We start from the raw sequence: 70,078 nt of genomic DNA on the forward strand, positions 1-70,078 counted from the left end.
CTTTTGTGACCCACACTCCACTGACCTGGATCAGCTAATGTTTTCTGTCACTCAAGCCCACATGGGTCCTGCGAGTGATGAACGACATCATACACAAGCCACACATGGGAAATATGCACAGTTTCGGAGAGCAGAATGTGCCTCGGGCATATTTAGCTCAAGTTTTGCAAGTCAGATGCAGGTGTTGAAAGGTGACATGCTGTCGCAATCGAATTACACTTTGTATGACATCTGGATTTGGTTGCCACCCTAGCATAGAAACATTTGTTATTTTGCAGAGGGAGCAAGCCAGGAAACCTAAAACGACTTTTTGTTTGGGCTTTGAATACATCTGTAGGCCACTACCTCAAAACACTGAGCAGTCAGTTTATTTTCTTCTTGAGTCTGTGTTGCATTCGCATCAGTGCGACAGAAGCACAGAGTTTGCGCTCATGCAAACAACCGTGTGTTTTGCTAATCCAACGGGAGGTAGACTGCTGTCACAACATGTTACTTTCCGTCATTGCGTGCACGTCTTCAGGACTTTTGGGAGCAGGAGAGGGGATATGACATGACAGTAAGAAGGACACAAATCATTAAAGCTGGAGTTGAACGTTTTGTGAAAAAGGAGCATTACATACAGATGTCGCATAGTAGAAACAATTGCTTAGCCTTTCTTAGCAGAAGGAATGTTAAACAAGTTGGAAAGCATGTTTCGGGGCGGGGGCAAAGAAGATGGCAAGCAGATTTCAAAGTCATTAGCCGGGAAACGTTGCGGTGGCATGTTTGTAACGATGGGAATAGGTCACCATTTCACTTATGCCTTGACCCTGGAACACTTCCGGGGGGACTCTGCACTCTCGATCTCATCACTGGATCATCATCATGCCAATTTCTTGCTCCCTGTGCTGGTCACCGGAAGCAGGGCGTACTGTATTGGGCAACGTTACCAGGGCACTCCCAGGGGGGGCTGAGGGCATGGGCGGAGTTTAGTGGAGGAGGAACACCCACAACACTCCCTGGTCCTGCTCCTTCATCCATGTTCACCTCTCTCATTAGACATACATTGAAGAGGAATGGTGAGATAAATAAGTGTGAGGAGTAAAAAAAAGAAAAAAGATGAGTCATAGTGGACCTACAGGGTTCTCCTTAGTGTTTGAATGACCAAGAATCAGGAGGTGAGGTTCTGTCTTTCTTAAATTAAAATGAGCTATGGGGCTTTTGCTCATTAAACATTCACTCTTTTTCACCACCACTCTTCCTGTCCCTCACTGCCCAGGTTCCTGATTGCATCTTTTATGTGGCTAACTCTCCGACTCCCTGACTAAATTTAGCCTTTGATGACCCCAGCAATTGCTAAAAAAGCACATGGTAGCAAATTATTGCATTAATGCCATGGCTAAAACAAAATATATTATTAATCACCTACTGGGTGTATATCGCAAGGGTTTTGGGTTTGAGCGATAAATGCACCTTGGGCAATTTAAATAAGTAAAACTGCTGTCGAATAATCTGATTGAGGTTTCAGGAAAAGGCATGAGTTTCTTCTTCTGATCTAATCACAATGTTCATTTGCAGAGCCACAACTGAAAGGCATTGTGTCCCGCCTGTATAGCCAACATGGATATTACCTACAGATGCAGCCCGATGGCACCATGGATGGCACAAGAGATGAGAGCAGCTTATTCTGTAAGTGTGTGTTTACTATTAAGCCTCTTTCGATATTTTGCTAAATATGTAACTCTTGAAGGGTGCCACTTTCATAGCTAATATAGTGGTCATTTGAATTCTTCTTTTTGACATAATGTGAATGTTATATTAACCTCTAGAAGTCTAATATTATCTTTTCAGCCTTAAATTATGCAATTTATCCTGCAGGTATAATTGAATTTGGAGGTTTGACCCTCCACACAAAGCGCTATATTCAGCGCTCAATTTTAAACATTTCCCACATGTAGTATTTTGCTGCTGCCTTAGCTTTGAAGCATTGTGTCTAACTATCCACTTTTATCTCTGCTCCAAGCCCCATTTGCTGAGGTGGAGCATCCCGCTATTATCCAGTTTTAGAGGGTGTGTTAAGCTTAGCGAAGGTGACACGGTGTAGAGTTTGCTGCAACATAAACTCAGAGAGGTCACAGCATTTGGGCAAAAAGGGAGATGTAGCGTGCAGTGGAAAGACTGCAGCCCCCAAGACTGCGACAATGTAGAAAGAACATGAACGTTTTTAGCTGCATGATTTTGAACTCAACATTGTCTGACTTGCTATTTTCTCTCCTTTCCCATCTTCCCTAAACTGTTTCATCCAATTTAGCGCAGTTTAACCTAATTCCCGTGGGACTGCGGATTGTGGCAATCCAGGGTGCAAAGACGGGGCTGTATCTTGCCATGAATAGTGACGGATACCTCTATACTTCTGTAAGTATGCTGTGCAGATCAGTCTATGAAAGCCCAAAAATATTGATGATTTTTGAGAGGTAAGCTTCACACGCTGCTATGCATGAGCCGGATCACGTCGAAGCTTTTTAGTGGCTACTGATAAGCATTTCGCTGTGTCATCATATAAAGAGGGAATACATGCAAGGCCTTTATCTTCACTACGGTCATTTCGGATTTAGAAGTCAATTCTGCTGCTTGTCAAATATATGATTGGTAATCAGAATTCCTTTAAAGCTTTTAGGATTACATTTTAAATGACACCTCACTCGTGAAAATAATTGAATGACTTTGACCCGTAAAAAAATGATACCCACAAAATTTCAGACTTTGTTTTTATGAGTTGGTTTTAGTGATGGATATGAGGGCAATTGTGCGCAAAATGGTATGGGATATGGCAAATGCACAAGCTCGTATTATCCCGTGAGCTGCACTGCTTATTATGCTTTTCCTCTGTGTGGGGATTTCCTCTGCTGCAGTCAATAGCTGGAGTGCGGCTCACGTTTCGTTAGGAGAAACCCACATTTATATACGTGGATGCAGGCACACTCTCGCATGTAGGTTCCTTACAAGTGAACACCTGTCTTTTGGTGTAATATCATGCATATTTGATTTTATGACCCCATATTTTCCTCTCAAGTGTGTCTAACGCACCGATTTAATGGTGCAGGAAGGGATTGAAGGTAGAATGGCACACTTCTCTGCTCAAAGGCCGTGCTCTGCTGTGCTTTTCTTTTACATTAAAAAAAAATCCCAAGTGAAAACAATTTTAGGACACATTTGAGCTCAATGGAGACCCAACTCTGAAAGAAATGTCGTTCTTGCCAAAATGTTCTCAACCGTTATACAGTAAATACTATATTTTTTCTTTTGAGGGATGACTCTCCACTTAATTAAAAGAAAAGTCTATTTATTATATTTATACCCCCTTTATGAATCCCATTATATCATCCTATTTGACACTTTATCCTTAAGGCGGTGGTATCAAACTCGAGGGCCGGGGGCCATTCGCAGCCCGGAGGATGATATTTTGTGGGCATCTACAACATTTTGCCTTAATTGCCCCATGCATGTGATTTTTTTAAATAATTAATGGGCTACCAAACTCAGGCACAGGACAGCTTTCGGTGAAATATAATTCTGAAGTGACACAAGTACGTATGTAAAATCTGTGATTATCTATAATAGTTATCTGTAGTAATCAGTTTGGATATGAAATGCCTCTGGCGATAATGACACAACACAAGCGTTACTTGTTTCCTGGGTCGCGGTAGATAATTAAAAGCTGAGTGATTACTAAAGGCAGCAGGTGTCACAGAAGATTGCAGAGAGAATGGATGCTGCTCCTCCCCTCTCAGATATGAACCATCTGCCAATCAGATCAGCATGGGACGCAAATCATCACATTATCATCAGCATAAAGTCTGCCATATATGGTGCCAGTCAGCATTGAGTGTCTCTGCTGGTAAACCTCTTAATGTGCACATCCATGTCTTATTGACTTACGTAACACGGTGCAGCTGCATCTGACTCCAAAACATCAACAACATGCTCTGCTGTTGCCTTTTGATCCTTTTCTGTACAGTGCACACATATGACGCAGTTTCCATTGCATTGCTTTTATGTTTGCTTCCATAGTATTATGGAAATAGGATGTGATGTTTCTGAGGCTGGGCAAATACATGCTTTTCATGTACCCTGGGAGCTGATGGGCTAGTCCAGACATGGGCAAACTACGGCCCGCGGGCCACATCCGGCCCACGGGGCCGTTTCATCCGGCCCGCCAAACCTGAATAAATTGTATTACCGTTTTTTTCCGTGTATAGTGCGCAAAATTTAACAAATTTATTGTCCTAAAATCTGGGGTGCGCATTATACATGGGTACAAAACATTTTAAATATTTTATTTTTTTATTTTTATTTTTTTTAAATAAATAAAGAAAGTCATGGTACAACATACGACCGCAATGCTCTCGTATCAGACGCTTGCTCGATCATCTGCTCGTTTGCTGTCTGTCACAATGTACCCTACACAAATCCGAAACATTTGTTGCGGCTCCGAGTCACGACGAGGGGCAAGTTTTGGTTTCCAAGGGTGTTTTTATTCCTCTTCAACGTCTCTCCCATACAGAGCCGCCTTTTTCACGTCCGCACGCCTTTTTCACATGCGCGCACGGAGCACGGTGGTGCGTTTACGGGCAGTCGGAGAAATCAACGCCAACAAAAAAAAATTACATCCAGCCTAGTTAAGACCATACCAAAGACTATAAAAATGGGACCCATTGCCTCCCTGCGTGTGTGACGATCATTGGGACTTTAAAAAAAAAAAAAAAAAAAATCTTTTTTTTTTAAAATTCATAAAAATTGGGTGCGTATTATACATGGGTACAGGCTTTTTTCCAGCATCAGCATGCCATTTTTAGGGTGCGTATTATACATGGGGGCGCATTATACACGAAAAGAAACGGTATTAATTTTTTTTGGGTCATTTTCCCTGCAAATACTATGTTTCCCCAGTAGATGGGGAAGCGCCCGCCTGCGCATTTACTCCCGGGAGCGGTGTCAGAAAGCTCGATGCACACTCACAAGTGCGTGTGCGTACCCAGACTATGATGCACTAGCAAAAAAGGGAAACCAACAATACTATTAATTTCTTTATTACTTTATTTAGATGTATTCTTTCACTGATTCTTCAAGATGATGTATTTGGTCAGAATGTTTGCCGTTGTATGTGATTTCGCCTCATTAGATAAACATATTTCATCAATCTGACCTACAGGCGCTGAAGTGATGGAAAGTGGAAAACAGTGTCGTATTTAATAAGATTCACTGATAGTAGTTTTTTGGTGAAATATTTTTTTGATGCTGTTAATAAATGCATTTGTTTTCAAAACCCTTTTTTTAATATCCATGCTTTAGTATCTACTAAAAGTAAAAACCTTTTATGCAATGACCTTTACATGTCATTTATATTACTTCACACAAACACTACATCCATCTGCTCTTGGTTCGGCTCCCCGGTCAAAATTTAAGTTAAAGTTAAAGTCCCAATGATTGTCACACACACATCTGAGTGTGGTGAAATTTGTCCTCTGCATTTAACCCATCCCAATGTGATTTTGATCTATCCCCTGGGGGAGAGGGGAGCAGTGAGCAGCAGCGGTGCCGCGCTCGGGAATCATTTGGTGATCTAACCCCCCAATTCCAACCCTTAATGCTGAGTGCCAAGCAGGGAGGCAATGGGTCCCATTTTTATAGTCTTTGGTATGACCTGGCCGGGGTTTGAACCCACAACCTTCCAGTCTCAGGGCGGACACTCTACCACTAGGCCACTGAGCTGGTGGCCAATCAGTAGTAGAATAGAACCTAATTCGGCCCGCAAGTCAAAAGGTTTGCCCACCCCTGGGCTAGTCAATAAGCACAGGAGCCCCCGTATGACGCTGTGACCCCGGCTGTCTAAAACGAAGAATGCAAATAATTGCATGTCAGGTATACCGCCAGAACATGCTGAGAATTCTAGAAGCACATCTACATTTGGAGGGCTAATTACACACACAAGGACACAAGCCCAAATAAGACATTCTAAATTATTGATGGATTTATATTCCCTGTTCCTTACATCTTAATCATATGCGCAATGATGGTCACGTGTTATTTTGACCTGTGAGTTTTATTAACACTTTACTGGTCCTCTGTTTGGAGGTATAATAGCAAGCCAAGTCAATGATGGCAAGGTGAGTTAAGCTTTCTGAAGGAGGTTGGAGAGATGTAATCAGAAAGGAGGGCTGCGTATTGGTGGGGATGGGGAGGCGGGTGCATTCCTGCATCATAAAACAGTTTCCCATCTTGTGGATTCTCAGCACGGATGCCTTATATTGTACCTCTCTCATTTGGTTTGGTAGCGTTTTGGCACCAGATGCACAAAGAAGGCCAAGTATGGCATTCAGTTACGGAAAGGTGAAACATTTTGATTTAATGGAGAATTCAATTACTATGCATTACAGGGCTTACTGTTCTGTTTGATAAATGCATATTGTTGTTGTTTTTTAAAACAACAACAACAGAACACGTCAATGGTAATATCGTCCTACTGCTACGATAATAAGTATCCACTGGTTAGTTTCTGTTTTCTGCTTGGTTCCAGAAGTTACTTCAAGGGGGATTCAAAAATAGATCTAATAACATGAAAACGAAAATGGACCCTTGTGCTAAATGGCCATGAAAAATCACTTTAGTCAATAATGATTGCCTAGCCGTGCCTGGATTTTTGTTTTTGCTTTGGAGATTACAAGAATGAAAGTCAGCGGATGTGCTTTCTATAGTTTGGTTATTTTCGGGGAAGTGATTATGAAGGCTAATTAAAGGGATTACTTGCAAGAGGGGTTATCCCTTGTGATTTGGAGGTTGAACTGAAGGGTATTTTGTGAGAATGATTCTCTATTTATACACGGGAATGTGTCAGTCAGATCCAGGGGCAGATGCTTTGTCAGTCCAAAATTCCTTATTGGTCTTGGGGGTGATGGAAAAAAAGAGTGTCTATTTGTCTGTTTTTATCTTGTACTTTTTTTGTTACTCTCCAACCTCCCTTGCTTTTTTTTCTTTCAGACACCTCCTGCCCTCTGCTCTCTGATCTGATTAATAATGAATGAAGCGCATCACCTATCGATCCTATCCTCTTTGCATTAGCCAAAGCAGAGGGTATCAAACTTGTCAGAGGATCCTAAAATAGCTCCGTGCTGTGGTGGTCATAGTAGTAGCAAAGTTTGTTGAATTAGGAGCTGGGGTTTGTTTTCCTCTGGTCTGGTCAGGGAGCAGGCGTTAAATGGGCGTAAACTCTTGAAGCAGCACAGTGGGTGCAGAAAGGTCACAAAGCCCAAAATTGCCTTGTCAGCTAAAAGGTGAATGCCTTCCAGAGAAGGAGAAAGGTCTTGTATACCGTCTTTATCTAGGGTTGGCTCTTCACTGAAGTCCGTGTTTGTCAAGTGGTGGTTTCATCCTTCTCCTCAAAATCTCGGAGAAACTCAGCGCTCAGCCATTTCTGCAATGCTGATGGTGACTAATCAATTCACCAGATTGGCTTTGCTGTCTGACAGGAGAAGGACTCTGACAAGACTGATAGAGACTAAGGAAGATGTATATCTGTCTGGATTGCTTAATATCGCCAGTCAACGTTATACAAGGTTCAATTGTCCTCATGTAGGAGGACACATTCATGAGGGAGCGCTCTGCTGTAAGTTTGGGACTGAGAGGGGAAATGAAGATTTGGTTGAAACAGCGTGTGTCCATTGTTGTCGGGATTGTGATTGTTGGGCCTTTCATCTTCTTTCCCCTTGGAATGTGGAATGATTAGCAAAGCTGTGCATGTTGTTTTGCCATGTATAGTTCGTGCTTTTGTACCCCAAGGATAAGGATGTCCATGCTGCTCTCAAACATGCTTTCTATTTACATGTTCGAAGACTCCGATAATGCTTTTATGCTCTCATGACAATTGCTCGTAATTTTGCTTCCCTTGCAAGAGTTGCTAATGTGAATGCACCTCTGCCCCTTTCTCTCTTTTCATGTTTATTTCTAGGATCATTTCACTCCAGAGTGTAAGTTCAAGGAGAGTGTGTTTGAGAACTACTACGTCACGTACTCCTCAATGCTCTATCGGCAGACCCAGTCTGGTCGTGCTTGGTATATCGGTATCAACCGTGACGGCCAGGTCATGAAGGGGAACCGGGTAAAGAAGAACAAAGGAGCCGCGCACTTCCTGCCTAAAGTTATCGAGGGTCCGTTTGCATTTTCCGTTTGCATTTTTATGAGCTTGGTCAGTCATGAGGGATGGGCATTCAAATATATTAAAGAATCAACTGCAGGCAAAATTAGGATCGAATCTTTATTTCTCATTTCATCAAGGAATGTAGATTCAATTCAAAAACATTATCTAATGATGAAAATTCTGATTTTCTAATGCCCATCCCTTTCAAATGTAATATGTTTGTCAGTAATTCTGGTGATTCTTTCTGTGCCGTACAGTTGCAATGTATAAGGAGCCGTCGCTACATGAGCTCACGAGTGAGCCTGTGAGTCCTCCACGGAAGACCACTAAAACATCCGATTCCCCGTCCTTAAAAAATGGACGGAAAGAAGCTCCCAAGGCTGACGCCTCATAGCACAGGAGACAGAGGGTGGGTCAGAGGGCAACAGTGACACAAAGTCACCCATCATGCACGGATGACGGCTGCTGGGTGAATGGCCCTCATGGTGCGCTATGAGATGAAGGGTGAGCAGTCCATCAGCTGACATGATGAGAGAGGAGTCCCACCCCACTTTTGTCATCACAGAATGACAGACCTGGACCCTGGCCGTAACTTTCACCCCTTCCCCACGCCCATGCCAATGTCTCTAAGCCAGCCCCTATAAATTTCTTGATGCTCAGGCCCTTTCGTCATCACTCATTGTCACTATGACACTTTTGTCTTTTCTCCCATGCTTATGCAGCATTTCCTCCACCGCATTTTGATATTCACACATTTATAAAGCTGTCTCGACTTCATAATCCTCACCCATGAGTCCACTCTTGATCCCGAAACTTGGGAACTGGGTCGCCCTGCCGGATTTCGCCACACCATCTGCCGAGCGGCTCGGCTAATCATCGAGGTCAACCGACGCTCAACGAGAGATGAAACGGCTCAAAAAGTCGAGATGTCAACTGGAATCCCGGGTCAAATCGGGTCACAGCATGATGAGGGTCTGGGATAAAGTGATGACTGAATATTAGAATGTCTATACCTTCAACCACAAATATTTCTTAGCCATTGTTTTGCTAAAATGAATTTGACAATACAACTTAAAATCCATGACTTCCCAGTAATATTGAAACACTTAAATACAGTAAAACCATTCACTAATCATCCAAACACGACCCATGCAATCTTAAATCAGAGTAACATTGGGTCTAGAAATCAAAAAGGTTTTAGACGGGAACAAAATATGTATATACCAGCTTTGAAACACCACGGGATGCATCCCAAAAAAAAAAAAAAAACCGGCACAAGCACAAAAACAGAATAAGTGACATTCTCTTTCCAGCCTTTCTTCCCATCAAGTGATCACTTATCATTAGAGAGCTAGCTCAAAGACGACACATGAACAACTGGGTCATATTTTCAATCCAGTGTGGATCAGAACCAAGTCATCTGAAACCGAGCGGAGGTGTATACTTCACTCAGCATCTGCTGTCAGCATAAAGCCGGGTTTGAAGGCAAACATCAAAGCCGGAGGAGCCTCCGAGCAGGAGCACTTGTTATTCTGACGATGTCTGGCAGCTTATCCACCCTGCTCGCTTTATCAAATCACCTTGGAAGAATCGCCCTCAAAAATGGAGCTGTCTGAGTGGGTGTCTTGGTGGGACTGTGCCTTGTGTAGCCATGTCTTTGACTCCAAGGATGCACGTTATGCTTGGAGACGAGTGTCGGCGCAAGGGGAACTTTTTGTCATACGTAGAGGATAGGAAAAGGAAAAGCCAATGATAACTGCTCCGTCCCTGCATAGCAATCATTTCAAGTAGGGGTGTAAATTGCGGGTTTTGTCACGATACGATATCATATCGATACAAAGAACTACGATACGATATTTGCCGATATCTTAAAGCCTGCTGCGATTCATTCACGATATATTGCGATATAGTGCTCTACGATCGATTTTTTTTTTTTTTTTAATAAAAAATATAGAACAATATCCTGATTTAGCTGTTACGCTGACAAAGTTGGCGCATTTTATGAGTTTATATTTAAAAACATCAGACATTCACATCCCTATCCACTTTACAGAGCACTGAAAGAAGCCCCGAGTAGTCATAATGCTGAAGGATGCCCCCGCAAGTTGTCAAGACAGTCATACAATATGTAAACAGACAGAGGAAAAAAAAGAATGTTTGGGAAAAAAAATGACTGCTAAGACTGGCTTAGTAAAAGAAATAAAGTAAGTATGTGGAAGAATTCAAGGAATGTTTAAACAGGTTTGTAAAGTATGTGTATGCATGATTAAGATTTGGGTAAGACAAGACAGAGCGTAGGAGAGAAATAAAGGGCACAAGGATCGATAGATACAGTTAAACACAAACAAGAGACTTGTGACGGTTGCAAAAATGACCGGGTGGTCTGCCAGAGACAGCAAAATCTTTCTGTTCACAAAAAAAAACTCAGAGGCCAGGTGTGTGGGAAAACTGACTTTCTTGTTTCTGCAGTGCATTTCAAAACATGCTCCTATCCTGACTAAGTTAAAAAAAAATGCATGAGCAGACAGATGCTCTTTTCAGACATACATTAGAGGTTGAGGTGAGATTCTTCAAACAAACCACCCCCGCTACTCAGATCCCTTGAAGAGTAATCGACTATGCACACTCTGGACATTGCTTGAAACATTCAAATCTTAACTTACCATCCCGAAGGATGACAACCCACAAACCACCGGCAAGGCTGACAGACAATAAAGAATATTAAACTGCCGTACAAGCGAGGAACAATTGAGTTGATGGACTTTTAAATCGCTGTGGTAAATACAAATCATAACTGCATTTTCCTCTAACAAAGACACGCTGATAAAACTTGTTCAATCTTGCAAGAAGTACTTCAAGTGAAGACCAGGGGATCCCGATTGCTGTAACTAATAGCAATGTTTAGAAATTGCAGCAGAGATTACATCCATTAATTTTTCAAGAAAAAAAACCCCAACACATCCAGGGACTAATGTCAGAGATTGTTTTTGATTTACATGCAATGGAATAGCGTCAATTGTTTTGTTTAGAAAAGCAACACTACAGTTTCCGTTCAATCCAACTGCAATATGATGTGAAATGAAGAAAACAATAATTCTGTCTAAGAAGGATGTTGATTTATTTTTGATTGATTTGTAGTTCAAGGTTCCACAAAGTGTTGCTTCCATTTTCTAATTTATGCAAATGTTATAAGATGAGTCACTAATTCTATTCACTCCAGTGGGGAAGCAGAATATGAGCACGGATTATGACCGATGATAGTAAAAACTACTCATAATTTTCACAGGCTTCATAACTTGAAATTAACCATCTTTATAAAGAATACAGCTTAGCAGCCCTTTATCTCACACTTGCCGTCTTTTTTTTCTTTAAATGGAGTTTTTCTGACAGCAAATGGAGAGATTCGATGTGGTCTTTATAAGCTATTCAGCAGTGTGCTGTATTATAAAAACTGTGACTGTGTCAGAGTTAATGTATGCTATGTCCATGATACATATTAATAATGTACTATGTCAAGTCCTTTTTATTCTCTTTATAGCGCTCAATATGTGTTGTTTGTTTTTGTTTGGTGAATTGTGTTCAATTTCCAATGCAAAGTCTTCAAATAAGTGTGGTCTCTCTTTTTGGTCTGTTGTCTTTTGTTTGCAATGATGCATCTTTACAAATGCACCCCCTCCCCCTCTACTCCCTTGCGTGACCTTCTTCCCAGCTGCTGTGAGACTATGTTTGTGAAAGATGTACTCAAGTGAAAACACCACCAAAGCTCACATGTGCCCTGTCAGAGCCAACAATGACCTACGTGGGCTCATAGTTCTGGTCACGCATGTCTTCCAAAAGTTTCCTTCAACTGTAACTGTAACTGTTTCTCTCTGACCCCCCCGCCCCCCTGACCCCCCGCCCCCCTCCACACACACACACACACACGCACACACACACACCACCACCTCCCCCTCGGACTCAATCTCAAATCAATCTTTGTGTCTTCCAAAAAAAAATGTCTGATGTTTTCAGAGAAAGAATAGACAATTTTAAGCCATAAAGGAACATGGACATTGGCCTTGACGGGCCAAAAAAAGATGGTCTGGATCTGCAGGAATTAGACACACTTCAAGACAGCCAATAAACCAACAAAAACTGGCTTTTTTTTCCCTTCCTCTTCTTTTTTTTTTTTTTTTTTTTTTACAATTCCATAGGAATGAAAACTAGCAATATGCAATGGAACTTTTTACCAGTTTGAAATCAAGGATGTGGAAATTCAACAGAACTGCAATGGATTTGCTATGGCAATCTTTAATCTGCAATAATACTAAATATCTCAAATGACAAATGCTTTTTTTCTTCCTGAAATATATGTCTCTGTGGTTTGACTCTTTGGGGATGCATCCCTCTCAGTATCTAACACACACAAGGCCTCGATTTACCCTCTCGAGTAACCTTCCATCATACCTGTGTCTATTTCTACAACTCCTATACATGGATTAAAAGGAGGCGTGCTATTCTGGAATATTATTCAATAAAACAACATATATTTGTATTGCTGTAAGCAGTGCTGTTAGTGTTTTGTCACCATATGAAGAGAATAACATTCAAACAAATGCAACATTGATCTCCCTTTGGTCTTGTACTGTATATTTAACACCTAACACCAGCCATTTTGTTTACGCAATGACTGCAATGTAGACCAACTTCCACTAGGTGGCAGTAAAAAATAGAACACAGCGTGGTTGGCATATTAATCCATGAGTTCAAAGTGACACTTTACTGCAAGAAAGTGACACTCAAAGAGTGACTAATCTGTCTCTATGTGACAGTCTAGTGATCGACTGCTGATTTGTCCAGGGTGACCCAGCCCGCATCCTTTGCCACCATGTACAGCATAACTTGGATAAATAATGATCACATTACATATCCTGCAGTGCATTCCAAAAATTTGCACAAAAGCATATGCGGGTATAGCCTGAGAAAGGCTGAAGAATTACAATGCAAACAATTCAAGGGTGATGCAAAACATTCCAGGAATCTGGAAGAATTCCAATATGGGAGGAAAAAGATGCAATCTCAACCTGCACTCACACCTGTTGTGATTTTTTTGCCATTCCAAATATCACCCAAAAGATGAATTTCTGTAACATTTTCTTACAAATATCCAGACACACTTCTTGAATTTGACTAGACATATTACACACTTCACACACTTGACTCAATGTTGATAGGAACTTTCCGGACAACTGCAACCTTATCGGTAGAAAAGAACATTACGACCATTACGGTATGTAGCGGATATTGACAAATTATACATGATTATCCCTATTCCCTTAATACATGTGGCTTATATAGAATGGCATGAAATAAATTTGTTGGTATGTTGGAAAGCGGAAAAGACAAAATCAAAGCTCTGCTTCCAAAATATTGAATTGTGAAGTCAGCCGTCTTTGTGAAAAGCGAGGATTACTCCAGAATATATCAGATGGGTGAATAGATGCAATTACAACTAGTTCACAGCCTCGCAGTCAATTAGACAGTACAATGTCAGAATGATTACCATGCTAAATGGATAGCTCATGTAGCACGGATTAGAGTAATTAATTTACAACTCATAGTCATGATCAATCTGAGCAGCATCCGTTTCGGAAGATTACTGAGTATGTGTGCCAGTTTGACATACGTAATAACCTCTGCTGCACAAATGCATTTGGGTGACGTCATCGACTCAGTTTCAGTTGTTGCTTTTCAAGTAACTGTTTTAGTCAACTTGTGACAGATAAAAAAAAAAAAAAAAAAAAAAAAAAACTAAATTATAGCCCGCCTCTGCAGTGTGACTCAGAGTAGAATCAGTGGGCAAAGTCTTGTCAGTATCAATAGAGACTGAATATGACCAATGGCAATGTCGTTTTGTCTCTTGTATTTAACTTAAACACAGATTAAATGACAAGTAAATACGTTTCCTGGGGGACATAAAGATATAAATGACAGCAATGTTGTTTTAACATGAAGATCGTGATATCATAATAATGATCATAATTATTATGAAATTCTGTCTGAAATATATTTCTTTCAGTGTGTAATTGTCTGAAATTAGGAAAAACATGTGTATAACGTCGTATTCAGGAGAACAGAATATTTATATTGCGTATTTTTTGGAAACATGGTATTTCATTAAGAGGATGAGCATTTCCAGAGCCTCACTTTCAAGATAATAATTGCCCAATTATAATTGAATATATTCAAATGTTTTATGAAGTAAAGATAGCTGTTAAAAAAATATAGTTTCGTGTGATTTCAGAATTCAATTCAGTGTGAACATTCATGAAGCTAACATTTGCTGGGCACAGTAATATGATAATGAATTGCGGGTCTCATGCAATTATGTGAAAAAAAGTTAAAGAAATTCCACTGAAGTTAACAACAACAGTATCTGCGCGTTTGTTTTTTCGCAGGTATGCTACGGCACGATTTTTCCGGAAATTGTTACGTCATGAAACTTGAAGCGCTCCTTCAAGCGGCGCACGCGTCGAAACTGTGTGCGCGCCCCGCCCACCCGCAGCAGAAACTGACTAAAAAGCTCGCTCCCGCTGTCCACTTCCTATTCAAGGTGCGGCAAAGCAACAGGTGCGCAAGGTGACATCGTCGGCCATACAAGAACCGCCATTACATTTTTTATAACTTGCATTTTGAAAGAACTGGAATTTTTCTAACAAATTTTAACATACAAGCCTTTTGGGGTTTCACCCCCCCCAACCCTTCTATTTAGACCAGTGAGGAATACTATTGAGCAGGTGGCGGTTTCCTACCTAGTTTTGTAGTCAAGTCGTCGTCGAAGAGGAAGAAGAGAAAATGGCCAACTCCGGGTTGCAGATGTTGGGCTTTGTCCTGTCACTTCTGGGCTTGATAGGCTTGATAGTGGGCACAATTCTGCCCCAGTGGAAGATGTCGTCCTATGCCGGGGACAACATCATCACGGCAATAGCCATGTATGAAGGCCTTTGGATGTCCTGTGCTTTCCAAAGCACTGGCCAGATCCAATGCAAAGTCTATGACTCCATCCTCCAGCTCAACAGTAAGTAATACAACTTAAACTGACCATAATCAAACTTATTTTTATAAATAACCTCCCTTTGAACCACACATTTGTCTTTGAGACTCTCTCTTAATTGAAGACTGCTAATTTGACTTTAATGTGACCATACTTGTAAGAACAAAATTGGGCAAATGCACCACACCTGTAATGGGGAAGTTACCAACTGCCTCTTTAAACCACCGTTATACTTGCCCTATTTATTTACAACTGTAAAAATTCCTGTTGCCCGACCTAACCGGTTTAGTTACTTATTGACACTTCTCCCCAGTGAAAATTAAGCATGTTGTTTATTTAAAAAAAAAAAAAAATCCCGATACTGTATAGCATTTATGACATAGTAGAGATTTGTATGTGAATGTTTACAACTTCTGTGTTCTTTCAATTTATCTCTTAACCTTCACTCTCCCGCCACACACATGGGCTATAGTGAATTTTTTAAAACGGTCGCAAAATCATGTGATAGAAAACCGACTGTCAGCCTCACTTGGATATAGAAGTCACTAGGAGGAAGTAGCCATGTAGGCCTACAATATGGAACAAAGTCAATTTACGTTAACTCCATAAACTACATTTTATGATTCTTATCTGTCTGAAGGTGTTTCAAAAACGGGGTTAGGCTAAATGAGTCAGTCATTATTGCACTTCCTTGTACAGTGTTCAAATTAGTTTTAGACATTTTTCCAATCTCAATCAAACATGCGCAACCTGCCTTAACTAAACAATACTACTAAAGTAAAGTTCTGCTCAGGAATCACTTGTGAACAATGGTTTGATGTTAAAAAACAGCAATACAAAGAAGCTAAATTCAGGAACACTGCATGCCTTGACTGGACAGAGGGTCTTTGTTTGTGGGTAGAGGTCACAAGCCTAAAATGTTAACCTGTAGCCAGCATGTGAAATTAGGAGTGTCCTCCCATGATGTAACCTGAAACCTGGTCAGACCTGTTTGAGTTTCTTGCACACTCGAGTGCCCCCCCCCCCCCCCACTATAATCAATTTTCAGGTGTAACCAGTTGAAGTTTGACTCTTTCTATCTTTTAGTATCTTTAAAAAAAAGGTTTCAATGAGGTTATGCACGTTTACCTTTTCACTGCTTGACAAATTGAGTCCTTTTCCCTTAGGTGCACTCCAGGCAACACGCGCCCTCATGATTGTGAGCATTATCGTAACGGTGGCCGGCTTGGGTGCGGCCTGCATGGGGATGAAATGCACCAACTGTGGTGGAGATGACAAAACGCGCAAGTCTCGCATTGCAATGACTGGTGGCATTATCTTGCTGATTGGAGGTAAGTTTTTTATTTTGTAATACACACACACACACACACAATACATCACACATGCGCAACATTTTTTTTAACTTCATTCTTTGGCTACCCACAGCTTTGTGCTCCATTATTGCCTGCTCTTGGTACGCTCATGACATCATCCAAGCTTTCTACAACCCGTTCACGCCAGTCAATACAAAGTGAGTATATGCGCTAATGCAAGATAATCTATTTTTTCTTAGCTCATGTATGAATCAAATGATGTGCTTACCTTTTCTGACTGCTGTGTAATCTTTTTAAAGGTATGAGTTTGGGTCGGCCGTCTTCATTGCCTGGGCTGGAGCCTTCTTGGTTGCAATCGGAGGTGGCATGCTGGCAGCTTCTTGCCCGAGAGGCAAACCTACACCAAAGTATCCCATCTCCAGACCTCCTAGCAGCACTAAGGAGTATGTTTGAGCAGGATAAGGATCCCTTCAAAAAGCAGCATAATTAATCTCGGAAATAGTCAAGACAAGTTGTACCTGTGTATTGGTTTATTCAGGGCAATTTTGAAATGTTACTGTAACTTTATAACCAACACGTTCAAGTTGCTAGCTACTCAAGAAAGTACACCAACTTTGTACTTTCTGAAAAGATGCGGTCAAATCTTACTTGTATTTTAACACTTGAGCGTTCAAGTTTTCATGAAATCTAAAGCACATTCTCCTATTGACCATGCTTAAAAATAGAGACCATGTTATGCTGTGTACTGTCACTGTTGCTTGGTGTTAGTGAGAGGCAGAAAAGAGGAAACATTTAAAATCTTTGACAATATTCATGCCGAATGCCCACAAGTCTTAGTGTCTGGCACCTGAGAAGTGAGATTTATAAATTTCCCTTTATTTGTGCCTTTTATTTATATGAAGACAAATAATTCTGTACCACAGTTGACTGCTTCAATCAAGTGCCAGAGTAAAATGCTTAATTTACGAGATTTTTATTCCCTAGCAAGATTGCCAATGTTTTCAATTTTACCTGCGTCAGTGAAGGTGTTCAATAATTGTGTATGTTAATGGCTTATACTTGTATTCATTTTTAGTTATGGATGTTGCATTTTTTTTTAATTTGTGATAACGACTATGTTGTACATAAACTGGAAATACAAATTTAACTGACTCCTATATTCATTCAGCGACAAAGTCCGTAACTTTGACTTTCCTGACCCCTCGTGGGTATGTACAGTAACTGCAGTTTTAGTACAAGCTACCGTTTATTGCGGATACATTTCATGAAAGTCAAGCCTAAGTAAAATTTAGCCAATTGACGCGATTTTTTTTAAAATTTATATCCGACGCTTCGCATTCTTTAATAAACTGCCCTAATTTCGTCTAACTTTCCATTTATTATGACTTCCTCCCCTCTGAACAAAGATAATGACCGGATTTAAACTGAATTACCCATGTTTTATTCAACCACAGGGCATTCATGTAAATATTCCATTTGACTAGTTACTGCTCACTATTCTTCCTAGAATGTATATATTGGCAGAGTACATTACCTTATCAATCCATCAAATGTGGGCCACATCACAGAATGCATCATAATAATTTATGAATTACGTTAGCGCATTGCAGAAAAGAAAACTCACCAGATTACGCCATGCACTGCTTTATGGCAGCACGTGGAAACCCTGACCAGAGTTGTAAAAATCAGGGCTGTAAAATTTTCAACGCTGACAGGAACCCAAGCATTGGCTAGCGAACCATCTTTATTGAAAACTTGGAATGGTAGTTACTAAACCAGGCTTCTTTATTCAGCTGCCATGCAGGCTTTCAAAGCTCTGGGTACCAATACAAATGGTGGAATAGCTGTCCAATGATGCATTCAGGGATTATGACATGTATAAAACATCAACTGCTTATGTTTTATGTTATGTGAACGAAACCATTAAACGGACGGCCGGCGAAAAACACAAGACAACTTAAGAAACAATCCAAAAACAAATCATATACTCAACAATCTTCTGCTACCTTCGGTATTCCAAACGACCATAATTATTCTGTGAGCCAACATCAAGGTCAGACTTGATCTTACACATTTGTTATCCCACGTTATTGTTCCACCACAAATTTAACTTACATCACAGCTTTTGGTGTCACGCAATAAGATGTTATAATAATGAAAAACTGCATAACAGTCCTTGGTGGCTCCTTCAATAATTCCAGTATAAGATGGCAGTGTCTAATATATAAACCTCTTGTTAATTATCATGCATTGAATGAGACTGAATGAGAGTGAGGCACAGAAAGGTTTAGGGTGGGACAAAAGAAAAAAGGACCTAATAAAAGTCGTTTATTTCGTGTCTGCGACACTTTGTCGCCACTTCCACAGCTCAGCAACAGCCTGAGGATGGACACACACAAAAAGAAAAAATATCTATCAAGCTGACAAACTATTAACAATGAATATAAAAAGGTACCAAATATGCATACACTACCTGGGCATCAGATACTCTATAAGAATTCTTCACAAAGTTTGCGAATTTGGCCTGGACTTTGGGGAGCACTGTGCCCTAAAACAGACTCAAAAATGACTGACAGCACCAAGACATGGACTGATCCCAAAAAAAATAAATAAAAAACGTTATCACTAACCTTCTTCATCATCTCGGTCATCTTTGCTTGAATCTCAGGAAGCGTCAAGGTTTCCTTGGGCGTTGGTGGGGTCTTGGGAGATTTTCCTCTTTGCCTGGGGGTCTTCACCTTTACAGAGCAGTAGATGATATAGTGATGAATTTAGTTTGATTTTGTTGGATTCACGTGGACAAATGCATACAAATTGTATCAATAGGGCTTTGACTCCTGAAAGGCATATGCAACATCGCTTGGCAGCAACAAGTGCAAAAACATCCAAAAGGAAAATAAATATCAGTTACCTGCTTTGGAGTAGTGGGTTTTGAATTTTTGCCATTCTGAGCAGATTTTGGTGTGGCCTTTGCCTGTTGAATACAAAGCTGTTGAGCATAAAACCAGATGTAGCTGAACTGGATATTATAAATGCTTATTTACCTTAACAGGGGTTTCCTGCTCCTCCTCCTCCTCATCATCCCTACGTAAAAAAAGTATGTACATATATATATATATACCAGTTGTCTGGAACCGGTGGCACAGGAAAACCTCCATAATCCTTATTTTTCAATAACCAAATGAGATGTTAACTCCACTCAAAGAGTTCAAGCTAGTAGTAACGCAATGTATATTTGCTGAATACGCACTCGTCGTCTTCATCATCATCGTCGTCGTCCTCATCATCGTCATCTGCATCAAGTGCCACTTTCATCTTTTTCTGCAGAGCGTTAAATGTAAACCAAAGCACATCAAGAAAAAACTGTTAAGGATAACAGATCCTGCTCAGCCTAGCTGCAGTTTACTCAATGCTCATTGGCCGGCTAATGCCACAAACCTTAGACTTGTGCGCAGGAGAGGAGGCGGGTCGTTTCTTGGACAGTATTATATCTTCCTCTTCTTCCTCCTCCTCCTCGTCATCATCATCAGAATCTTCCTTAAATTCATCAGATTCCATCACTGCAGCGGGAATTCAGAAAAGTTAAAAGAAACATCGATGTGGATTTGGACAAAACACGAATTTTAACGTTTAACCATCCTACACCAAAACTTACTGACGAGATGTTGCCCGCTGATATGGATGGGACCAGAACCTGCTTTCAGACGGAACACTGCAGGCGGTGAGATGGTGAAACCCCCAAGACACACCTGGGGGGTCACAATCAGAAATAAACACATTAAGTGTTTACACTAAATTGATGTTCTTCCAGGATTTCATTTGAACCTTTAGCCAGTTAGAAGTTCTTAACACTATTATCACCAAGTCATGACCCAATTTTGGAGGTTCACGTACTGTTCAGAGATAACACAAACCAGTGTTTCTCAACTGATGTGTCGGGACCCAAAGATGCGACCAAAACCTGCACCCGCCCTGTGGTGGATACTCACACATGGCAGAATGGAGGGTTTCAGAGAAACCACTACTGCGGTCACCTTCTGACCCTCAGAGTCTTTTCCTTCCACCTCCACGACTTGAAGCTCATCTTTTGTGGTCGGGTCTGTACACGCCTGCAGAGCATAATTCAGTTCATTGTAAACTTTAAATAAGCCTTCAATTTTCTTCTGCGATTGAGTTGTGGGCAAATGCATGGGTGGTTACCATTCGTAGATCCAGCTGATGCTCAAAGGTATCATCCTCAGGATTGAATGTGACTTCCTTTCCAGATTCAAGCGCACAACCTGATTAAGACAAAGTTGAGACACAAACACAGTTCAAATGGTTGTTCAGTGGCTTTTCTGTGAGAAATATCTATTTAGCTTAAAAAAATACATATCTGTGAAAGGTTTCCAAAGGCTATTTTTGAACAGTGCAATATTCTTAACAACCTTTGACCGTTTGTGACGCCATTGTGACGTAGTGAAATACTAGCATGCCCACACGGGGGCGCCATAATATCACCGTGGCCTTTTCCACGTGGCCTGGCCCAACCTTTACTTTTTACTGGTAGCAAAAAAAGTCTATTCAACGCGAAAAGGTATTTGGGAAAATATAGACCATCAAATCAATAAGTACGCTTAAAACCACTAAACAAACTAAGCTGTGAGGAACAATACAAGTAAAGCACGACACATCGATTACTGCCTTTGTGATTGATTGATTGATTGATTGAATATATATTGATCCGAAGAGGTACAGAGGTGCGGTAGAAGGCACCAGCATCGCCGAATGGACAAAAAGGAGAAAAGAAGGAAATAAAAAGGAAAAGAGAGAACACTGCTGGGAGGCAGCCACTCACGGCGCCATACCAAGAAAAAAAATGGGTACATGCAAACCACTACGAAAGGTACAATAAATCGTCACCGAGTTGTTACATGTTTGTAACAGAGAGCGTTGTACTACGAAATCGCGAAGCATCCATGAAAAGGAATATGTGAGAGGGGAAAGAACCCCCACCTTGGTCCACATGTGAGAGCCAACGTTGAGCCGATTGTACATACATACGATCGGGGGTCAGCGACTAAACCCCTCGCTAGTTAAGTAAAAGTCCAGTGTAAATGATCGCAAGCCGAAACCAAGAATAAGCTAAATAAAAAGAGAGAATACACGTTTTAAAATCAGCATTGCTCGTGCAACTACGGGGGACGCCATGTTTGGGCCAAACACGTGTGTAGCAGCACTGAGCCAGTACGACACACGTTGACCGAATTTGACTAAACGTGTGACTCCCAAACCTCATCGAGTCGCAATAAACAGCCCTACGTATGAAAGCCACACATTATTTTATCCATTTTCATTTTTTAAAAAAAATAACTTATCTACCACGAACACACGAAGAGAATATCCGATGCTCTTCACATTTACGTCAGTAAAAGTGACTCACCGTAAATAAACGTCTGTGGGGCCATTTGTTCTTCGTCCATACCGTTCATTCTGTAAAATTAAAGGACGGTTAACTGTGGAAGCAACTTAAAACAAAGACGAAATGCGGCAGGACGGGCGATACACCTCACACTAGTGCGCAAACTGGCGTGTATAACTCCACCCCCTCGATTCTTCTTCTCTGCTCTTTTCTTCTTTGGTGTTTAACTGCTGTTTGCATACTGTATTGGGATATTACCGCCACCTATAGATCAGTTTTCAGTACTGCTTTGGTTTACAATCTAGTTTAAATTTCAGATATGTGAGTTTAAAAATCGATTAACACCACCAGTGGATGCATGAAATTATAACTACTATTATTAATTTATCAACCATTTTTAATCTTTTATGTTACTTTGCAATACACGAGATGGTGTTGGTTGTTCAGCCAATTCAGCATTGAAACAAACGTCCGAAATAAAACGCACTCAATGCTTTACATTTTTATTTGTATGGCTTAGAATTCTATTTGCAAGGGTGAGACAAATCAATTGCAAACTAAGACCTGAGTTTATGACATCCCACTTATATTGTACATCAAAGAGCAAAAAGCATGTTCCACAATACTTTTTACACTTTCAAAACAAAAAGGAACAACCAAAAATCAAAGTCAGAAAAATACAACATTTAAAGTCTATTATTTTTAAATAGACATGAAGACCAGTATATAAACGAGTAACATGACTCAAAGACCCACATACTATTACAAGATGAACAACAGATTAGGAACATTACAGCCAGACGTATACACAACGATAAATCCTCGTGCAAATGTAACAAATATTTGCAGATAGAACTTTTGGAGAAGCAAACATTTTAGGAGCATCTTTGGGCAACTGATGAATACACACAAGCAATTACACGTATCATTATCTTTAACTGACCCTCCACTAAAACGCAAGACAGTTTTACTTTCTCAGGGGTCACTTTGAAACACTCAAAACTTTGCAACGATAATTCCAATCAATTTCTGTAATGCAAGTCTTTGCAGGGAAACCGTCTGTATTCAATCCACAGTTGGATAAAAGGGCAAGAAGAGAGACTGAATGCACTGCACGTATTCATCCACACACGTACACAAACTAGCCCTCTTATTTGGACATTTTCTCATTTTCTCCTCCTCCTGGCCTAGATCACATTCTCAAAGAGTTGCATGGATCTCATCATGATTTCATCCTGTGAGGAGAAACATTATAAATGACCACTGTTGAGTGATGTAATCCAATAGTGAACATCAATATATATGTACCAGCCAAACACAAAATGCCATAACTGGGCCTTGACATGACATATTTATTATTTGGGTAGTAGTACGCACGATGTAGGACTGTACTGCATTTTTACATAATGCTACATCTGTGAACGTCAATTCAACTGAACTTGTGTGTAAAGGTATGATTTTGGTGATTCAAGACACCAAATTTCAGTGTGGCTACAAAAGAAAAGAAAATTCCAACTGAGAAAAGACATACCTCCTGGCAGGCTATTACAAACTCCTCCAAAGTTACCACTCCATCTCTGTTTTTGTCCATTTTCTGTGGCAACAAAAAAACATAACATGGGTCAGCAAATATAAGTACCGTAATTTTCGGACTATAAATCGCGTTATTTTTCATAGTTTGGGCGGGGGGGCGACTTATACTCAGGAGCGACTTATATATGTTTTTTTTCACAAATTTTTACTTGATCATTAACACATCACTTACTTACAAGTATAGTTGACCACTTCACATGTTATTTTTAGTATAGTTGATCACTTCACATGCTTTGATATCTTTATCTTGAACATATTCAAAACATGAAATATAGAGAGAAAAAATCGCATAAAGTAATTAATAGGGGTGTAAATCGCGGGTTTTGTCACGATACGATATCATATCGATACACAGAACTACGATACGATATTTGCCGATATCTTAAAGCCTGCTGCGATTCATTCACGATATATCACGATATAGCTCTACGATCGCTATATATATTTTTTTAAATAAAAAATATAGAACAATATCCTGATTTATAACAATTCATACGCAAAATCAACAAGGTACTGCAAACTCTTTATTTAGGAAATTACAAGAGTATTGTAGTATATACAAAGTGCTTATTTTAACACTGAACTTTGATGTCGTGTTTTTTCTTTAAATGTGCGGCGAGATTTGTGGTCCCTGAATATTTGATCATTGCATGGCAGGATTTACAAACTGTTCGTGTCTTGTCCGTTGAGCCATCTTTTCTTTGGAATCCAAAGTGCTTCCGAACGAATGACTTGAAGCCTAAAGGGGAGCAGATTTCCTCGTCTTTTTGGACACTAGCCATAGCACCAGCCCAGGAGCCGCGTACTAGTTGTCGACTCCCCTTTCACGTGCCTGCTCTGCTCACAACACAACAACGCCGCGCACTGCTCCCTGCTCCCGGAAAGAGGAAGCAAGCAACAATGAACTGGATTTCAAAATAAAGTCGCGTCTAATGTCCAAGGTCAAACACGGCGATATAAATCGATGTTTACGTTTAGCATCGATGACAATAAATCGTAGAGCATTATATCGATTAATCGATGTGTATCGATGAATCGTTACACCCCTAGTAATTAACACTTTAAAGCGCCATGTCCTCTGTCACCAGGATGACATAAAGGACGAGAAATTCGATCGATGGATTTAATGATTTGGAGTGACACAAATGGTTTGATAATATTGTTGTTTATGTGATAGTTATTTAAAACATAGTTTATATATCGTTGTATGGGCCTGTGGAATAATTTGAACTGTGGCGCGGCACACGGCATTGTTGACAAAGGACGATCGATGGATTTAATGAATTGGAGTGACACAGATGGTTTTATAAACATGTTATTTATGTAATAGTTTTTTTTTAAATAACTTAATGTTACGTCAGGCTCCTCGTTTGTGTTTGTCACGTTAGCATACCGTATCGTTTGGCCTGTTGTTGCTCGTTCATGTCTGTTCTTGGTGTTGGACTTTGTCGAATAAATTGCCCCCCAAAATGCGACTTGTACTCCGGAGCGACTTATATATGTTTTTTTTTTCATTTTTTTGGCCATTTTATGGCTGGTGGGATTTATACTCCGGAGCGACTTATAGTCCGAAAATTACGGTAAGCTAGACCAGCCTATATGGACTCTTCTCATAGCAAACACTGAACTTACCTGAAAGAAAGCATCCACATGCTGCTGTGCCACATCTCCCTTCAGTGCAGGGTGAGTGTACCTGCCCATCATGTCATAGATGGCCTTCACAATCTCTGTCATCTCCTACAAGAAAAGATGATGCACAAATGGACTCAACGACAGAACAGAAATCATTCATGTAGATTCTCGACAACAAAGTTGTACAATGCTCACCTCCCTATTTATGTATCCATCTCTGTTAATGTCATAAAGGTGAAATGTCCATTCAAGTTTTTCCCTCAAGGTTCCCCTCAGCAGGATAGACAAGCCCATTACAAAGTCCTGACAGAAAAAGGTCAAAGTGTCACTGCACATGTGGCAGCCAAATCATTATGTACCTCATGCAATTAATTGCACTTCTTTTGCAGCTTTTACCTTAAATTTAATGGAGCCATTGTTAGTCGTGTCAAATGCATTAAAAAGGTAATGTGCGTACATACTTGCATCTGTAATACAAGAAACAACAAAATATGTGAGATCTGCTTTAAAGCACATGACTCAATAATTTACCTCCATGGGGAAAGAATTGTGCATAAATGTGTTTAAACGTCTCCTCATTTACGACTCCACTTGGACATTCCTGCAGAAAAGGAGAAAGACAACTGCTTAAAAGACATTTGGAAACCATATGAATGTGAGATGTGATTTACATTCTTGAAACCACGATAGAGAATCTGGAGCTCCTGCTTGCAGAAGTTAGTTTGGGATTCCAGTTGTTCGAGAGCCTCCGGCCTATGACACACTGTTGTCATCTCGAGGTCATCATCTGTTTTATCTACAGAGAATAAAAAATACATTTAATGCAATCCAAGATTAACTTGCCGTGTTGTGCTTGAAAGAATTTGTAGAACCATGAAAATTGCGATACATTGTGCAGATATGACTCAGCAAACACATTCAATCTGTTTTGTCTGCAGAGTAAGACGCTTGTTGAGGAATTTAATACCCTACCTAGAAAATATATTCACGGTAATAAATGTGTCTGGTACTGTTGAGCATATTTAACTGTTGAGAAATTATTAATTTTAATAATAATATTAATATTTAGGCGGCTCGGTGGAGCACTGGGTAGAACGTCCGCCTCGCAGTTAGGAGGGTGCGGGTTCGATTCCACCTCCGGCCCTCCCTGTGTGGACTTTGCATGTTCTCCCTGGGCCTGCGTGGGTTTTCTCCGGGCACTCCGGTTTCCTCCCACATCCCAAAAACATGCTTGGTAGGCCGATTGAAGGCTCCAAATCGTCCCTAGGTGTGAGTGCGAGTGCAAATGGTTGTTTGTCTCTGTGTTCCCTGCGATTGGCTGGCAACCGGTTCAGGGTGTCCCCCGCCTCCTGCCCGATGACAGCTGGGATAGGCTCCAGCACTCCCGCAACCCCCGTGGGGACTAAGCGGTTCAGAAAATGGATGGATGGATATTAGTATTTAATATTATTAACGATAATTTAATTAATTAATTAATTACATAATAATATTACTATTTATTTAATATTATGTTAATATTACCAACATACTTCCCTCGTGATCACGCAACCGTGTGATATTAAAAAAAACCTGAGAATTGGAATTGGCAGGTGTCGATTAGATGAGGGTGAGGAGTGTGAGGAAAACATAGCAGCTTGAAGGTTATGTGACAAACGCGGTACTGATGTCACAATCATGATGAGTTATTTTCTGTCAAACTGCCTGGAGGATAACTCATCTTGAAATAACTTTCTTTGCCCAAAACAAATAAAAGAATTTAAAAAAGCGATGATAACCAGCATTTGTGGAAATAGTCCGACCATAAGATTGTGCTTGGAGGAAAGTGATGGAGATAATGAGAGATGTGTCAGGTGGTGATAAAGGCCCAGAGGAAACGTCATAATTTGTGAATGACACTTGCAAATAGTCTTGCACTGTTTACACAAACAATATTAGCGAGTGTTTGCCCGAGTGCTGCTTTCTCCCGTTGTTTACATGGTTGGATTCAGTAAGCAGGTGGTGGACCATCCATTCCTTGAGAAATGATTCCTGATTTAGGCCACAGTGCAGCGTTGCCAATTCAATAACAATCCTATGTACGACATGTCCAATATATCCAATTCTGTCCTTGCAAGAATGGCGTCACATATTCGTTGTTAGAACTGCACTGCTTTAATACTGATGATCAAGTTGATCAAGTAGTCAACACGTGTCCCGTGTCAAGTGACCACTTTGTAACAGATAACTGCATGAGAAGCATTCCATCTTTCCAGTGTAAACAAATTGCCGACATATGTCAGACTCTAATCACGCAGGTTGCCGGTGTGCATCTTTACAATGTCGATCTGGTCTACTACTACAATTGTATCATTCATCCTAACACAATGTTGTTCACTCTTCAACCGGGTCTCCATGACAACAAGCTTCTCGTGCATGAGGTTGTGGAAAGAGGTATGATATGTGAGCTGGGTGTTAATTCACATGCAACGCTTGTTTCTCTCTTCCGCACGTACACGTGCGGGCGGCACATGTATCATTAAAGAGTCAGGGTCCGTGATTTTGCTCGGTGCTTATCTTCAAGGACAGCCTACTTGATGGTACACTGTAATCTCTCCATCATAAACACGTCGTATGAGATATGACTGGATACAGTGCCATCAAGTGCGGTTCAAATTGAAACGTCCCATCATCTATTGATTCTATTCTTTTCATTTATTTCATTTATTAGCATGTCTACTATTTAAATGCATTTGTTTGATTGTCATCATATAAATCTACAAAACACACTATAAATCTACAAAACACACTTGCTGTTTTTTTTTCAGTCCTCCACATGTGTGAATTGTCATTACTCTGTTCACTAAGCACATGTTGCACTTGTGCGGCAAAAAACACGAGCAATACTTCCATAAATGTCCCCGTTCATTATTTTTTCTCTCATCTTCACATACCTCTTGTCGGTCTTCTCTGCTTGGTTTGCATGGTCAAAGTTCCCACCACTGCACCCATGTTGTCGCCGTGTCTAACCAGCCTGACCAAACAGCCCAGATTGTAGTAGTGTTCTTATTTCTTTGTTGTTGTTGTTTTTTTCCCCCTCCGCGATGGCAGTCCGGGGGTCCCTCGTTGTCTCCTTTCACAGCTGCAGATCTTGGATGGGATTTCCTCTCGCAGCTTTCACTGAAAGTCGACTCTCCTCCAAGTGACGATTCTCTTGGATTTCTGAGCTCATCTTCAAACACACGCATGAGCTGCTCCTGCCTCTTCGCTGCCACTCCCTCTTTTCTGTGTCTCCCTCCACTCATCTGTCCCCCCTCTTTCCATTTTGCTCCCTCTTCATGTTGTTGTGGCGTATTGCTATACTGATGCAGTGCTCACTAATAACACCAATGGCAGCAGGTGAAGGACAGGTGAAGCTGACACATATTTGCGTGGATAGGTCATCATAGACTCTCTTGCTATCTGTGCAAAAGAATGAGTGCAGACACCGTCAGCTTGTTAATTTTGTATCAAATAATTTCATTTATGCTATTCTATTACTATTATACTAACTCACTATTCCTTTTACTATGTGTCAGTGAATGACAGCTTTGAAAATCCTCAATTTTTGTTCCATTTTTCTTCTTCAATGCAGTTCCATTTCTTGAAAAGTGTTTCAGTGTTGAGACATAATTATTTGAGGACGTCAAAACACAAAGTGAAGCCACTGTGGGGTTCTGTTAGTGCTAGTGGTTGTGCTGAAGGCCCCCAGCAGTAGAAAGCAGACCCAGGAACCATATCCACCATGATTGCATGACATTGTTTTTTGCTCCGGAGGGAAATCAAGTTCTATATTCAGAAGACTATCACAGACCTGTGCAATTCCCTTGACAGATTTTTTTTTTGCCATCTCCAACCCTGCCTGCACAGGGATGTGCCAAGTTTGCTGCACTGCAGTCTATAACATCATTATCTTTTCATTAGCTTCTCAACACCTCATGAGCTGCAACACAGCACCAACACACAGACAACCTCGTCATCCCAAGCCTTCTTCAGAAGCACTAAGTATATTAGGCAGGATTGTACGCAAGGATCAGGACAAGCAGATCAAGACTGCATACAGTATCAACTGATGTAATAAAAAATCATTTTTAGTGACATATGAGAAGTGATTCATGGCTGCACCACAAGCTCTTAAGGGACACAACAGGAAAAATGCTAAATTTGACATTTACAACTCGATTATGGCCAGGAAAAAAGCCATCTAAAAAAATAGTCATTATATTGGTGGTTTAATTTGCACCAGGGATTTATCACGTTAGCCAAAGTGCAACGTCTACCCTGATGCACCTCAAACGGGGTTTAAATGCACCGCAACTGCCGCAAAAGAATAACAAGCTTACCCCTCTTGTTATTTTTTTTATATTTCTCACTGAAACGTGCACGCGATTAGAGCACCCATTAAACATTCAATCTCGGCCTCTGTTTCATCACCTTAGTGCGTGGCTTCGTGTACCACGAGACAGTCAACATACAGTACAGCTAAGTCAAAGTGTAGGTGTCTTTCATGAATCATCAATTATGTACACTGTTTTCCAGGGAATATCAAAACTGTACCTTTACATTTTGAAAAGTCCCAATTTTACTTTAACTCTACCTACTCGTGGAAATCCGTATGAGTCAACTTGCCTATGAAATGTGAATTTTAAATGTTTTTTTTCCCTCACAAGATATGACTTTCGTAAATGATTCATAGTAATTGTAAATCGATGACAGGAGTAAAAATGACAGAAACTAATTAACACCAAAATAAATATTTAAAGTATGTAAAGTATGTTGTTGTCATGGATATGATTGATTGACTATTTATTGATCCCCAGGGGTGGGGAAATTCAGGCCCCAGCAGTATCCACACCACAGAGTGGGTATACAAAAGACACACAGATGGCATGAGCGCAACTCAATAGGCTCTCATAAGGCTGTCACACAACGGCACCACAAAGAAAGTCAGAAAGTGCACAAGATAAAAGCCATCAAAGCTAAACGACAAAGGCAAAAAAGTAACAGCGGCCAACCAGCACCCCTCAACACAAGAGAACACCCCAAAACACACAAAATAGCCTCCACGGGGTACACTCACCCGTCAAGGCAGTAGAGTCATCCTATACACAATCTAATAAGAGCACTTTATAAAGACAACGATGCTCGTATTGCACCTTTTTTTTTTTAAACTTTTTTGTAAGATACCATAAATACTGGAAATATGACGTAAATGCCAGTATCACTGCTGACTACAAATAACATGGCCAACCAAAGAAATGTTTTCTATGTACTGTACAAGATGTGACGTGTGACCGTGTGGTGGCAGCAGAGCACCAAATTACCCTAGAATGTGCAGCTAAAGCTCCATTGCAAATGTTTCCCCCCTTTTTACTCCACTGCACAACTACAAAATAAAAATGACCATTGGAAAGCAGTATGCCTCATTCCAGTGTGAAGATTGACCTTAAGTGGATGAGCAACAGTAAGATCACATGCAACAAACCCATATGAACATTTTACCGAGTGTTACAAAGAATGCTCAAGAGTGAAAAGGGCAAGATAAAAATAAAGCTCAACGATGGCGGTTACATAAATGTAGGCAGAGAGGTGATGTAAAAAATTAAAAGCTGCGAGGCACTACGGCTCCACTTCACTGTCTTCACAACCAGAGCCAGAAACCAGTGTTTTTACTATGTGTAAAAACACAAGCCAGCGTACAAAATTATATTTTTGCCATATAAATAGCATGTTTACATATAAATATAATGTAGTGAATGCAATACTTAGAAACCTTCAATGCAGTCCACTTCCAAACAAAGAAACCTTGAGAAAGGGGTATAAAATGGAAATGAGCTTTTCAGGGTCATGAAGTATATCAGTGGGACATTCTTCCGCAGCTCAGCTCTTTTTAGTCGTGAATGTTTAAATGATGAAGATGAATATGGATGCTGCTGCATTTTCAAGTGGAGCATTTGAAAGGTGACTGGGCTGAGTTTCATGGTTCACGTCACTACGTGTTCAGTATGTAGAAGGGCCCAAGGGGGGGAAATAAAAAAAAGCATGAAATCAACTCCATGTGTGGGAGATGAGTCTTTACATTCTACAGCTCGCCTGACATGGTTGCGTGCGTGAAGTTAAATATGTGTAGGCAGTGTATTCGAATTTTCCTTCATGCATATTCTAACAGAAACTCAGAGGCTTGCAGAAAAAGATGAGCATGGTTGAATTGTTCTAAGATGCTTAACATAGAACAGGAGCACAGGAAACTAATACACACACAGCTATTGAAAGTGATCTGTAATAAGTACGTCATCAAGTTTAGAGATACTTTTTAAGGGTGACACTGTGTCCAGATGTAAAGAGTGAAGTACCTTTTGCGAGGCTTCCTGAAAGCAATCTGTGAACAGATTGGATTAATTTGAGCACCCCCTGTCGACAGCGGGCTGTACAGCCAGTCATCTTCGTATAGCAGCACAAAGAGACAGACTTGGGAATTGTCTGGTAAAGATCCGATTCTTCCACTGGACCTCAAAAAGGATTTGGGCTGGAGCAGTCTTTTTAGGAGATAATAGTTCAGGGGGCGTGCTTGAGAGAAATCCACCTCAGTAGTTACAGTACACTGCAAAGTGGTTGTGGAAAGCCATCATTGTCGTTTGAAGTTTGAGGGAAAAAAAGAACCAAATGCTCTTTCTTTGCAAATTCAACGACACTTGCATTCATGCAGCGTTTTCCTCTTGAAGTTCCATCTATAAAATCTACTGTGCCCCCCCCCAAAAAAATCGCTCTGAAGAAATCATGAAAAATGTCTTGCAACTTTAAACTCCCGGTATCTTATTAGAGAGAGATAAAAAAAATACAGTTCTTCTCTCTGAAGAAAAAAAAAAAATCTACTCACAGTGTTGTAGTCGTATCAGCAGCTGTTTTCTCTCTCTGGGAATGGTCGATTCTCTCCAGGCTACTTGAACTGTAGTGTGGGGCTCGAAAGAGGCTGGATGAAGGTCTGTGGTTTATCTCTCCTCTGGTGCATGTAACAGAGTCGGACTTGAGAGTGCCAACAGCACTTAACAACAACGCACCCTCCTCTTCTTTTATATCTGAGCTCCCTCCTCTCTCTATTTGGTCATGGCTGATCTCTAAGGTTTGATTTTATGATATTAAGTCATTTGTGCGAGGTCATTTTCTCTCATGCATTTCATATTTTCTTGTGTCAAACATGCACATTTAATTATTGCCACCTTGTTGGCCACATTGTGTCTTCATTATATGAGGAATTGTGCTTTTGCAACCAAAATAGCTGAAGAGATTTTTTTTTTCTCTTTCTCACCTCCTACGTAAATACACCTACACTGTAAGTGGTTGCATAATGTGTGAATGCATTTCGCCATAATAACACCATTTGAACTGCATAAGTACAAAGTAACAGGTGCTATTCAATTTAATTTTTTTGTTAGAAATATCCATCCATCCATTTTCTGTACCGCTTAGTCCCCACGGGGGTCGCGGGCGTGCTGGAGCCTATCCTAGCCGTCATCGGGCAGTAGGCGGGGGACACCCTGAACCGGTTGCCAGCCAGTCGCAGGGCACACAGAGACAAACAACCATACGCACTCGCACTCACACCTAGGGAGAATTTGGAGTGCTCAATCGGCCTACCCGGAGTGCCCGGAGAAACCCCACGCGGGCCCGGGGAGAACATGCAAACTCCACACAGGGAGGGCTGGAGGTGGAATCGAACCCGTACCCTCGTAACTGTGAGGCGGACGTGCTACCCAGTGCTCCACCGAGCCGCCTTTTTTAGAAATAATATTGACAATTTCTTTTACTTAGAAATAATTTTGTTGACAATTTATATTCCTTTTGGTCTTTGTCCATTGTCCATTCGAACTGAATAAGTACAAACTAACAGAGGTGCTATGCAATTTCATTTTTTTTTTTTTTTAGATATAATATTGACAATTTCTTTTCCTTAAAAATAATCTTGTTGACAGAATTTATATTCCTTTTGGTCTTTGTCCATTGTCCATTTGAACTGCATAAGTACAAACTAACAGGTGTTTTAAAATGTTTTGCTGAAGCATCATTCAAATGTGGAAGAGACAAATAACATCTTTTACTCAGGGTTACACTCTTTTACTGCCATCTAGCGGACAAATATGAACAAATAGGGATGATTCAGTTACTAAACGTGGTGGTGAATAAATCATTAAATTTCTATCTACTTGTGATCTTCAGTTCACCCTTTTACTCATTGGATCTCTGTGAAGTCAAGCACTTGAATACTGTAGAAACTGGATGTCCTCTCGGTTTGGGTCTTTGAAGTTGAAGCTTTAATAACTTTCATTTACAGTTACAGGTAGTACAACATTGACTCCTCGCTCGTTCTGTTTAACTATAACTCTCCCGCTCTCTGTGTCACGCCCTCTCACTTCCTCCGTGTCTTAAAGGGGTAGTGTCTAATTATCACGACACTACATCTCTCCTTTTCTTTTAAATGAAATGTCTTTCCTTAGTTTCAGCTTACTTACCCTGACAGAATGTACAATTGAAATAAAGTGGTTTCCAAAATACAGTCATGTAAAATTGTGATTCCGTATTATACTATGAATTCAAAATCAGATATACAAACACTTTAACAAATAACTAAGCTTAACATCTCTGAGCAGTACTGAACACACATTACTCTTGTGTCGATAACAAACATAACGGTGGCGAGAATTTGTCAGTGTCTCATCACTCTATGTAGCCTTTGCTATATCTCAGTGATGAGTCTTTGAGGCGGTCGTCTGTTTACCCTCACAGGGCGTCGCCTCCTGGTTCCAAGGTTAACGTGTTCAGGATCACCTGCTTGTCCATTAACACTGTCGTCATCACAGTTATCACCGTCTCGTGTTGTGAATGGGACTTCCGGTCTGTGCTTCAAGAGTTTGAAGTGCGATCTATGTCTTGTGAGTCTGTGGTCCTGTCTCTGTGCAGTGACCATCGTTCCGTTCACTGCGATGACTTTGTAGGGGTTTGGGTTGAAGGGCGTCACAAGTTTTCCCGTCTTCCTCTGTTGTATTAGGACAACATCACCCTCCTTGAGCACAGAGTGTGATGCGTTCCTCCTTTCGTCCGCATACTTCTTCATTTTGTCCTTCCTCAATCCATCTGTCCGACGGAGATCATCATCACTGGGGGGACGAGAGATGGACGGCAGCTTTATACTTATGGGCCGACCATAGAACACCTCAGCCGGAGGCCGGTTGGTGGTATGATGAGGTGTCGCACTGTAGTTCCTGAGGAACTTGTATAGCTCTTGTTTCCACGGCTTGCCTTCCAGCGTAGCTGTGTGGATCGCTTTGGTCAGAGTCCTGTTGAATCTTTCAACTGCAGCGTCGGCCTGTGGCCAGTAGGGGGTTACCTTCCTGTGGTGGAATCCAAGGTATCTTGCAAAGTCCGAAAAAGCCTTGCTCGAGAATGGGGGCCCATTACCGCTTCTCACCACTTTTGGGATTCCCACTGTCGAAAAGATTTTGTCCATGACAGGGATGAGTCTGCATGCCGATGTAGATGGCATAATCTCCACAAAGGGAAACCTCGAACACTCATCCATGAGGACTAACAGGTAGTCACCTGAAGGAAAGGGGCCACAGAAGTCCACTGCAACATCCTCCCAAGGCCCCTGTTGGAGTTCAGACATTCGCAGCGGTTGATGCACAGTCTTGGGTACTGCATGTGTAGCAATGACGGAGACATGCATTCCAGTGTCCACGTCATCTGTGATACTGGGCGTGTGAAGTGTTTGTGGATGGCGTGACACGTAGTCTGCCGAGTTTGATCTTCCAGGTTTGTGAACAATTTTGAGCTTGTAAGGTTGCACCTGTATGAGACCTAGTTTAGTTGCAGTGTCATGGCCCAGCAGCGAGCCGTGGTCTCCATCAACAACGTAGAATGCTGCCTGAGCTGTTCTCCCATTGGCAGAGACTGTTGTGGTGACCTTACCACGAAGGGAAAGGGGAACGTTTGTACCATAAGGGTATATCCTTTTGCTTGACTGCTCCAGTTTGAGTTTCGTTTTCAACTCGCCGTAGGCTCTTCGATCCAGGAGATTAGCTGAGGCTCCCGAATCAACAAGAACATCAATGCATTCACCAGCTACCATGACTGACCTCACTGGCGGTTTTCTCCCCTCCGCAGCTCTAGTGACAAAGATGTACTCATCATCCGTGCTCGAGTCATCAGCCGCGAGATGACTGATGGGAGCGGTGTCAGCACCGTCAGCAACAATAGTTTTGATTTGTCTGCGCCTGTTAGGCCACGACATCTCTTGTGCGCTCTGTGTCGGTTCCATTTTCCGTCCATGTTGACGGTGTTTCACCTTCATGCCAGGGCCGGAGAGACAGCAGCGGGCGAAGTGGTTGAATTTTCCACATGTCCGACACTGTAGACCTTTCGCTGGACATGCTGCCTGACCACCCTGATGAGGAAACGCACCTCCACAATTCCTACATTTCATCCCTGGCTGATCTCTACGGTCCATGTTTTCCATACGGTGTCCTGAGGTGGTCCATCCTCTGCGTCTTGAATTGAGCATGGCTGCAACATGTCCAGTATCTCGATTGTTTTCAATGCCAGACGCCTGAAGTTCCGATGTCTCGAAAGCTCGGGCCAGATCCAATAGACCTTTCAGAGTCATGTCCGGGTCTCTCAGTGCCCTTCTCCTGAGACGTGATGATGTGCAGCAGAGTATTATCTGAGACTTAATTTCCTTGTCTACATTAGTGAATTCACAATTCTGAGATAGCTGTCTCAGTCTGGTGTGAAAAGCATCAACAGTTTCACCTGGGTTTTGTTTCGATTGTCTAAACACGTAGATTTCATATTCTACATTATGACTTGGACTGAAATATTCGGTGAGTAGTTGTACTGCCTTATCAAAATCACCTGGTTGGCCTCTTTCAGGAAAAGTCTCAAAGATATCCTGCACTTGTTCCCCAGCGTAGTACAGAAGCATAGCCTTTTTTCTTGTTTTATCAGTTATGGCAGCCGCCGTGAGAAATGTCTCAAATCTCCTCATCCACTTCGTCCATTTCAGGGAAAGGGAAGCCGGCTCTGCATGTACATCAAAAAGGGGAAATGCGGGTAAACCAGCCACACCAGCCATCGTTACAATAGGTTTTGTTCGACAGCGTTTTCTTTTCCTTTCCACAGGAATACCACTGTCCACGTGTGTGTGTAGCCGTTGCTAGCCCCGATCCAGCAGGCAAACCGTTGTGAGCGGTAGAAACTCCGTCGCGGGGATCCGTTCACGTCAGTCGCGCAATATCCTCGTCGCCATTGTAGAAACTGGATGTCCTCTCGGTTTGGGTCTTTGAAGTTGAAGCTTTAATAACTTTCATTTACAGTTACAGGTAGTACAACATTGACTCCTCGCTCGTTCTGTTTAACTATAACTCTCCCGCTCTCTGTGTCACGCCCTCTCACTTCCTCCGTGTCTTAAAGGGGTAGTGTCTAATTATCACGACACTACAAATACCACACAGGAAAACAACTTGTTAGCCACTCATTAACTTTCACCGACAGGGTCCAGAAGAGATCAAACTTTGAACTGCTCATGTCTCCAAGTAGACTGCTTTGCTAGTATTCAAGTTATTCATCTCTGTTTGTTAAACCGTGTCATGAGACACTTGGGAATGGCTTAGTCCATTCGAGAGGGTTGATCTTTTGTACACTTTCAGTTTTCTGCGTGATGATCCCCTGCAGAATAGCAGCTCTGCATAGGCCTTTCTAAAGTCCCTATTCAAAGCGGGATATAGGATGGGATTCAGGACGGAGTTGAAGTAGCCCAGCCACAGCAGTACCGAGTGAAGTGTAGTCGGGGGGTTCATCTGTTCTTTGATTCCTGTTCGGGTGAAGAAGGTGAAGTAGGGGAACCAGCAGATGACAAAGGCCCCAAGCACAGCAGCAAGTGTTATGGTAGCTTTGTGCTCTTTTGCTATGGCAGCCGTTGATGGCATGCGGGCGAAAGAGGGCGTGGCTGCACGGATTCGTTGGACCTGAGGAATCAATCAATCAATTAGACTTTAATTTCAACTATGTGTGATTGAAATTGTGCTCTCTTCCTTTTTTTCCAGAAGTGCATACAGCTGCCTATCAGACCTGTGCATGGGAAAATCACTGCTAATGTAGCGGATTTGAGTCATCATTGATCTTATATTGTCACATTGATATTATCAATGCTATAAATTAACAAGAGATGAATTACATCATGAATTCAACTTTCTGATTTCAGGCCACCGGGAAATAAAAAGTCCAACCAACCTGTTTAGATACTCACCTGTTGGCGTGCCACTCTGAATATGCAGAGGTACATTGCACACATAACCATCAGAGGAAGGTAAAATGAGCACATGACATACAAAATAATGTAGTTGTTATTCCATTCAAATTGGCAATAGTGTCCCTCCTTGTGGTCTTGCCCCATGGGCCAGTCCAAGTGCTGCACTCTGTAGTCCGCTGTATTCCATCCCAAGTGAATGGGCACAAAAGACACAGCCAGCGACAAGGCCCAGATGGCCATGATGGCGAAGGTCACCCTCGGAGGTGTGATTCTCGACGAGTAACTGAGGGGTGCTGAGATGGCGAGATATCGGTCCACGCTGATAGCCAACAAGCTCAGGATGGAGGCAGCGCACAGCATGACATCCAACGAGACATAGATGTTACACATGGTGCCTCCGAGGGGCCACTTGCCACTGCGTAACTCCAGAGTGGCGGAAAAGGGCAGCACCAGCAGGCCCAACAGGAGATCTGTCACCGCCAGTGACACCACAAAGCAGTTAGCGATGCGCCACAGTCGGCGGCTGAGGCCCACGGCCAAGCATACCAGTACGTTCCCACTAATGGTTAAGATGATGAATGACACCAGAATAAGCCAATGGAGAGCAGTAGAAATCATGATGTTCTCCTGTGCTGAGTCACTGATACAATGCTGAAGGCTAGCCCTTGTGTATGAAGGTCACAGAATGAGAAAAAATATCTTCCCAAGTACTTGTGTTTTTTTCTTTTCCCGGCTGGGACTCTCTGAGGTCAACAAGTCCCTGATGAAGAAAAAAAAAACATTATCATCATGCTGACAACAAAATGTGCCAGTAACTGATTGTGCATAATATGCCAGAGCAGAATTATTGGTGCTATCAATTACAGCAAGTCGTCCAGGTCCTGAGAAGCAGAGTAGCCCCAGGCCCAACTATACTTTTTCAAGCCAACGTACAGGCATGATATGATGGCTATCAGAAACAGCAAACTTGTTGTTTGTATACTCATTGAGGATGCAAATCAGATTCCTAGTGATTTTTTTTTGTAAGAGCTCCAACACCTTTGCTTAAGCATGGGCTGTTCTATGCATAAAAAACAGTAACCGTAAAACATCCAGGCAAAGCCAAGGAGTAAAATAAAAATACTCGAGCTGTTTAAGGACATCATGATTCACCCCCTGCCCATCCTACCAAAAAGAAATTGTCAGTGCAATGCCATGCTTATAAAATAACTCCTTTTGGAAGCTTGAATGTCATCCTGATCTTGTCGGAGCCAAAAACACAATAGCTGGACTGAAAATGAATTAAATTGTAAATTAGTTAATTAATTTGTTTTAATTAAATTAGGGTTGGGAATCCACAATTTCCTACCATATTTGTGTTTACTGTAACAATCAATAACATACTTAATTTAGCCTCATTCTCCTCATCCAAATCCACAAAAAGGGATGCCTCACCTCATTTTGTTCTGAAAATTTCTTCCCAGATCATAAAAAATATCTGATGCCAGCCAAACACAGTGGAGGATCCCTCTCTCGCTTTCCCCCTCGCTTTTGGTCTACTTCTGATCCTCACTCTCACCCGCGATGTTTTTGTTTTACTCAGACAGCAGTCAGCCAAAAAGGCACCTTCCGCCCATCTCTGGTGTACTTAGTCATAGTTTGGGATTAATCAGTCACTATTGTATCAAGCTTGAAAGAAAAAAGTAATTTTATGATTACTTTAGTAAAAATAATACCCATGATTTGTTTTATGCATTGTTATTTTTGTTGAACTTGAGTTCAGTGTTTTGGTTTTAAGCATTTTGAAACAAGGTATGTGTTTCTCAACTCCAAGTGCTTGTGGTTTTAAAAACACATTTTAATAATCAGGGATAATATGAAATGGATAATATTTAAACAATAGTATGACTAACTTAAAGTTTGTAGTTTGAAGTCTTCCTCCCAGCCCAGTTTTGGACATGCGACATGCAAGATGTATTCAAGTTACATCTTGACTAAACTCGATTGTTGTAATGGATAATGAATGATTGAAATGTGTTTTGAAAAGAACACAAGCATGCATGTGATGTTGACCTTCTGTCCAAAATGAAGCCCCACTAAAGGAACCCAGGAAAAAGGAACTCACATGTGAAAACATAATTTTGTTTGTTGCATTAACATTATTTTACTTATTGTTCAAGGTACGTGAAAAGTATTTTTTGCTTCCAGGTTCTCCGCCAATTTCTTCCATTGCATCTCAAGTGACTACACCACGTGCTGGACATGAGCCAGTACTGAATGGGTGTCACATCTATCATGAGGAATCTGCAGGATTTTTTCCCATCTCCCAAATTCGGCTAAAAGGTCCCCATTGCACGTGTTGACTTGTAGTGCATTGAATGGTAGTTTGGATGGATGACTAACAACACAACGCAGCTATGCAAACCTCATAATCAATACTCAGTCCAATTTATTTTAATACCAGCTTGCCAAATATTGGGATTAGTTGAAACTAAACCCTCTTGTGTATGCATGCTGCTGTTATTGACGCTTCATTATTAAAGTTACTTATCATGATGATTATTAATTTTGTTGTGGCTGCAAACTATAGCTGATTATAAGCCAACAACAGCAATTAAAGGAGCCTTCGAGCTGTGTTGGCTGTCAGTCATCCCCTGACGTGTTGTTGAGAGAGACGTGACTGAGCCTGAGGTGATGTTTGAGACTAACAAGCTAATTCTCGGCCTTTCAAGGATGCTGGCCTGAGTTGCTTGATGTTTTAGCTGCACTTCAGCATCTAAGTGGTCTTGTGTCAGCAATTGTGCCTTTATTATCGCAGCTAAATAAAACGTGATATAATATGAAGGGCACATTTTTTTTATTTCAATTTTTTTTTATTTTAAAAGTGAAATACATGCATTATATTGATGAACTACATAAAGCAAAATATTGTTATTTTATTTAAAAAAATATTTGTGGTGATATCTCATGGATATGCAATGAAAACTTGTCATTGTCTCAAGAAATTTGAATATTACAGAAGAAAAAAAATCTCAAGATTTTTTATATCGAAATTGGGAAGGAATTGCTTTTGCAACATACGTATAAGGGCTTAATCATTCAATTTATAATCATGAATTTTACTTTTTTAAATTGAGCCGTGGAAATAAATTAACTTTCCTATGATATGTGCATACACCATACAATATATATATATTTTTTGTTACGATAACAACTGCAGGATGCAACAACAGAAACTCAACCTCAAAAATTAAAAGGAAAGAACAAAGTATATCTGTAATTGTATTATTCATACGATTCATTCCAACAACATTAGGCAAGTTTCAAATCTACTTAACAGGCCCACGGCAAGCACTTTCTCAGTCTGAAAATTCCACGATCGTGGCTCTTTTTTGTGGCTTGTCAAATCACATTTTCATCCCACAGAAGCTGATCTCTCACATCTCCAGTGGATTACCGAGCCTCCAAAGAGCCCCCCTCCCCACCCAGAGGACACTTGACCATCGGAGGAGGAGTGACAGTAAACCCCGTGCCCTTCTTTGCCTCCCTCCATTCTTTGTCGTCCTCAGGGAACACTGCCACTGAGTCTCTACGTCAACATGACTCATTAGTCGCGTTGGCCAATCAAACCGGTCTAGACATAACAGAGGAATCATAATGGGTGCATGATTCTTTCACTCTTCAGTGAAAAAGATGAAAGTTCTGTAAATTTGTTGTCCATTACCAAACCGTTTGGATTTGGATTCCTAAACTTGCTGCTATTTCCTGGGCAGCCATTTTAATAGAATTTTGTAGAGCTTTTTGCTTTTCTTCTTTGACTTCTTCAAATTCTTCACAGCTTTTCTGAGCAGATTGAAGTTCAGTGCACAAGATTGGGAAACATGGGCAGCTTTATTTCTCCTTGTTGAGTGTAGATTAAGAACCTCCAAGAACCTCCTTTCCTGCTGTCTGAAGTCATACTCCACACTGAATAGACAAATATTAAACAAAAACATTAGACACAATTCAACAACTTGACATTATGTAATAAATATGATTCGTGAAAAAAATAGCTACCTCTGTCCCCATCTTTTGCCGCTAATTAAATATGTGTAAGAAACCACCGTTTATCATGTACTACTCAAATGACCGCCCCACCCCCTTTAAGGAGGCCATTAAAACACTTCAACACATAATTTTAAGGTCAAGAGAAGAAGACGGCCTCTTCATCTTCATCATCCGCAGCATTAAGGTGTCTCAGGCTTTGCTTTGCAAAGCACCAGTCTTTTTTTTTTGTGTTTAAAGAGATCAGAAGAATTTCAGATTTCCGAGCCTTTCTGAACTTCCTTTCCACAAACAGAATAGCTGGCTCAGGGGATGACAAATTTTCATTCTATTGCCTCCACCTGATGCAATGTTTCATCCTGACGGTGTAATTATGAACAGAATCTATTTATATTGGGCATCGATTATATTTTCAAAAGTATCCCATTTGGATGAATCTCATTTGTTGCATTAAAGAGCAACCCTAGTCAGGAAAAAAAAATCAAAAACATCACCAACCTGTAAACAATACAAGCCGTGTTTTGGCAGGTGGAACAGTTTTTGAGGTCCTGTCCCGTTTTGTAGCATTGTCGACTGTAAAAAAAACATAAAACACAGATCTATTTAGGCCAACATTTTAAACACTGTGTGGTAAGAAGCGCTGATGTCAGCAATTTAAAAATGCTAAAACACACATTCTGCCAGATGTATAATCAACTCTAGTCTAAAACATGACCTCAGACAGTCGCAGCATATTAATACTCCATTCTGGATGAGAGTGATTGACAGAGACACATTGCTGGAAGCCCATTTAAGCTTTGTTATGTCCTCGTTACATAATAAAAAATAATTTGAAAATCTACTGTATGCAAATGTTACTGAAGTTGCCTTATCATGTGTGCTATTGTATTACCCAGTGGAAGGATTGTGTCCGGCCTCCAGGTCATGGATGATGTTCAGCAGAGTAGTGATTCTGTCCTTGTTGGCTGCCAGACTGGCCTCCACACTTTCAAGCTTATGCTGTATGCTTGCTGATTTACAGCACTGAGGGGAAGAATGCAGAAACAGGGTAGCTGCTTCACGAGGGTGGCAATGGGCCAGGATCAGGTCCGCTGTGTCCTGCTTGGAGCCAAATTTTGCATCTCGGCTGACTATTGCCTCAGCCTCACTGGACCCGAGGCGTCGGAGGGATGCCCAATTGCAAGGCGTACAAAATTCTCCCTCACTGCAGCATTGGGCTGGTGCAATTAGAGACAAATTTGGGCTTTGGAGAGATTGTTGAAACGGTGCAGCTTTATTGGACTCGAGCCACTGCATGCGCTCGAGATCATAATGTACATTTCTGTTTGCCAGTGTTGAGATAATGGGCTTTCCTTTTGCAGTGACAGAGGTTGTTGGATAATTTGGACGCGTCTGTTTATCTGCATTAGAGTCAGCCGTACTGTTTGCATGCATGGGTGACATGCTCAAGGCAAACTTTTCTGTATTTGAATCCATCTGCTGTTGCTGCTGGGCTGCTGGGCATGTAGCACACTGTCCCTCGTGATCTACTACCGTGCTTCCTTGATATTGTTCACCCGCTTGTTGTTTTGCGTTCATGCGACCCTGCAGACAAGAACCGTTTGACTTAATTGGACAAATGCTATTTTGAAGAGTTGTGTCTTGCGATGGAACGGAATATTCTTTTGACACATTACACAGTATATCGTTGATTAGATCGCCACGCAATAGCTTTTGGTTACTACGCAATTCACTAGTCTTGCTTGAATTGTTGGTTCTGTTTGGAATGGTTTGTGTCACATTTGACACAAAACCGTTTTTGGGCACTTTTGACAGCAGTGCAGTCGGAGTTATGTGTCTCTGATTTGGAACAACAGATTCGTAAGTGGGTTCAGATGTGATGTCGCTTTGTGTTTGGCAAGGCCTGAATTTGTTAGCAGAGGGAAATGTATGAGGATTAATTGATTTGTTGTGTTCGTGTGACACATCGCTTGTTTTAAGTAAGGAATTAAAGGACACGCTCGCGTTCTTTTGGGTTAGTTTTAAAGTGGATGAAGGGTGAATATTTGAAGAGGTCCTCGGGGCTGTGTTTCTGTACAAAGCATAATTAGTAGCTGTGGAGATGGGAGCTGACATCCCCAATTTAGAATCAAGGATTGCGCAAGATGCATTTAGAGATGTTGTGTTTCCGCAATGTGTTAATTCAGAATGTGAGGACACTGGACGTTTCGGGGCATCTAATGGTTTAGGATCATGCTTGTCACTTGAATTTGTATTTTCTTTGAAATTAACACTATGTTTGACAACAATATTGCTGCACGAACTTAATTTTTCTTGCAGTGTCTCAACTACATCAAGTGAATTGGATTTCAAGGGCTCTGATAATCTGCTGGAATATTTATGTGATAGTGAGTCATTTTTTGTTTTTATTTGTTGTGCTGAATGCGTCGAGTTCTGTGTTCCGTGGTGCAGAAACACTGTGTGGCTCGGTGTAGGTTTTGCGGACATGAGTGCATTATTCAATGTTTGGACGGTTTCGGGGAGGCTAGCTGATGCGTTTCCTTTGCATGTTGTGTACAAATGAGATGGAGTGTTTTCTTGCGGGGCATGTACAGATACACAAACTTTTTGCAGGGCCTTAGGTTGGTATTTAAAAGGAGTCTGTGGGTGTGGGGAGTTTGATTTAGTAGCTGTGGCCATAAGAGGAGTCGATGGGAGACTTCCCGTTTTTTGGGGAATTTCATTGTCGAGAGGCATATTTGTTAAAGTGTCTAAAGGATAATCCTTTCCTGTTTCAATTTTGGCTTTAGTGATAGTGATTGCATTAGGGTGGATGGCCTGAGAATCGGTTGAGGCGACGTCATGTCCATGCGTAGAAAACTGTCCTTTAACTGAATGGACTGGACATGCAGGGTGTCGTGTTATTTCATGTCTTGGTGCTTCGTGAAGATGTGACCCTCGCTGAGGGCTCGTCTCTTTTTCTCCGTGAAGAGAATTCTCAAGGAGATGATGGTTGCTTGGTCGGATATCGGTCTCATTACGGGGCGACTTGCTGGAGTCGTGAGCCGAATTAAATAGTGTTTCTTTTTGGGAAGCAGGAGTGGTTAGAATTTTCTTCCCTAAAATCTCAACTCCCGCTGTTCGTCTGCCTCCACACTGGTTGCATATATTTGGTGATCCACGGGTATGTTTGGGAGCAGAAAACATCAACATATTCGTCGACTCGGTGTAATGGGTGTGCAGTCTTTTTTGGTGTCCTCTGTGGGTTGGGGTGGATTCATCGTTATCAAGGCTAATGCCACCCATGGCCTCTGAATCAACCACACTACCGTTAGCGTAGCGAACAGTAGGTTTTGTTCTTGGAGCCACTTTGGTTGCAGTTCGTGTAGAATGTGGGGTGGACTTGATTGTTCTAGAAGTGCAGTAACTGTCCTGACTGCACATAACATCGCCTAAGGTCTCTCCTACAAGTTCTTGAAAAGTCACTTCCTTTTTACTTCTCAAGTCTCCATTCCTTGTCCCATTTTCTCTACCACTGTTGGTTAGTAGTAATATCTCTTTGTACTCCTTGGTAATGTAGCTTTTTGTCGTGCGGGCACTGTGATCTGATTGCGTGTGGAGTTTATACATGAGCTGTGCACACCGCGCGGAAGGTGCTCTGCCTATCCCTGGGGATGTTTGCACGCCAACGCTGGTGCTCTGAAGACCCCACGTTTGCAACTGTGCTCCTCCGGTTGCGTCGCCTCCAGTTGTCCTCCAGCTACGTGCCCCCACCAAAGCTGGGACGCCTAAAACTGGTACGGGAGCGGTCAGGTCAGCTGCTCGTCTCCCCATCCTGTGGCTGATTGTTTCCAACGTTTTACAATTTAAGGGATTGTTTGTGTAGCATTTAATACGTCTGGAAGCACAAGAGGAAAATGCTTACAGTTTGGAGGAGCTGCCTGGGAAGGGTTGCACTACACTATAAAACTATTTTCAGCAAAATGATCCAAGACAGCAAAAACTTAGCGAATAGTTGTACGAATGAACTGAACATTTGACATCGATTTTGCCCTTTGGAAACAAATGGGATTTTTGTGGAACAACATACAAATGCAAAAGACCAGATTCTCCATTGTGTAACAATTCAAACCTACAAATATGAATTAACTAGTCTGAATTTGTTATCAAATGACACAAGAAGCACCCTCAGTTATTGGAAACCTTTGTCTTTCTCATTAGATTGTTTTATATCTAAATATAACTCATCTTCCTCCCCAATTTCAGATACCATAAACAATGGAACAAAATAATCTAATGAAACACTAACTGAAACTAGTTTTGTCACATTATGAGGGGGAAGAGGATCCAAACACAGGGAAGCAAGAATTTGGGGCTGGAGTTCAACCCCAAAAATGATTTCATGTAAAGAAAAAAAAAGGTGAACAAAGTAACACTGAGGGTAGAAAACCAAAATAAACAGGAGTTCAAAACAACTGGGAACAATGTATAAAAACAAATACTTGGACTTAACATGATGCGACACAGACAATCAACTGAAAAGAACTGAATAAAAACGAGAGCTAAATACAAACAAACCAACAAAACAACGAGAAACACATGGATGAGACACAAAGGATAGGAAGAAGCTGATTGGGCGGCACTCGGGACACACAAGATTATTGGGCACAATAACTTGACAAAACAAAAATCAACTACAGGGACGCGAGGAAAACAAACTAAAGCCTAGATCAAAACCAACTCAAAAAACGAATATGCGCTTGCAAGAGTTGATATACGTGTCATAACTTTAACATGAATACAATGTGACAAGACTCCTCTCACCCTCCTCTTCCTCCGCTTCACTGACTGCCATCCAGACATGCCATAACTGCAGAAAGAACATGTAGTCAGTTATCCCTTTAGGGACTGTTAATTTGGGTGGCCATGACTTGAACTCTCTGTGTTGTCTTTGAATAACTAAAGGTTGTAAACAGAGTCAACAACTAACTTCATGCAATTATAGTATCCTTTGATCAAGATAGAAAATTCTACTTTAATATCATACCTGATTGATGTCCATTTCTGAAGAACTCCTCCAGAGCCCCTTAGGTGCGGAGCAGCTTAGACGTTAAAATAATTATGGAATAGTTATCCACTCCTGCAATGGTAACCCTGTTTTGCAAACAATTCATTTCTGATTTAATCTACTCGGAGTTTATATTGGCACTGCTTTTTGCTCATGTCCTAGTCTCGATACTACTGTATGCTGCCCTCCAAAATACTCTCGGTCTCGAGTGGCTTGCGTCTTCTCTCTTATTCACTCCCTCTCTATTATCTCCATCACAGTCCTCTCACCTCCCAGCAGCAAGCATCCTGATCTACAGCTGGGTCGAGATTGGGGGCAAGAGAGAGAGAGAGAGAAAGAGAGAGAGAGAGAGAGAGAGAGAGAGAGAGAGAGAGAGAGAGAGAGAGAGAGAGAGAAAGGGGAGGTGAGGGAAGTGGAATAGGGACCGTGTCTAAATTACCATTATTAAAAAATGGGAAATGCATTCAAAAGAAACAAATATTATCAAGCAAAAAAAAAAACCACCATATAAAATCGGTAAACCTGCTACATTTATTTAGCAAGACTACGCAACAACTAAAATCAGTGATGAACTGCTGTCATATGCCGAGCAAGAAGATCTGTTGCAGTTCGAGGAATGGTTCCTCTGCCCAAGAATGCAAAAGTAAGAGTCCTGTTCATACCTTTTCTGACTCTCAATAAAACAGTAAAAGTAAGCAAATTTAATTTCCTGTCACTTTATTTCCAACTTCTCATTGCTCTGTCACTTGACTTTTTCAGCTTCTGTTTTTTCAGTTAACATACCTTTGCCCCTTCATTTTCCCACCTCCTTTTCGTCCACCGACTGACAGTATCAACTCTGCACCCTCCCAATTAGCCGGCCTTTGTGAGCAGTTATTTCTCCAGTCACTGAAATGATTAAAACAGACCATACTGAATAAGATTTTATATGACGCCTTTGTGTGTTGCCTTCATTAGAGCTTGCTCATAGTCTATTACTACCGATGCGGCAAACAATGAAACTTCATTGGTGCATGGAAGATTGTTCCTTAGCCCCTAGGTGAACACTTCCAGTAATAATGTAAGACTGAAAATGTTTAGCCTGGCATAATTTCCTGGGTACAACTGTGTACTGTAAATCATTACTGGCTGTATTTGTTTATGTGGCTCTTAATAGCGTGTTTTGCGTTCTTTCTAATGATACAACCAAACCTTTCAATGAAGTTTTATGCACACCGTAACGATATGATGATTGGCATAAAGATTTTAGCAATCACAAACACACATGCATTTGTTTTTCTTTAATCTATTGTTTTGTATGTGGGATTTCATTTTGGCCGTTGCTAATAGAGAATAATGTGCATTTTTTTGTACCATTGGCAGGATAAATAACAGCCTTCCTCATGTCTAAGAAAATTAATCAAATACTGTACCAATATGTAATGTGGTTATGAACACCAGTAGATGTCAGCATTGTAAGAGAGATGGACTCTGGGAGGAGTAGAAAGGGGGAGAAAATGCAATAAGATGAAAGTTGGGAATGTTCTTCAGTCTACATAGAGATGGCGCACTTAACACACAAAAAAATAGCAGACGCCCCCTCACAGACAGTAATTAACATGAAAGCCCATTGTTCAAATGGAAGAGTGGATTAGACTCCCATGTGAGCACGGGCGGGCGTCCTTGAATACCCACCAGCTTGCGCTGATGTGCGCTGATCATGCTTTTAAAATGGATTATTTTGATTCAGAGTTTAAACACGAGCATTATTTGCTGCAAACTTGCAGCATCTTGGTGTAAAGGAACTATGTTGAGATGAGGAGAGGAGCTTTAGGTATCGTGTATGTCATCATAATCCTACAATATGTCAGTTTGAGCTTGGAGTGCCTTGTGTCACCTCAGTCAGTCCGGGTCGGACAGAACACCTCAGATGTCATCACCCTCAGCACAGGCTCCCCTCAGGGCTGCGTCCTGAGCCCCCTGCTGTTCACCCTGATGACACACGACTGCGTCCCCAGGTTCACCACCAATCACATAGTGAAGTTTGCAGACGACACAACGGTGGTGGGCCTCATCAGTGACAACGACAACCCGGACTACAGAGAGGAGGTGGAGCAGTTGGTGGGCTGGTGCAGAGACAGTGGCCTGATCCTGAATGTGGAGAAAACGAAGGAGATCATCGTCGACTTCAGGAAGAACCAGCCTCACCACGCTCCACTGATCATCAACAGCTCAGCTGTGGAGGTGGTCAGCAGCACTAAATTCCTGGGGTTCCACATCACAGACAACCTCACCTGGACTGGGAACACCACGACACTGGTCAAGAGGGCACAGAAGCGCTTGTACTTCCTGCGGAGGATGAGGAGAGCCCACCTGCCCCCACCCATCATGAGGACGTTCTACCGAAGCACCATAGAGAGCATTCTGTCTCTCGGTGTGGTGTGGGGGTTGCAGTGCCTCCGATTGGAAGAACGTAAGGAGAGTGGTGAGGACAGCAGAGAGGATCATCGGGGCTCCTCTTCCCTCCATTCAGGACTTGTCATCCCAGCGCTGCATGTCCCGAGCCCGTATGATTGTCAGTGACCCATCACACCCCCACCAAGGACTGTTCTCCCTGCTACCCTCTGGGAAGAGGTTTTGCAGCATCCGCTGCAGGTCCACCAGGTTCTGCAACAGTTTTTTCCCTACTATCGTCAGACTGTTGAACAGTCAACTTAGCATTCCTCTGCGCACTTTGTAAGTACTGTTTTTGTTTCCTGCACTGTTTACATGCTTTATCACTGCTACACTTTATACTTATCTTATTTCGTATTTATATAGAAATGTCACTTTTTATTCAGCCGAAATATCGTTTCATTGTTGAGAGCCGTATGCAACGAAATTTCGTTTTGTGTGCAAAATGACAATAAAGTCTGTCTGTCTGTCTATCTATCTGTCTATCTATCTGTCTATCTATCTGTCTATCTATCTGTCTATCTATCTGTCTATCTATCTATCTATCTGTCTATCTATCTATCTATCTATCTATCTATCTATCTATCTATCTATCTATCTATCTATCTATCTATCTATCTATCTATCTATCTATCTATCTATCTATCTATCTATCTATCTATCTATCTATCTATCTATCTATCTATCTATCTATCTATCTATCTATCTATCTATCTATCTATCTATCTATCTATCTATCTATCTATCTATCTATCTATCTATCTATCTATCTATCTATCTATCTATCTATCTATCTATCTATCTATCTATCTATCTATCTATCTATCTATCTATCTATCTATCTATCTATCTATCTATCTATCTATCTATCTATCTATCTATCTATCTATCTATCTATCTATCTATCTATCTATCTATCTATCTATCTATCTATCTATCTATCTATCTATCTATCTATCTATCTATCTATCTATCTATCTATCTATCTATCTATCTATCTATTGTCAATTCAAAACATGGTAGAGCTAATTGCTGGATCTGCTTGGCTACAGCTATAAACAAAATTGAACCGTCTTACAAATTAAGTTTATATGGGATCATTCATCCTGAATGTGACAAACTGGACAGAAAACAGAATCAAAAGTCAAGTTTGAGATATTTAAGAAAACCTTTATTTGTGACTTTTTAACAAAACACATTACCAGGTTGATGAAGTCATTAGAACCACTATTATCACCTTAACAATAAGCAGGTGTACAAAAGAAGTTTATGAACAGATCTGCACTGTCATTAGCATGTGCCACCCACTGTCACACCCAGTGACTGACAAATATTCACTATACACGAGCAGAGAATACATCAACTTTTTTTTTTTTTACATTTTATTTATTTTGGATTTTTTTTGGTCCTCTTTTTCAACCTTTTTTGTTTTCATTAAGTAAGGAATAGTTATGGAGGGTGTGTACATGAGTTCACAACAGTGTTTGTTTGATCATTTCAAAAGTTCAAGGGTCAATTTTCTTACCAATGTAAACCATATGCCCCCCAAAAAATTCATAGCATAACACAGTAGCATCAGGAATATACAGACGATCCAGTGCTACTTTTACAGGATAAAAAAAATGTCATACTTTTAGGTTTTGCCACAAATTCGAGTACCGTAATTTCCGGACTATAAGGCGCACCTTCAACGAATGGCCCATTTTAAAACTTTGTCCCTATATAAGGCGCACCATTAATGCATCATGTCCGATTTTTAATCCAAATCAAATCATTCTCCATTTTATCTTTTTTATTTCAACTTCAGACGCAACAAACTATTTTATAATCACAAAATAATGATCCATAGTCTTTTTGATTCTTGATTCATAGTCTTCAGCGGGCCACTTATGATTGATTTCATGACACAATGCTTCGGGCCAGTTTAAATTTAGGAATTTGGTGCATATATAAAGCGGACCGGACTATAAGGCGCACTGTCGGCTTTTGCGAAAATTCTAGGTTTTTAGGTGCGCCGTATAGTCCGTAGAATACGGTACTGTTTGTATTGTGTTGTGTGTACATGGATTTGTATTCAGGTTTATGTTATCCAATACACATTTCCCAGTGAAAAAAGGTCTAATATATATCATTTTCTTTTTTGTATACTATTTGTTTTTGCTTTTAACATGCAAACACTTGGTGATCTGACAGCACAGATGTACACCTGACGGACGGACGGACGGGGGCAAGGAAAGGTGAGCATGGTTGGTTTTGAGCATGATAACAGTGCCCACAGCTGTGACTGGAAATAGGATGGTTCCAGAAACGTAACACTGACAGACTTGAGACACGTCCACTTGCATTGCCTTCAGCTCAAACTACACATCTCCTCCCATGCTAGATTCCTCAAGTAAGGGCAAAATAAAGTTAATCTTTTTTTATACATTTGTTTATACACTAGCAAAACAGCTCATAAAAAAACAACGACTTATTTGCAGTAACTGAGCTTACTCAGTAAAATAAGACGGTCACCATGTTCAAATTCTTGTTGGTGCGAATGGTAAACTGCCTTCCAATTTCAAACCTTTTTCAATGTTCTCGTAACATTGATGGATGGCTCAGATACAAGTATTCAACACAACTTCCTCTGATGACATAATAAGGGAACAATGCCAATGTTTGACATTAGGTAGTACAGTGTCCTCTGTTTGTGAATATGGATCATGACACAACCAGTCCTACAGTCCATTTTTACGGGTGGTATTCCCGACTACGTCGATTCGGGTGGAGGAGGACGAGGAGGGAGGAAAAAAGCAGCGGGCAAGCACATCCTACAAGCACTGAAGCAGTCGAAGCGGTGGTGATGAGCTTGAAGAACATCTACTTAACATTCAAAGACAGAAGAAGAGGGATCAGGCTTGAACAAGCAACCGTCTTGCCTCACAGCCTCGGAACACACTCTCGTTATTAAGAATGCCATCAAACCTCAAGAATAGCGTGCATGTTCTATATGTTTGCACTTTGGATATGCAGCACTGAGAAGAAAGTACAATTGATGTTGGGGAGTCTGTGTTTACAATAATGTGTGTTTCAGATTGAATATGATGGTGCACAACTGGATTACGTCCCTTTAGAGTTGTGCTGTTTAGATCAACTGCACATAAATTACACTGCGTCACAAGAGTACAAGAGGCAACAACAAAATAGTCAAGCTAGCAATAAAGATGGTGCAAATCATACCAAGTCTCATAATTGCACTCACCAAAATTAAAGGATGTAATTTTAATTTACATTAAATTGTGTTCTTAAAAGATTTGAGGTCATTTAAAATGTTCCCAAATAATTTCTTGTACTTTTTTTCAGTGTTTGCTCAGATAAAGTTCTCATTCGGTGTTATTCGAGATAGGATGAACACCTTGGTTCATATTTATTATTGCATCAACCTATGTTTAATTTGCCCCAAATAATCAGTCCTTTTGGCTGATAGGCTGAACATTACTTTAATGGAATGAATTAAGAATATCTAATTTCCAATAAATATTGATGTTGGCCTATTTTACAAAATGGTCATGTGAATTTCAAGAGGCTGCCTTAGGAAAAAAATAATAATGCAAAAATGGTTAATATGGCCCAATCAATATGGTTTTCTTATTTTTAGATCACATTGTCATGCTAAAACAGGATAAAATGTCTAGTTAGGCCCAAGTGTTGTAAACGTTAAACACATTGTGACATTGACCTGGGAACAAACTTCATACAGTTGGTACAAGCCAGTGTAGATTCTGAACGTTGGCAATGTGCTATCGTATACTGACAGATTGCTGTATTTTGAGTTGATATCTTTGTGCCACCTTACCGTCTGCATAGCAGTTATTTCTTTTTCAGGTTTTCATTCTTTTTTTTTGAAATAGAAAAGACCACATTTGCTGAATATTTACGATATCTACTTAATACTGACGAAAAAGTCTTATTTTTCAGTTTGGCTTTCACTTATCTAGATGCGACAGTATGCAGGGTTCATTTGTTCAAGCATGCTTTCCTGACAATAGTTGGATACAAATCGCTTTTTTTATGGCATTTTGATTTTCATTATACAAACTTGGGAGTGAATGCAATTTTCAAGCTACTATACCAATCCCCCAAAAGGCCATCTGAATATACATTTGAATAGAATGAACTACTATTGGTCAAAGTTGAAGGCCAAATGAGCCATAGAAGAGAGGAGGCGCATTTGTCGAGCAGGTTTGCTTTGTGCAGAGAGCCGAGCTCCACCGAATAAGCGATTGGCAAATGTACAATGTAAGTAGAGTGTGTACTGTGATGCATATGCTGCAGAGACTCCTTCATATCAATTTGGCTTTTTGGCTCCGTAATCAGGATGGCATCTTAATAGCTTCAATTCAGCCCTCTTTAATCATCCCCTCCATCATCCTTCCCTTTCTCTTTCTTTTCTTTTTTATCCTTCTTCTTTTTCTTCTTCTTCTTGGCTTCCTCCTTCTTTCCAAAGCTTATGAAATCCCCTTTATCGTCAACAGGGCCGGGGTCATGGCGGATAGAAATGATGGCCGGGGATCCGGGGATGATGAAGGCTTCAGGAGGAATCTCGCCAGGTTTCAGGCCCTGTGGCGGGCAGTAGCTTTGTCCGGCTCCGTATCGGAAGTGCCAGCTGTTGCTGTTGACACCGGCTCCTACTGGAGGGGAGAGCTCTCCACCACCTTCACCGTCTAAAATAAAATACAACACGTCAAATAAGATCGACTTCTAATATTATAAGCATTGAGTTTACAAAAGAAGATTCGCTTTAAAATCATTTGAACGGTTTGCGGGTATCCAGAGTGTCTGTGATTGCAATAGTGAGGTGAAAAGGTCACAAAAGCACAAACGAAAAAGGAAAGGGAATGCTCGATGAGATCCACTGAGATGTAGACAGCGAGGAGCAAAGCAGTAAGGAAGAAGGGGGCGGGGGGCAGCATAGCAGCAGACACGGTGCTCTCAGGCCCACACCAGTTCTCTCTCTCTTTCTCTGCTCTGACCTACTTTCCAGCAGCATTTTATTTAGATCAAACAAGCCTATGCCAAAAGATTCTTCTTGATTTTTCTTTGTAGGCTATTTATGATATTACTGGAATGCTGAGATGGTTTCAACTACTCTCCCTTCTGGGAAGGACGACTGTTACACAGCCGTCCACATTTCTAACGAGTTCATCAAGTCAATTACATGCATGCACTTGTGGCAGAGGGCAACAGTCGGCAACTTGGCATTGTTGACCCGTCAAAACATTGTTATAAAAAGCAATCTTGACAATAGTGGACACCAATTTGTACCAGCATAACTCACTATTCACATAAAAAATATTTTGCTAATATTTTTGATGGAATAGAAAGTGGCAACTTCAGTTTGAGTACAATATGAGGATAACAAACCAACTCTGAAAATCTAAATGATGAATATTAAAGAGAAAAACAAATCCAGTCTGAATTTGGATTTATTTTCCACAATGTGCCAACAAGAAGAGCAAGTAAGTTAATTACTCCGTGTAAATGAGCTTCTTAATGATACAGCAGTGTCAGATTAGACGATTTTATCTCACCATGTAAATCCCGTAATACTGTGATGCTGTTCTGTTTTTGAGGATTATGACATTTGACGGAATGCATTCAATTCGGCCGTTAATCCACAGAAGAGGCACTAGCATTGAAAACATTGGAGGTCTTTTTCAGACCTTATTTAATAGCCAAAATATAGAAATTTGCTCTCCCTACCACGCAAAGTAAAATGCAAGAAACAACCAAGTCTATTTTACTTTGTGAGACATAAGAGACAATAGCGACCACACAACACTGTCATTCTTCTTTTCCTTCAGCTCTATCAGCAATTTCCCTCTGCTGCAGCAATTTATATTCTTACGCTTGACCAACTGAAGCAAAATGTCAAGTGGCTGAGTTTAATCAAGTGAATGTTGTCTTGAGACGTCCCTGTGGTGGCTGGAGCAAATCTTGTCCAAATACAGGCACAGGTATAAATAAGAGATATTGGCGTGTGTGCGCGCTTAGCCTGCAAAAACCATGTTTGGAATTCTGCCGCTGTTCATGCTTTCCTATCCATCACACAAAATGTGGATCAGAAATGAATTAAGGAGAAGGTGCAGTCCTTGAGGTGGTTGCCATGACACCTGATGTTGATTGAAGCTTTGCATTGTAACCCATATTTGAAATAGACTCTTAGTTTCCTTCCCAATCTATCTTTGCATTTTTGTCATTCTATTTTGAAGATGTATATTGTGTATTTCTTCCTCTGTATTTTCTTTCCTTATACCTCACCGCTCCATTCTCCTCCTTTTGGTCTCTAATTCTTCCATTCAGAGATATGGCTGGTTGCCATGGGAACAGCCTTCACCCACTCCCTGCTGATGGAGGGTGCGGCTGCTGCAGCAATCTCTTGGTTAGACAGTGTTGCCAGGCAACAAGTCACATGGTGTTCCCTAGCAACAACACTACTGCAGGAACTTGCCAATCCTCTTAACCTTTCTCGTTCTCCATCCCACCAACACCCCCCCCCCCCGCACCTCTCCTTTGTACCTCTCCTTAGCTCTTCCGCTCCTAAATTACTTTCAATACTAAGGGCTCTGTTTTTTTTTTTCTCACTGCAGTCTCATATTACTGATAATAGCTTTTGTCATCGCCTTCATGGCATTAGACAAATGTCTCCTCTTTTGGGCCACTGGGCCAGTTACATAAACACCGTTTTGAGGTGGCTGCAATTAATATTCATCAAATCATGCTGGACAAATTCATCATGATAACAATTCACTGCAATTTTCAAAAGAAAAAAAACCCCGTTGCCTTTTAATGCATATTAAAAATGATCGACTTGCGAGCTGGTGCATGAATATGCCTCTGCACTGAACCACCATGAACAGAATTGTCTCCTCATGCACACAATGCATTCCTGATATGCAAACTGTGCAAGCTGGTATTTCAGAAAATTGTATGACCAACAGAAGCAGATTGAACAAATAAACATTTCTCATCCGTAAACCAACACAGAATATGGCATAAATTGCCTCTTTAACACATAAATACACCCTTGGTGAGCTACAGCGAGGCATATTTTACCACTGACTGGCCAAGTGAGTGACTGTGATGAAACGTCTCACTTTGGAGTGTGTACCCATGCTCTAATTCCCAATATTAGACAGAAAATCAATAATAGGCCGGAGGAAGGAGTGAAACAGATCACAGTGTACCGAACCCCCCCCACAAAAAAAAACCTCTTTTAAGCCAGCAAAAGCTGTTTCTCAGCCATTAGCACTGAGCCAATGTGTGTAAATAATGAAGCACAGGTCATGTTTGAGGTCAGCACTATTTACATTGCTTGTGATGCCACAGATGTTCAACTTTACCACCCACACAGTGCAAAGCATTGTCTATTTTATGGGGGAAAGAACAGCAACATTTTTGAATGCCCAGTAATTTGAATGGTTAGCAAAAGCAGTGTTTTAAGATAAAGATTGAGTCTAAATAATGATATTAATTCTGTTAAGTCAACCATTAACTGGGAGTAATTCATCTGAGCAATTATTGCAGCAACACAAAAATTATGCAGATCAGCTGAAGACAAAAAATGTTTTCAATTTCAGGTCAGCTTCAGTCAAGTGAAGGTAATTTGGTTTCCATGCAAATGTAACAATTTATTTCCTGTGGTTACTTTGCAAAACTTTATTTTTTAATCCTTTTCCATCTAAACGCGAGATTGTCTCCTCACCTGCAGCACTGGACACTGTAGGCCAGTTCTGGACCAGCATGCCCTGAGCTCCCTGCATCACAGAGGCCTCTTCCATGTGAACCGAACTGAAAAACACAACACTTGAAGTGAGAGGCTTTATCGGAAAAAGGGCCCTCTGCAATGCAGTATATCCAGAAACTCTTAAGTGCAACACTAATGTTAGGACGATGGATGGCCGTGACACGAATACAAAATGTTCACTAAAGAATGTTGTGCTTTTACTCGCTAAAATGCTGATTACTTTATTGGGGTATGGCAGACAAAAAAATTGTGTATTTTCTTTCTTCCCCCGAGTGATTATTCCAGAAATGTGGGTCAGTGAATTTGGTGCTACATACAAAATGCGTAAAGAGTAGAAGATTACAGTATGCCTGTGTCGGGGTTAAGTGTTAATGAGAGCATCTCCTCTGTCCATGAACATTACAGGCTATGACATTCTCAAGACGGCGGCGGCAAATTGCAGTGATGGTTTCTGTTAATCCACATCATGTTATAGTCACTGGTGACATGATGCACATTAGGATACTTCATCACCATAGAAATTAACACTAATTTCTAATTAAAGCAAACTTGGATGGAGCAGAAGAGTGAGCAAAAGAGCAGTCAGTACTGTTGCCATGAAATTATGACAATTCAAGACAAAGGAGATGCATGTGGAGGAAAAAACTCATTAGTGTGAGGTTCCAGATGTCCTCGTATCGCATTAGAGCAACATTTGATTGCATATATTTTTTTGCATCTATTTGTAACCTGATTAGAACAAAATTCAAAGACCAGACGGGGATGGAAATTGCTTGAATTGTATTCAAAATGATTTGGTTCGTTGTTAATGAGATTCATGCTTTCATGAAAATCCCTTCATTACTCAGACAAAGATGGGAAATATTCTGTTCTAAATTCAAACCTTAAATAAACTCAAAACAACAGTCTCAGATACATGTTGAAAATATTTCCAAATAATTAAATTCAGATGTTTTGACGATGCTGCACCCTATATTCAATGTTTTTATCTATTGTATTTAATTAAACTAATGTTGGGATTTGTTGCAGTACTAAAGCAAAAAGTCTAACTGCAGTCCAAAATGTCCTATGTTGTCTATGTTAACATTTTCACACCTCCAGGAAAAAAAAGTGTATAAATAAACAGTGCGTGCCGGGTTAGTTATATGTGCAGACACTGATGTGTGTGTACATCAGCTAATCTGCGAAAGGTCGTAACTCATTTGTCCTTCCTGCTTCCTGCTTAAAGACTGCAACTGGGGGATGTGATGCTCAGAATGTAAATGGCCTGCCTATATAGTATTACACTGCAGAGAAGATTCACTGCATTCACTGATGAGAGATGCCTTGAAGGATTTTGGGGGTTAAAAAAGATGCTGAGGGTCAACTCTTTCATCCTGACAGCGGCAGATTCCGGTTTGCAGTTTAAGTCAGGCTTTGGAGGACTGCTTCTTATATAAGGTGACTCCAAAACAGTTACTTACCTCTGCACCCCGGCCCTCAAAGATGCAGAATATCGCCAGTCAGCGTTCGGGGCTTTTGGCTGAGCGTGCAAGAGGTGAGTGGAAAAGCGGATGAGAGGGAGATAGAGAGAGATAACACCAAAGAGAGTTTAGTTCAATCTCATACAGTGCAGAGCCAGGCCAGGCTAGAGCCTCATTAATTTATAATGACACACATTCTTGTTCTGGATGTGATTGGAGCACACACACAGACATCCATATTGATATCCACAACAGGACAGACGTTAACGCACGTGCTTGTACTAATTAAGGTTAGTGATCGATTTTTGACGTTTTTGTTATTCCCTCCAAACTGCTGTAAATGAAAGAGTCCTGCTCTTTTAGCTTTGTGAGTCTGTAATGTTCCCCAGCAGACTTGTGGTAAATTATCGGCCGGAAAACTAATAAGCAAGAGACATCATTGCCCCGGTAACCACACCCATTGCTTCTGGTCTACTTTTGCAGGGTATTATGGGATACAAGTATGTCAACACTGTAAAGGTTGTCTACAATTCTATTTTTTGTAAAGAACATGTTCAAATGTAACTTCATAGTTTTTACTCAATTTTGCAAAATAATCATGTCAATATAAAAGCTACATACATTTTTAGACAACTAGGTCCTTAAGTTCCGTGAAGAATAGTTTAATGTGCTTTACTTTAATGAACGTCTTTATTCATGGTCTATTAATTTTGTTTGGCCCTTTCAGAATAATTTTCAACTCGACTAGTTTACACATTCATGACTGAATGCCACTACTAAATTTGTCTTTGGTCAACTCTTCATTCAAAATTCGAACCAAAATTTAATTCTAATTGTAAAACATGGTTAATTAATGTAGACCCACTCGGTGAACTGTCTCAAAGACTGTATGAGTTGTAAATGCTCATAATGAAACTGAAAATGGTATTGCATATTTTCAATGAGAACAGAATCATCCTTTTTACATCCTTAGTGCAAATTGGCCAAACCACAAGTCTCAATCTTAATTTTGCTTGACAACTAGTCTTGTAGTAACTTTTACTGAGTCCATCAAAGTGCACCAATCCAACTGTAAAATCTTAGTTTCATTCAGACACAGACATGCACGCTTAGCTCAAGCCCACTTGGTCAGATAAGGAGAGCAAAGAGGTAACGACATGACCCGCTCTGAGAGCGAATGTGATGACAACCTCAAATGGAGACACAAATCTCTGAATCATCAGAAATCACACAGGGATGTGGCAAATCATCAGGACTGACGTTAATGTAGTGTGAGTGCTGAGCTGGGCTAGGCTGAGTGCCTGCACGGTATCACGGGCGAACTGAACCAAAGCGAACGAAGCCCAGCACTCATTCAGTTGTTGGCTTCCACGCCGGAGGGGAGCAAATAGGCAAAGTAATAGTACCCATTTAAAATGAGACAACGGCATCTTAACCGGTAATAAACGGTTCCATCTGCATTAGGACTAAAGTTGAGAATGTCTTTGAGTTTATAGTATAGACACGACATACCTCTGGGCAAATTTGAAGTGAGGCATCCGGCATGCTCAGCCTGCGTACAAATCCGCTTCCGCTTGTGAAGAAGCGATCGGCACCGCTGCCCCAGGTGCCACTGATGGGCCTTCCTGTGTTGTAGAACATGAAGGTGTCACTGCCAGAGGTGGCAGTCAAGCAGGTCTTGTAGCAGTAAGTCTTTGTTAGCGAGCCATTCCCGCGCACTTCAATGTAGTGAGGCTCAACTTTAAGGTCTCTTCGGAGTACCACATTGTTATTCGGTTGCCCTGCGGCTCCCCCGGCAGCTCCACCTCCGCCGGCACTCACGCTACCGTTCCCGCCGTCAGGAGGGGGTTTCTGTGACCCACAGCAAGGAGAGCAGGAGCCAGGTTGGGTACAATAGGCATGGCAGCGGACAATCGCTAGTACCACCACGGTGACCAGGAAAACAAAGGTGGTGGCACTCAGAGCGACAATCAAGTAGAGAGTTACGTTTGAAAGAAGCAGTGGGCTGTGGGGTCTGATGATCCTCTTGGGGTCTGGGACAATCTTGGGGGGCACTTCCATGACCGCCACGTTGATGGTGGCGGTGGAGGAGAGGGCAGGCTGCCCATGGTCTTTCACTAAAACTGTCAGAGCAAATGAGGTGGAGTTGTCTTCCAGGATCCTGCGAGTGGTCCTGATCTCCCCCGTGTGTTCGTGCACCTTGAACAAGTCCAGGTCCGTTGCTGTATCCAGCATGTACACCAGCCAGGCGTTTGGACCGGCGTCTGCGTCGTATGCCACCACTTTGGTCACTAAGGCGCCGGGATCTGCGTTCTTTTGAACCGTCTCCAAGGAGCGCGTGCCATTACCCGGAGGGTTGACGATGAGTGGTGCATGGTCATTCTGATCCATGATGTAGATGTAGACGGTGGCTACGCGACTAAGCGGAGGAATGCCCCCATCCTGGGCTTTGACCTGGAAGTGAAACTCTCTGAGCGACTCATAGTCGAAGGCTCGCAGGGCATAAGCCTCCCCAGTATCGGCCTTGACGGAGACATAAGACGTAACAGGGATGCCGTGGTTATTGTCATTGAGCACCGTGTAGGTGATACGTGCGTTTTCCTTGATGTCAGCGTCTTGAGCTTTCACAGTGCACAACGAGGCCCCGGGGCCATTGTTCTCAGTCACATAGACAGTATATGACGTCTGCTCAAATCGCGGTGGGTTGTCGTTGACGTCAGCCACGTCGACCTGGATGGTCTTCTGAGAGGAAAGGGGGGGGGTTCCTCCGTCGGTGGCACTCAGAGTGACATTGTAGGCATCGGTGGTCTCGCGGTCCAAGAAGGCTGAGGTAACCAGGGTGTAGTAGTTTCGGAAGGATTTGATCTTGAACGGAAGGCCTGCTGGGATCTCTAAAGACACCTGCTTGTTAGCGCCGGAGTCCCGATCGGTGACGCTAATGAGGGCCACGACTGTGTCGGCGCGAGCGTCCTCCCTCACCGGGCTGGACAGGGACGACAGCACAATCTGAGGGACATTGTCATTCACGTCCACCACTTCTACCACCACCTTACAGTGTGCCGCCACTGCTCCAGGGCCTTTGTCCATCGCTTGGATGTACATCTCATAGGAGTTGGTCTCTTCATAGTCAACATTGCTGGTTACTCTTATTTCTCCTGTATTAGTGTCCATGCTAAACATCTGCCTCACTCGCTCAGGGGTGTAGCTGCTGAAAGAGTAATACACCTCTCCGTTAGTGCCCTCGTCCAAATCAGTCGCGTTCAATTTGATAACCAGGGTGTTTTTGGGCGAATTCTCCAACAGTTTCACCTTGTACACAGAGTTGTCAAACAAGGGAACGTTGTCGTTTGAGTCCAGGACTCGCACGTTAATGATCGCCGTGCCTGTTTTCTCAGGTGTCCCACCATCAACAGCACTTAAAATTAACTGGTGGTAAGGCGTTTGCTCCCGATCAAGGGGCTTTTTCAGCACGAGCTCGACGTGCTTTGTATTTAAGGAGGGTTTGTTAGATACCAGCGCAAAATGGTCGTTTGTGCTCAGCTGATATATACGAACTGAATTGGACCCAATGTCCGGGTCCTGGGCATTTTCAATTGGGTAACGAGAGCCCGGTAATGCAGATTCTGTGATCTCAACTTGATACTCATCCCGGGGGAACTGTGGTGCATTATCATTGACATCCACTATCTCCACCACAATATGGTGCACCTCAGTAGGATTTTCCACCAGGACCTCCAGATTGATGAGGCAGGTGCTGGATAAATCACACAGCGCCTCCCTGTCGATCCTTTCATTAACAAGCAATTTGCCGTTTTTAGGGTTGACAATCACGTAGCGTTTGCTGCTGCTGCTGCTGGAGGTTACCTTGATTTTTCGGCTGGCCAGCTTTCGAATATCCAGCCCCAAGTCATGCGCCAGATCACCGACCAGTGCCCCATTTTCGAGTTCTTCCGTTACAGAATAGCGCAACTGTCCAAACGAAAGGCCACAAAATAAGGAGAATATCACAAAATAATAAAAAGGCACATTGCTCCCTAGCCGGTTGCGTATCCCCGCAACAGCCATTGCAAACTCATAGGATCCGCAGACGGATTAAATGCAGCCTTCCGCCTTTTTAACTTGCAGTACCATGCGTCCCAGCACCTCATTAAGGTTGGCTAAATGGACTCCAGCTGAATGAAACAGAAGTCGCTCATCCATTGTTGGACCCGGCGGTGGCAAATCCTCTCCAGCTCACCCATATTTCCTTTGTCCGTGATGCGTTTTTTTCCCCGTCTCCAATGCGCGCTCCTGACGGGTGTGTTTCCTCGCCACTGGAGCTGTGAGATCTGTCAAACGAGCCACGATGTCTCCTCGTACCCTTTCAAATTAAAATTGCCGCAGCTGGGGAGTGTATTTGTGGGACACTCGGATATTGTTCAAGGAAACCTACTAAATTTGGTGTTACATTGGGGAATTACGTTGGTTTCTGTAACATCGACCTGTATTTCTAAGATCATTTGCAAGGCGAGATACCCTCCATTAGTTTTGTTTTGGAAACCAAAACCGGCAAATAGTGCAGTGAATACCAATGACTTCACAGTTGTAGTGGTTCATCCCACCCTTGCTCGCGCTCAGACTTCGGTACCCCCCCCCCCCCCCCCCCCTCCCTCCCCACCGATCTCTCTCCACCCAAAGAGCCAATGCGATGTCGCTTCTGGGAGTGCTTTCGTCGTACACGGCCAATTATTAAAGCTGCTATAAAATACATGCACGTCGTTATTTTGCAGTGATATTATTGACAATTAAAATAGGCTAATAGTTCAGATAAAATCCACCGTATGTCTCACACGAGGAGTGATCGTTTAAGGTGAGCAAAATGTATAAATGCAATGAATGCATTCGATCAACAGCCACGATGGGGTGTTGTCCGTCCGTGGAAGTTTAATTAACATGACGGATGAATCGTGTAAAGCGCAAACACATGTTCAGAAACCGGCTTCCATTGTCTGCATTGGAGTCGCAAGGATGCTTAATTTGCCGGTAGCGATTCTGTGGTGCAGCCTACCGAATGACGATCATTTGGGCAAGGCGCAGCAGGGAGAAAACATTGCACTGACAATCACAACCTTCCCTCCGCATGGATCACTGTCAGTGGTAGACCCCAGACTGTCAGGTCACATCATCACATAGGAAACGCCCGTGGTGGACCCCAGAAAGCAGAAGTATCATGTTCCCTCCGGTCCATTTGCCAGTGAGAAACATGATATGGGGTTTTACATATATAGAGACTGGTTGTTCATTTTGTCAATTCGGCAACATTAGCCAACATACATGTTGAAGGGATACTGCACCACAAATAGATAACCCAGCTGTTCAATGTGTTATCAATTGATGTAGCGTGTTATATTTGCATATTAGGGAAGAAGATGTAAGAAAGAAAAAAAGGTTCCAATATATAGTGCACTAGAGTGCTTATCTTGCCAGAATTGTGGTTGTCCATCTTGCCTACAGGTGTGAACCGGGTTGTCGATCTGTGTTACATCATAACTTGACAGAGTTTTTGTCCGGTGCTCTGCTGCAAAATTATTACGTAAGGTTAGATGGGCAGCTATTTGAAGTTAAAGTGATGTAGGCTCAGATTAATATACACTAACTAACCACAACACCGGGTCCTCTGGCACACAATTAGACCAATTAGGAAAACTGAAAGTCTTCATTTCTTTTCAGGACAAGCGCAACAGCACTAATTTAGTACGATATTTGGACGATTTTGCTTAAATTTTGTTTTCCATCGTGCACTCTTACGTTGCAAATTGCAATAATAAACAATGTTTACCCATGGCCAGCAAGTGTTTAATAGAATCAGTTGTACGCCCCCGTTTAAAGGAAGGAGCAGTGAAAATCTCCTCCAGCACCATGGACAGTTCCTTAGCGCTATGAGCAAGCAAAAAACACTGTGTTCCTTCCTGTACACCTAATTAGATTAATTAAAATGAATTACACAGTCACAGTGGGTAATAAATGAATTTATCACCTTCATTTCATGATGTCCTCTATCTGTGACTGTTGCATGTTTCTATTTTTGACGGCAGACCACGAATAACCATCATACAAGCGGACTACTGCATATTTGATATTATTTTACCATTATCTTACCCTCAAGTTATTTGGAAGTTATAGTATTTGTTTAAATGTTTAAATTGATCACAAGGAGGTGTAAGACAGTAAATTACATACAGCAAAATCTACACTTAGAGCATCAGCAAGTACATGTCACTCAAAGTAGGACATAGTGTTCCTCTAAAAATGGAAAATTGCTAAAATAGCTCTGTATTCACAAGACTCCCCTGTTCAAAGGTGTGTTGCTAAGCCTTCCTTCCTGCTTATAGAAATCGTTTTGGGATCTGTTGCATAAAATCAGGACATTTTGTTTCCATGACAACCGCAGTTTGCTGCAGTGCCAGTTGTGATCACTGTCCTAAATTTGATGTACCACACTGAACTGTCAACATGTTATTTTAAAAAATGCTGCATTCGAAGCAATGGATCACTGTAGCTTGGCCAGTAAATCTATAGCCGATTTACCCAAGTCATTCGGTTATTCCTTTTTGCTTCCACAAAAGTATAACTATATGAAAAGTCCAAGTATAGTGTTGTTGCCTGAATTTTAGTTCTGATGTGTCTATTTGAGAGAACCAAAAGACATAATGGCTAACATCATAATGCAGTGCTGACCCCTTGGCAAGGGCCGACACATAAATAATCGGCCACAGGCATCACTCAAGATGGAGACCAGGCAGCACTGCACTTAGCGCTATCCTAGTGCTCCATCAGACTGTCCATGAGATCAAAACACTTCAGTGCATTGTTCCTCTGGGTATATGAGGCATCTTCTTAGACTTCTAAATAATCAAATAATTATACACAATAGAAATTCTCAGCACTGTTTTCTACATCAAACAAGCCTTAATAATGTATCATAAAAGCAATATGACAAAAGTTGCATTTGACATGACATTTACTTTGTTTTCCCATCTCGCTCTCGGTGTGTTTTTAAATGGGACTGACAATGTGTTCATATATTTCTGCAGCTTTGCTGTCACCGACTTATCTCTTCAAACACGCCAAGCCGGGCTGAACTGAACTCAATTGCTCTTCACTGTCCCTTTCCATTGATGGTGGAAAGCGAGGTAATAAGACTCATGACCTCATTTTGTGTGGATTTTAGCTATGATCCTTACTGAATGGAATATCTTGCACAATTGGGTTAAATAGCCAAATCCTGATTTGCACATTATTGAAAATACCAGAAACATTGTGTTTATTTCTTATGCTATTTTGTTTATTTTTTATAAGGGTAAATTCCAGTCACTATTTTCAACCAGCTGCCTTCATAATCATATCTAACCTTTATCTATCATTGTTAAATATTTGACGTGTTTAATAATAGCAAGTGTTTGCATTAAATATGAAAGTGCCAGACTCTGCTGACACAAGAGGATGAATCACGCACATCCTGATTCTTTACACGCTCAGCGTTTAAAAACACAGACAGATGGCGCCGGAGAGCATGTTTCTGCCCAAATGCCAGCCCGTGCAAAGTCTTGAATGGACTGTTGCCATCTACAGCCTTAAGCAGGGAGTTTGTCTCGAGATACTCTGGACCGTAACAAATGTTATAGCAATTTAATATGCAATGTGTTAAGGGTAGCGGATTCAACTCTGCAGACAATTGTTATTACCGTGTCCACTGAAGAAACAGCTTCATGCTCACTTTTAAGGGTTGGAAAGAGAAAAAATAAAATTGGCAAATAACATAATCTGTTTGAAATCCGTTAAACCGCTTGTGTTCAAATCTGAGAAGCTACATCTTTTAATAACCTAATCCACAGGGGGGAAAAAAATAGTGAAACCGATACTGAAGCCAAGCGGCTTCCGTAATTCTCTGTGCGTAACTGATCCGTTTGTCAGTAGTACATCAGTTTTGTTTCACCTTATTGATTTAATATTGCATCGATGAACTGCTGATTTAGATTTGAGAAGGTGCGTTGTCATGCAAATTCTTCAAAATAAGAGTACAACACAGTTTTCTTGATTTCCCAAATCCTCCTCATCTAACATAATGACAGTAAATCCCTTCAACAACATAGTACAAACTGAACATGATACTTGTTCGTGTTTGATCAGTATGTGGTCCACTTGTAGGGTTATTTGAGGACTTGCTACCAAGCTGGCATGCAAGACAAAGTCGCTCTCCTGGCTCCTCACAGCTGGGTTGCTAAGTCAGTCCAGCTCTGGATCATAAAAAGAACGTAGATTGCATGCAAAGTACTGCTGAGGGCTGTAACATTTTATTCACCACATGTGTATCGTATTCTAGTTTGCAGACGTAAATTCATGTATGGTAATGAAGGATTAAACAATGTAACTATACAGCTCTTTAGGCTTTAATACATCCTGACAAAGCATTTCTTTGCGCTGTTGTATGATGAAGTGGAAGCACAACTCCCTTTTTTTGTGTCTAAGAATGAGTGCGGGGTTTGACGGAGAAACTGGGTCAGAGTGTGCGTGCGTGTGTGTGTGCGTGCGTGTGTGTACGTGTGTGTACATGTGCGTGTGTGTACGTGTGCGCGTGTGTTCAGTGTGAGCATGAATGTCTTTGACACCCGACAAATCACTTTTGATAACTTCACATTTTTCATCCTTCTCATCCATCAGAGGCACAACAAAGAGGCTGATTTTAAAAAAAAAAAGTTTATTCCAATTGTCTTGATCAAGCAGAACATTAAAGCCAAATAAGCAACATCAAAACCAGACAATTAACTGGACTTGAAAAGAAACCAAGGCCATTCTCTCCCAGTTGCTCTTTGATCCACGAAGTGGAATGGAAGTTGAATCAATTTGATATAAGTCTCAAGTATACTACACAATCTGACTGGTGAAGCAAAAGCGGCGCCAAAATTCACAAATAAGAACTGACGACAACACCAACAGAGAACAAGCACCCCTGTGCCATTAGATCACAGTGAACTTACAGAAGATATCAAAAAGTCAACTTTATAAAAAACACAGGTATAAAGTGTTTCCATTTACAGTTAATGCATCTAGCTGGAAAACAAAAGACTGACTATCTATCAATGTCGACACTCTATGAGCAATACATTGTGGTATGAACTCTAATTTTGCTAAGCAAATTCCCGCAATCATTTTAGTCAGATCAATGGATTTGATAACAATATGTCTTTGGCTAATGATAAAATTTGATTTATATTTGTTGTTTGAGGTTCACAGCATATTTTCAATGTGCTTATGATGTACAGCGGCACCAGTTCAAACCGGCATTGTCAAAAGTTTGAACTGGATCCCAGTGATTTACAATACTGCTCGTAATTTTTTCATTCGTCGCACGCCCTGTATTTTTTCCACAATGCAGAAGGCACACGAAAAGCTTATCAGATGTGCATTTACACACTTTAGGAAGTGAGTGGTTTCAAAATTAATTGCACATAGAATACCTGTAGGTAATATTAGCGAAAATAAGAATATGATTCCAGACACATTATATATTCTTTTCAAATATGTTTTGTGCATATTTTAAAATCTTGCAATACTTAACTCACAACTCTTTTGTTCAGCAATATGTGCATATATTTAATTGAGTAGGCTGCTTGAGATCTGAAATTTGAACCAGATTTGCTTCCTCTAACGCTAATAGCACCTAAATAAGTTCAGTCACTTGTTTCTGAGAAATGAAAGTGATGCCTAGATGGAGGTCAAATGAGGGTCAAATGAAGAACAGCATTGTCTAATCTCATTTAGAAACTACAGAATAGCAAAACATCAAATCCACTAAGCTACACATATGCAACACAAAATGCCCTTAGAAAAAAGCCCACTGAAGCAGCATTAAAAGTTAAGACGCAAACAATCAATAAAATGAAAAATAATAAAAGTCACATGGATTTCAGTTCAATCATGATTTCAATATTCTTCTTTACATAAATTGAGAGCTTTATTATTAAAAGTGAAATATTAATATAAATTTTCTGCTTGTTTTTTTGTAGCTTATATTTTTATTGCCAGTTTTTGTCACCTTATAATATTGATAGAAAAATGATGAACGGCCATTTTTTTTTCAAGTATGGGTCAGTATGATTGAATGTAAAATCCACATTCGCATTTTTGTTGGTTATGTCATTCCTCAAATGTAACATCAAATTTGAGGGCAATCTTAACTGATCTTGTGCTCCCTCAAACCACATCCCAAGTATTTCTAAAATGAATAGATACGAATAAATAGTACTAATACATGGTCAGTCAGACTATTTAAAAAAATTCTCCACTTGAGCTTTCAAAATGTTAGACTACAGACAACAGAATCTTTTCCCCATCTTTCATTTTGACATTTTTTACTACAATATGACAGAATGTCAAATTACCAGGTGACGGCTGCACTGACTACAACTTGAAGGCCCTGCAGCGCATAGTGAACACGGCTGGTAAGATTATTGGTGCTTCGCTCCCCTCCTTGAAGGACATTTACACCTCCCATCTCACCCGCAAGGCGACCACGATTGTGAGTGATGTGAGTCACCCCGCTCACTCTATGTTCGAGCTTCTGCCCTCTGGGAAGAGGTACAGAAGCCTGCGCTCCCGCACCACCAGACTCTCAAACAGCTTCATACTCCAGGCTGTTAGGATCCTGAACTCGCTTCCCCGTTCTGCGTAGCGTCCTGTACTTTTACTGTCTGTATGCACACTGGCTCTTATTTGTTGTGTTATCTGTTTATTTATTATTTATTATTACTCTTATTATTTATTGTTTGTGCCTTCTTGTTTTTTACATTGCGTCGTTTACTTGTATGAGTATCGTGTACTATGTCTTGTCACCGTGGGATAGAGAAAACGTAATTTCGATCTCTTTGTGTGTCTCGGCATGTGAAGACGTTGACAATAAAGCAGACTTTGACTTTGACAGCGGGAGTGTCATTTAATAACACCTCCACACATAAAACAGTCAAAATGTCATTAAAAAATAACGGAAACCACGCAGCATTTAAATGACTGTATAAGATAACCCGATACATTTCACTATGCAAATCGGAAGAATCATGTTCACCCTGACTCTTATTGATTAGGCGTGTTTTGCACACGGCACTTCTGTTTTCGTCCCGAAAGAGACTACAGCAACAGAACCCGTTAAGTTGCATCGAAAAGGAAATGGCATGAGGCTAACTAAGCCATGTTTGGAATATTGTTATCAATGTTTCGTCCAAATGAGACATATTTTAGAATCATGCAGATTCATGCTGAAAATAGAAGTTCTGGGATAATGAGGTTGAATGCATTGAGGATGATTACTTCTCTCACAAGATTAATAAAGTAGACCGTATCTATCTGACTAGCTAGCTCATGACAACGTTTGGATGATTTAAGGATAGAAGCGTTGGCTTGGAGGGATTCAAGGAAACTGTTTTACATCTGTGTATGAGTCAATGACTGCCAGGAAGAGATGATTAGATCACGGCAGTTCTCTTCTGGTTGCCTGCTGAGAGTCAGAACACAGAATTAGTCCTGACATGAACATGCTGAAGATTACAGAAAAGTCCTCACTCATGCAACAGTGGATTGTGACTGCTTACTAGCTGCCACCATTATTGAAAAGTCATTGTGGCAAAAGTAAAATCATTGGCAACTTATACAATTTTCATTTAGAATATAGCTCTTGATGTATAAAATCATCAAGAAGTGTGGACAAAGCATGCATGAGCAGGCATCATAATGTGATTTTTGGCCATTACACAAGCTTGGCCAGATTTAAGGATGGCCAGATGTGCACAACACAACCCCGACCGGCAGCCAATTTCTTTCTAATCTGTG

General features: G+C 41.2%; 7 protein-coding genes across 11 annotated transcripts in view; 2 read left to right on the forward strand and 5 right to left on the reverse strand.

Annotated features, from left to right (window-relative positions):
• The window catches only part of fgf11b (fibroblast growth factor 11b), a 15,322-nt gene extending 6,490 nt beyond the window's left edge, over positions 1 to 8,832 (forward strand). For all 3 annotated transcript variants that reach the window (XM_061300250.1, XM_061300251.1, XM_061300253.1), the window contains 4 exons: positions 1,558 to 1,668; positions 2,291 to 2,394; positions 7,985 to 8,183; positions 8,431 to 8,832. In XM_061300250.1, the coding sequence (XP_061156234.1) occupies positions 1,558 to 1,668; positions 2,291 to 2,394; positions 7,985 to 8,183; positions 8,431 to 8,567 (551 nt within the window). In that variant the 3' untranslated portion in view covers positions 8,568 to 8,832. The remainder of the gene's footprint in view (positions 1 to 1,557; positions 1,669 to 2,290; positions 2,395 to 7,984; positions 8,184 to 8,430) is intronic.
• A 5,908-nt stretch (positions 8,833 to 14,740) lies between these two features.
• On the forward strand, positions 14,741 to 17,666 carry LOC133168102 (claudin-7-B-like). The gene is made up of 4 exons (XM_061299357.1): positions 14,741 to 15,230; positions 16,373 to 16,537; positions 16,632 to 16,716; positions 16,819 to 17,666. Exons 1-4 carry the CDS (start codon positions 15,008 to 15,010, stop codon positions 16,970 to 16,972), a joined length of 627 nt encoding a protein of 208 aa, XP_061155341.1. The 5' UTR covers positions 14,741 to 15,007; the 3' UTR covers positions 16,973 to 17,666.
• A 579-nt stretch (positions 17,667 to 18,245) lies between these two features.
• npm1a (nucleophosmin 1a) lies at positions 18,246 to 22,105 on the reverse strand. Its single transcript, XM_061299356.1, has 11 exons — positions 21,942 to 22,105; positions 20,720 to 20,799; positions 20,509 to 20,628; positions 20,175 to 20,268; positions 19,958 to 20,079; positions 19,770 to 19,840; positions 19,564 to 19,603; positions 19,431 to 19,493; positions 19,150 to 19,257; positions 18,993 to 19,067; positions 18,246 to 18,898 (listed from the first exon to the last, which is right to left on the reverse strand). Exons 1-11 carry the CDS (start codon positions 21,988 to 21,990, stop codon positions 18,848 to 18,850), a joined length of 873 nt encoding a protein of 290 aa, XP_061155340.1. The 5' UTR covers positions 21,991 to 22,105; the 3' UTR covers positions 18,246 to 18,847.
• A 338-nt stretch (positions 22,106 to 22,443) lies between these two features.
• Positions 22,444 to 32,188, reverse strand: kcnip1b (Kv channel interacting protein 1 b). 3 transcript variants are annotated; one of them, XM_061299538.1, is made up of 9 exons: positions 31,514 to 32,188; positions 29,424 to 29,436; positions 25,817 to 25,961; positions 25,677 to 25,746; positions 25,542 to 25,612; positions 25,341 to 25,448; positions 25,146 to 25,250; positions 23,452 to 23,514; positions 22,444 to 23,155 (listed from the first exon to the last, which is right to left on the reverse strand). In XM_061299538.1, the coding sequence occupies exons 1-9, from the start codon at positions 31,599 to 31,601 to the stop codon at positions 23,108 to 23,110; spliced, it is 711 nt and encodes a 236-aa protein (XP_061155522.1). In that variant the 5' UTR covers positions 31,602 to 32,188; the 3' UTR covers positions 22,444 to 23,107. The 3 variants fall into 3 exon arrangements, with proteins under 3 accessions (XP_061155522.1, XP_061155521.1, XP_061155520.1); XM_061299537.1 differs by lacking the exon at positions 29,424 to 29,436 and having other exon boundaries at positions 25,817 to 25,941; positions 32,038 to 32,188; XM_061299536.1 differs by lacking the exons at positions 29,424 to 29,436; positions 31,514 to 32,188 and adding an exon at positions 28,076 to 28,330 and having other exon boundaries at positions 25,817 to 25,941.
• A 4,599-nt stretch (positions 32,189 to 36,787) lies between these two features.
• On the reverse strand, positions 36,788 to 38,079 carry hrh2b (histamine receptor H2b). Its single transcript, XM_061300248.1, has 2 exons — positions 37,459 to 38,079; positions 36,788 to 37,177 (listed from the first exon to the last, which is right to left on the reverse strand). The coding sequence occupies exons 1-2, from the start codon at positions 38,077 to 38,079 to the stop codon at positions 36,788 to 36,790; spliced, it is 1,011 nt and encodes a 336-aa protein (XP_061156232.1).
• Positions 38,080 to 40,403: 2,324 nt separating this feature from the next.
• LOC133168530 (uncharacterized) lies at positions 40,404 to 43,959 on the reverse strand. Its single transcript, XM_061300144.1, has 3 exons — positions 42,377 to 43,959; positions 41,983 to 42,057; positions 40,404 to 41,406 (listed from the first exon to the last, which is right to left on the reverse strand). Exons 1-3 carry the CDS (start codon positions 43,597 to 43,599, stop codon positions 41,199 to 41,201), a joined length of 1,506 nt encoding a protein of 501 aa, XP_061156128.1. The 5' UTR covers positions 43,600 to 43,959; the 3' UTR covers positions 40,404 to 41,198.
• Positions 43,960 to 50,113: 6,154 nt separating this feature from the next.
• On the reverse strand, positions 50,114 to 62,497 carry LOC133168610 (protocadherin alpha-C2-like). The gene is made up of 4 exons (XM_061300276.1): positions 59,729 to 62,497; positions 58,217 to 58,275; positions 56,712 to 56,797; positions 50,114 to 53,670 (listed from the first exon to the last, which is right to left on the reverse strand). The coding sequence occupies exons 1-4, from the start codon at positions 62,279 to 62,281 to the stop codon at positions 53,357 to 53,359; spliced, it is 3,012 nt and encodes a 1,003-aa protein (XP_061156260.1). The 5' UTR covers positions 62,282 to 62,497; the 3' UTR covers positions 50,114 to 53,356.
• Positions 62,498 to 70,078: the final 7,581 nt, after the last annotated feature.

The sequence above is a fragment of the Syngnathus typhle genome, linkage group LG15 (assembly GCF_033458585.1).
Source record: "Syngnathus typhle isolate RoL2023-S1 ecotype Sweden linkage group LG15, RoL_Styp_1.0, whole genome shotgun sequence".
Taxonomy (NCBI): domain Eukaryota; kingdom Metazoa; phylum Chordata; class Actinopteri; order Syngnathiformes; family Syngnathidae; genus Syngnathus; species Syngnathus typhle.

Bases quoted from the DNA above. Each gene is read 5' to 3' on its own strand.
- LOC133168530 (XM_061300144.1), bottom strand. From the start codon at position 43,599: ATGTCAGCTCCCATCTCCACAGCTACTAATTATGCTTTGTACAGAAAC. The intron at 42,058-42,376 runs GTAATACAATAG...TTTTTTTTACAG, and splicing joins GGACACAATCCTTCCACTGG to TCGACAATGCTACAAAACGG. The intron at 41,407-41,982 runs GTTGGTGATGTT...TTGTCTATTCAG, and splicing joins ACGGCTTGTATTGTTTACAG to TGTGGAGTATGACTTCAGAC.
- kcnip1b (XM_061299538.1), bottom strand. From the start codon at position 31,601: ATGACTGGCTGTACAGCCCGCTGTCGACAGGGGGTGCTCAAATTAATC. The intron at 25,613-25,676 runs GTAAATTATTGA...CTTGTATTACAG, and splicing joins ACAATTCTTTCCCCATGGAG to ATGCAAGTATGTACGCACAT. The intron at 23,156-23,451 runs GTATGTCTTTTC...TTCTCCTCACAG, and splicing joins TTGTAATAGCCTGCCAGGAG to GATGAAATCATGATGAGATC.
- LOC133168102 (XM_061299357.1), top strand. From the start codon at position 15,008: ATGGCCAACTCCGGGTTGCAGATGTTGGGCTTTGTCCTGTCACTTCTG. The intron at 15,231-16,372 runs GTAAGTAATACA...CTTTTCCCTTAG, and splicing joins CTCCATCCTCCAGCTCAACA to GTGCACTCCAGGCAACACGC. The intron at 16,538-16,631 runs GTAAGTTTTTTA...GGCTACCCACAG, and splicing joins CATTATCTTGCTGATTGGAG to CTTTGTGCTCCATTATTGCC.
- npm1a (XM_061299356.1), bottom strand. From the start codon at position 21,990: ATGAACGGTATGGACGAAGAACAAATGGCCCCACAGACGTTTATTTAC. The intron at 20,080-20,174 runs GTAAGTTTTGGT...TTCCCGCTGCAG, and splicing joins CAGCGGGCAACATCTCGTCA to TGATGGAATCTGATGAATTT. The intron at 19,604-19,769 runs GTGCGTATTCAG...TTTTTTACGTAG, and splicing joins GATGATGATGAAGACGACGA to GGATGATGAGGAGGAGGAGG.
- hrh2b (XM_061300248.1), bottom strand. From the start codon at position 38,079: ATGATTTCTACTGCTCTCCATTGGCTTATTCTGGTGTCATTCATCATC. The intron at 37,178-37,458 runs GTGAGTATCTAA...TTGATTCCTCAG, and splicing joins TCAGAGTGGCACGCCAACAG to GTCCAACGAATCCGTGCAGC.
- LOC133168610 (XM_061300276.1), bottom strand. From the start codon at position 62,281: ATGGCTGTTGCGGGGATACGCAACCGGCTAGGGAGCAATGTGCCTTTT. The intron at 58,276-59,728 runs GTATGTCGTGTC...TTGCACGCTCAG, and splicing joins CACTTCAAATTTGCCCAGAG to CCAAAAGCCCCGAACGCTGA. The intron at 56,798-58,216 runs GTAAGTAACTGT...TGTGTTTTTCAG, and splicing joins TTGAGGGCCGGGGTGCAGAG to TTCGGTTCACATGGAAGAGG.